At 39.3% G+C, this 72,089-nt stretch overlaps 1 protein-coding gene across 2 annotated transcripts; it reads left to right on the top strand.

Moving 5' to 3' along the window:
• The first annotated feature begins 19,113 nt into the window (after positions 1 to 19,113).
• On the top strand, positions 19,114 to 52,172 carry CXADR (CXADR cell adhesion molecule). Of its 2 annotated transcripts, XM_083820094.1 has the most exons (8): positions 19,114 to 19,273; positions 33,955 to 34,124; positions 35,125 to 35,329; positions 35,709 to 35,864; positions 37,914 to 38,036; positions 38,367 to 38,505; positions 38,827 to 39,013; positions 51,574 to 52,172. In XM_083820094.1, the coding sequence occupies exons 1-8, from the start codon at positions 19,195 to 19,197 to the stop codon at positions 51,613 to 51,615; spliced, it is 1,101 nt and encodes a 366-aa protein (XP_083676220.1). In that variant the 5' UTR covers positions 19,114 to 19,194; the 3' UTR covers positions 51,616 to 52,172. The 2 variants fall into 2 exon arrangements, with proteins under 2 accessions (XP_083676220.1, XP_083676219.1); XM_083820093.1 differs by lacking the exon at positions 51,574 to 52,172 and having other exon boundaries at positions 38,827 to 43,035.
• Positions 52,173 to 72,089: the final 19,917 nt, after the last annotated feature.

Below are 72,089 nucleotides of genomic sequence, written 5' to 3' on the forward strand. Positions count from 1 at the left end.
AATCAGAAGGATATGTTATTAACATCAGCTTCTGAACCATAGACATCTAAAGCCAACTGTTTAGGAACCTATGTTCTCTGTTGATACAAATGTTTATTTGCACTCCTGGTGTTTCACAAGACATTAGATTTCAAGTCTGTTCTTGGTCTCCCTCCCTAGCTTTGCATTCTGGTGTTCAGCAAAATGAAATGTCAAGTCCTGTGCTTCACACACATCTAGCTTTCTGACCCTGAACTTTATTATTATAGCAAATTATGTCCTACAGCTGAACTCTCCTGAAAAGTCATCATGCATCTAATGCCAGAAATGAAACATTTTGAAAGCTTGGGTGTGGATGTATATCCTGGGATTTTACTCAGTGAACAGTAGGAAGCATGGGTGTTCACAAACAGCAAAAGAAACCTAGTCAGAATAATGAGCAAATTAATCCATCTGGGACAAAAAAAAAAAAAGTCAACCGTCAAATTATCAGATTTGTCAGATCCAAAGAAGTCTGAAATAATAACATTAATATATTCATGAATTACTTGGATGTTTTGGTGAAAGGAGTAGAAGTATTTTTTCCCTCTGCAGGAGTTTTTCGCAAGTAAGAGGTTTTCTAAGTGTACCTATTTTTCTCCAATTCCATCAGTATTAGCTGTTATTGCCCAGATTTACTTATCTCCTAATTCTATTTGTAAAATACTCCACCATCACCTGAATTACTTAATTGTTTTGTCTAATAAAGTCTTCTAATTAATTGGAAACTGCTTGAAAAAAAATGTTGAAAAATATTGAGTTCTAGCAAAGCATCTTAATAAATCTTTCTGTGGCACCAAGTACATTGGATAAACTAAACTGAAAGTTGGACAACCAAGTTATGCTGTTAACTCAGTGAGGTACTTTCTTTTTTTCTTTCCATCTGAAGTTCAGTTGTAAACTATTTCCACAAAGTAACTTTCCGACATGGTGCAGAAGCTACATTGGATATGTATAAATGTCAGTTAACAAGTTTGTACATTTTCCTGATATAAGTTAGTCCTCTGATGAGTGGGAATTATCCAGATCCTGAAAATCCTACACTTAAGCTTTTGAACAAAGATTATTTTAGTTGGTGCATAGCCAACTGGGCATTTCAAACACTAGTGCTCATTTCCTTATAGCAATGCATTTTGTAATTGAATTTATTTTGACAGAGTAAAGAGCAAGCTTCCTTGTTGTACTAGTGGCCAAATAAACCACAACAAATGACAAGAGCTGTGAAACACTAACAGCAGCAACTCCTGGCATTTTCTTCCAACTTTTAAAAGATTATTTTGCAGCACTAAGAAAACAGATCTGCACGATTATGTGTCATCTCATTACCTGATCCCTTTGTAGCAGTGATTCAGTGTACAGAACCATTACGCGGTAAGGTCTCCATGAGCTAAACAGCCATGTGCGTCTGCTCGTGCAGAATCAGAACCCAGTAAGGCTGCTCTGCCAAAGCGATGACTGGAGACTTTGTGAGTCTCTGGCTGCAGCAGGAGATGCCTGACTCCTGAACCTGTACGTGCAAAACATGTGGGAGCCAAGCCCAGGTGCCCACAGGTGAGAAACATCGTGTGGGAGGCAAAGCAGCATCAGCAGTTGTAAAGGCAGCTTCTGCTCCAGGAACACTGCCATTCGGTGTGGTCAGTAGCACCACTAGCCCAGAGGAGACATGTAGGAGTCCAGCCCTAACCCCTGCGTGCAGGATGTAGAGCAAAAAGGCAGTGCCACAAACACTGCCTCCTTACCAGTGTTCGCACTGTGCTCCTTGAGACCCGATGCCTTGAACAGGCACTGGTGCTTGCCTCCCTCCAGTGTCAGGGCATAACCTTTTCTCCTCCTCCCAATATCAGTTCTCATTCTTACCCAGTAGAAATTGGATGTCCCACACTTTCCCCTAGTCTGAAGACTGGTTTTCTAGGCTTTACAAATACACCATACAGAAATCTATTTATGCCAAACTAGCTGATCATTCAAGAACACTTTCTCTCTTAACAGACAACCAGAGGGATGTTGACACTGTGCAGTCCACATTCCTCTTGATCTGCTTTGTGTTTTCTCATTTCTTTGTCACAATTAGTGCCTTTGGCTGGCAGGACTAGCATGAATAACTCAGCAGAATCTACTCAGCTGCGTTTCATCCCTGGCTTCTGACTCATAAAGGTTGTCTGGGAAAGTTTGTAAACATGAGAAATTGCCATTAAATGTAATGATCATATTATCGGTCTTAGAAATCAAGGAAGTTCTTGCTGGGTTAGGATGCATAACAAAGGGTATAGAGGTATATTTAGAAAGTAAATGTGTATGTATGATGAGCTACATGTATTTCACAAGCAGCAGAATGAAGAAGTTTGTGAAAGAACCAGTTCTCATAGAACTCCACCCATACGGCTCCAGCAAAGACAGCAAATAAGCCGCACAAAATGAGCCAGTTAAATGAAATGAAGGTATACACACCCAGGCCTGGGTTACTTTCAGAATTTGTATGGTAATATATAACCAAAATTGTTCAATGGGTTTATAGCACTGTGGAATATGTATCTATCTAACAAGAGCATTTCTTATTTTATTTGAGACAAGAATATTTTCTAATGCAGCAGTTTACTGAACACTGGGATATGTAGGTGCATGGAGGGAATATACAGAGAAACACCCAATACAATAAGAATGACGTGAATTTTATTTTTTTATTTATTTCCTTCCTTTATTTCTCTGTCTCTTTTCTCTTCTGTTTTCTTCCCATACATTTTCTTCACCATTCTTCCTTTAGATTTTCACCCTTTTTTCCCCCACTTTTTACTTTTTTCTGCTTTCTTTCTGATGTTCTGGGCAGTACTGTTACCAATAAATAAATAAATAAATAAAAAAGCCCCGCTCCTGTTATCTGGTGTTAATGACGCTGCAAAGAGCAAATGCTACGAGTTCCTGTTATTGCAAACAGCTCTGCTGCTGCTGCCAGACACTACGTGAAAGCGGCTGATAGGACCAGCTCCTCTTCTGGTGCTTATTATAGCTGAATCGCTAGAAAGGATACCTGAGTGGTAAAGCCAATAAGGCTGCTTCCAATGACAGTAAGAGGCCAGAAATGCGCTTGTGCAGACAAACCTTTAATGACAGCCTGTAAGCATGGTTATCACAGCTAATACATGGTAAATAATGCATAGCAGGTACTCACATGTTGCCCTTGACAGCAGACACAGGCTGCATGTGTTAACTCTCAAGTCACACGACTGACCTCCTGTTTTGGGTATCTGAGGGAAGGACAGATAGCTGGCCATGCAGTAATTAGATGCTGGGTTACCATTGACGGCGTTACTCTGTGCCATTTTGCTGTGACACGTGTTGGGATGGCTACCCAATGCGCTTTTACATCGATCGCTTTTCTTTCTAGTCTACGCAGATGAACAAAAGCACATCCATTTTCTTTCAGACAAGCTGGTTCTCTAATTCGTTGTCGAGGTGGGAGTGCCGCAGTTTTCCCTGACTGGAGAGCAGAATTCCCAGAAAGCGCCATGTCTCATCTCAGCACCGCAGGCAAAGGCAGCACGGCCGTGCTCCGAGCTGCACCTCTTCCAGAGCTGAGCTGCAGCCCCGGGCTGTGTCTGGGCGTGCTGGGAAGGGAGGGGGGCAGGATTTGTCTGAAGTTCTTTGGTTTCAGGCTGTGCCATTTGTTTTCCTAGAAGATGATAGTGTTTTGGCAGGCTGCTGCAGTTTTTTTGTCTGGTCAGCTTTTATCTCTGTATATAGAGGTCCGTATAGCTACCACGCATTGAGCTCTCGCTCTTGGAGGAGCTGATTTTGTTTGTGTGCAAAAAACTCGGAGAAAAACCTGAGGAACTGCTTAGTAACTTCACATAGTCAACATGCCGTTCCAGTGATATCTCCTAAATATTTTATTTTCCTTCTGTTCTTCTTCTCCACCAAGCTTTTTGTTTGCAGCCTTTTCGTTCTGCTTTTTTTTTTTTTTTTTTTTTTTTCACCTGAAGTGTGCACAATGCAATGGGATTCAGAGCTCATCTTGCTAACCATTCCTCCTTTGCCCCCAAAGTGCTTTATGGAGGCTACATCTAGCTCAGTGGTATCGGGTTTCAGTGTGAAAGTGCCACATTCCTGGCTGCCCTGCGCTCTCTTTGTGTTTGATTTTGCCCGGTAGAGTAAATGGAATACTGAGAATGACTAATCCCATTCAGAAAAGGAGAAACAAAAGAGATAAGGAAAAAAATAATAAATATATATAGCCAAAGGTGGTTTTTTTTTTTTTTTCATGGTTAATTCTGCTTTGCAAGCCATTTTATTGATTTTAATGTTGTTGTTGCTGCTGCTGCCCTACTTTCATTTTTCTTTCTACCTTAGATTTATTTCAGGTTTGATTCTGCCTCTCAGCGTCTGGTTTTAGGAGGAGAAAGAGATGCTCCGGATCACTGAAAATAATTTATGTATTACAAAAGTTACATTGGAAGACAACCTCAGCTTTCACCTTTTCCTCCTTGCTGTAGTCCATGACAGAACTGGCTCGTACTGGCTGCATTGCTTTGTGTCAGTTCAGAATCTTAAAAACACTCTGCACTTCTATATGCAATTATTTATTTTTGCTTCTTTTATAGTGGCAACGTGGAAGAAAATTTCAGGCTGAGGCCTGATTTTTTATATGTATCTTTTATTTTAGATGTTCTCCTTTTTCCCTGCCTTTGTCTTGTCTGAAATTGTCTTGTCTGGAAGGCAATGTTTTAATGTGGGCAGTTGAGGAGGGAGAGGAAGAGCATTTGCATCACTGTAGCTTTTTATGTAAATTCAGTTATACTGGCACAAAATGGTCTAATTAAACTAGAATGCCACTATAAAGAGACAAAAATGTTCACTAATTCTTAGGAAAAAGTGGGCTTTAAAACACTATTTGCTGTGAACTCCTAACATATATTGGAAAATCTGAAGGGCCTTTTTTGTAAACAGTGAATCCCTAACATAAATAAACAGGCACATTAAAAGAAATCCTTCCTGTCCATGTTAATGATCATAGTAACAACAACATAAAATCATTAGAGCTTTCCTTTGTCTTGTTTTGAAAATTACATTTACACGTTGAGAATTGACGCAGTTTGATTCATATATCAGAGAATCCCTTGGTGTTCCTTTGCATGAAATGGAATATTTGTTTGAGCTTTTTTTGTTTGTTTCTTTCTTTCTTTCTTTGTCTTGGAAGGTTGAGCTTCTTTTATATTTTTAAAGGATTATTTGTTTTACCGTCTTTTTGAAAAACATCTTCTCTGTTTATCTTTTTCTTAAGTAGCTTCTCTCACTTCAGAGCCAGAATTAAGAATCTGAAGACCTTCTAGAAAAGGAAAATTTTAAATGAATGATTCTGAATATTATCTTAAAAAAAAAAAAAAGTTTGCATTTCTAAGCAGCGCTCCTGGTCTTCAAAAACTGAAGCTGGCATCTGTGTCGGCTTGAATTTAAATGGTCCCTGCAGGCTTTTTAACTAACAGAGTTATTTTATTCATTTTGGTTGTTTCTTATTTCTTCCCGTAGGGTAACTACAAACCTAGCTCTTATATTTGTTTACTTGCTTCACTATGTTAAAATATTATGTCTTCACCAGTGCTTATGAATTTATTAGTGCTTAAAACATGCTTAAATTGTTGAACTCGGTCCAGTTTGCCTTTATCACCCTATTTTACCTGATGTATTTTTTGCTTTGATTGTTCCCCATGGATCTTTAACAACAATCTATCTGCATGTCGAAAAGAACTGTGTAACTGAGCAGAGGATGTAGGGAAGTGTCAAGCATGCTGTAGCTTTAGCCGCTCCTATTAATACATCCTTCATTTGTATTGCCTGCAGTCAACATTTTCAAATGCAAGAGATTATAATTGGGTGCCTTACCTCTACATCTATTTAAAAAATGTCACAGATACTTTCTTCAAAGTAGTCAAGCTCATCTCTCAGACTGTATCTCCCCATGTTCTTTCTACTTTCTCGTGTGCTCAGACCAGCACACTCTTCCTTCAGCGCAGCTGAAGGACGGGCAATATTCCCAGCCTAAACCTCCTGAAAAGCTCCTCACTCCCCTGCCCTTCCTTCTTCCTGCTGGATATTTCTGGCTGTGCACTGCAGCTCTCTAGCCTTGCAGTTGTGCTGACGAGAATTTTTGTGAAGTTGTTTTGTAACAAGATTCCCTGAAAGGATTGAAGAAAAGGGAGGCATAGTGCAAGTTAAGACCTGAGGGGCTGAGAGTGTTTGCTCAGCATTACTGAACTGCACCTTTACCTGTCAAAAGTCAACAGCCTAACCTCCAGATTATGAAGTTTGTCTCTGCTAAAATATCCCTTTGAATTCTATGGCTATACTTACAATGGCTCGAGAGGGAGAAGGATACCACAGCTTGGTGGGTAAGATAATCACCAGCTACGTGGGAAATCCATGCACAAACCTTTGCTCCAAGTCAGCAAAACTGACGAGCCTCCCCTCTCCCAGGGCTGGTGAGGCAGTAGATAAACTGGCAGCTCTTTCCATAAGGGAAAGCCTCACAGTGTGTTTCCAATACATTTAAACAAACGTCAACATCTCCTAATTCCTGTTTCCAACCTGATGTTTCCAACCACGCCTTTCATGTTTATAACATGGTTGTGTTCTGGTCTACTCTTAAGGTACCTGGCTACTTTATAGTAATACACATTTAAACTGTAGTAAATACACATCTCAGGTGTAACACTAAAGAAGGAAAGAACTGAAAAAAAAAAAAGAGGTTTACTTATGTGTCAACATGGGGAGGTTTGAAGTATTCCTGGTGGAATTACTCTTGGATTAGATCCTATGAGAAATCTTTCTTCTGCATAAAGTTAACAGTCCCCGTGCCAGCAACAGGCTGTTGTCAGTGGCAGTGGAGGTTCTGAAGTATGATGAGAGAAAGGTCTGTGTGCTGGGAAATAAACAGTTGTTGTAATATTCATAATAACGCACCTTGCTCATATTATGTGAGCAAAAAGAAAGCAGAATATAAAAACCACAAAGATACCTAAATACTAATTGGTGATGGGAAGACTGTGTGATCTTCACTTGAAATCCATGAGGCAAAAATTTAAGCCTGTCAAAACACCAGGATTGTCTTGACTACCGTCCTTACCATCCCTGGGGGTGTTCAAGGAACGGTTGGACCTGGTGCTTAGGGACTTGTTTTAGTGGGTGACATTGGTAATAGGGGGGTGGTTGGACCGGAGATTTTGGAGGTCTTTTCCAACCTTAATGATTCTGAGTGTTCAAGGCCAGGTTGGGTGGGGCTTTGAGAAACCTGGTCTCATGGGAATTGTCCCTGCACATGACAGGCGGGTTGGAACTAGATGATCTTTATGGTCCCTTCCAACCCAAACCATTCTATGGTTCTATGGTTCTATTCTATGACTATATGAAGAGATACTAGGCACTTCTAAAATGCTCTAAAAGATAGTCACACCCCTATGGAAAGGCAATAGTTTTTATTAAAAAATGTATAAAGTGTCTATAAAGAATCTCACAAAGCAGAGGTAATGCAAAGCCCTATTCTGGTCCTAGGGCACAGAGGGAGTCTTTGTAGCCCAAGTTACGCTTGAGGCTCAGTTTATTCTGAAATTGTATCTTCATTATAAATAATTGTTGTGCAACTTCTTGGGAAGCTTTTCCTAAATTGCAGTGTTTGCTTCTTACGTTATAGCAGAGTCATACAGATAAGCTGCTGCAATCGCTCCTTCCCCAGTTTAGTAGACACAATCTCATTTTCTAAATTCTAATATAAACACATCCTTCTCCCAGGCTCATCACTTTGACCATGCCACCTCTGCTTTTGCGTCTCTCCATTATTTCCTTCTCTCCACTGTGTCATAAGCACTACTTTTTTGTTTTATTTTGTTTTGTTTTGTTTGTTTGTTTGTTTTGTTTTTCTGGTTTTAGATCTGCTCTATTTTTTTCCTACATTCTCTCAATCTTTTCACCTTCCTGACCTCTGTGTTGTCATATGCCATCATCTTTTACTCCACATAACACCTTTCTCTTTTGGTTCTCAATAGCATCAAAAGACACTTCCCCCCTAAAAATATGTAAGGCCATTAAGTTGATTTATTCCACACCCTTGCTTAAAGCCTCTCTCTTCCAGGAAACATAGTCTGCTAGTAAGTAGGCAGTTGGGTGTTATTATGTGTACCATAACCATCTCCTTTGTCCATTTCATACTTACCTTAGAAGCACTTACTATTTTTCCTGACCACACTTCTTTTAACTTTTTGCATACATTGAATAAATTACAAGTCTGTGTTACACTTTGTTATTTTTAAATTATTTTCATTTTTTATTTATTTATTTTACAAAAATGGTGGGTTAATTTATGGTAATAAGCACATCTCTAAATAGAAGCATACTCTCCATAGTTTTGGCCAAAACTACAGATATTTAAGTTCTGATTTGTTTGCACTCCTAAGGGGTAGTATGCATGAAATACTTAGCTTCAGGTCAGCTAAAGCGAATGATAAACATTTGTGTATAAAAAAGGGATGGTTTGTATAGTACCCACCCCATTTCCTCCGCTAAGATGTCCCCTGGCCATTCCACCAGAAGGGTTTTTTGCCTTCCTACAGTTCACTCAGAAGTTCATTCACTACAGTTCATTCAGAAGCTGGTGAGCTGAAAGCTCTTTGATGTGATGGATTTCCAAACAGTAAACTGGAGAAACTGAGATGTAGATACACCTGCTATTTTGTTGCTTCTGCTATTGGAGAGAGGGACCTCTGAGAGAGGGACAGGAAAAACATTCAGAGTATAGAATCTTAAATAACTGCTAAGCAGTGTGGTAGAAGGCTACAGCCATGAGAAAAAGGGCTTATTATGAAATGGAATCACGCTTAAAATCAGTCATGTTTGTTCTGGTATGAGATTACAATGCCAGGTCAATTATCATCCAAGTAATAGTACTTTATGGGAAAATTAAAACACGTTATCTTCACTGAGAACGCATCTTGGAATAGTTGGGTTCATTATGATGGTTTAATTGCACACCTTCAGGAGCACTGAAAAAAACACTAGCTTCAGAGAGGAGAGTAGACATGTTACTTAGGACAGCGATCAACATTTTATTACTCATATTTAGAGTTCTTAGTGAAAGAGAGACATGACTTGTAACAGAGTCTTGCACAAACAATAGTATATATATACACTCTTGACAGTGATTTAACAGCAGATTTAGCTGAAATGACAATTGCTTTAGCTGACATAACAATCACAGCCCCATGGCCATCCTTGCCTTCTTGTAAAACTGATTGCCCTGCGATGCCGCCCTGTCCTGCAATGACACTAGCGCGAGGGCATAGTTTGCTGTCCGTACGCATGGCTGTGACCAGCAGTGATTCAGGAACTAACTCAGCAGCCACTAGCGGAGGGGCTGTGCTGACAGTGGCCTCAGCCACCCCCAAGCTGGCTGGAAGCCACACTTTGCCAGGGGAAGCTCTGGCCTCGCTGGACGCATTGGTGGGAGCTGGGCCGCTCGTTCTGGTGGTGCCAGAATTCCTCTTGCTGCCTTTACTCAGGGGAAATATCAATAGCTTTCACTGATTTGTGCTGTCTCAAGGCATGGTTTCACAACAGGCGTGCCCCAGTCCTCATCTGTCCTGGCCTGATGTGTCTTTCCCCTGTGAATTCTGGGATGTGCCTAATCCCTTCTCCCCAGGGGCTGCATGGCAATGAACACGTGCACAAACAAAGAAGGCACAGGGGAGCAGTGATGAGCACAGGGCAAAGGGAAGGGCCAGGAATGCTTCTTCTGATGTCACTGCACACCAGTCATAAGCCTTACCCTTCACCACCCTGTAGTGTAAACAGAACTTCTATCTTGAGGCAATAAAACGTATTAAAATACACTATGAAATGGACATTACAGCACCTATAACATCTCTGGCGCTTACAGTATTTCCTGTATGAAGATCAAAAATTAAGCGTTTGCCAAATATGTTTTTAAATTTGTCTTTTCACATTTTCCCCTTTCAGACGAACAAATACTTTATTATACAGCTATTCACATGAGACAACTAAGGAGCAGACAGGTGAAGCAAATTTCACAGAGATTTCAGCAAACAACAAAATGAAGAATCTGGCTGTCCTGCCTCCCACTCTCCTCTCCGTGTCATGAAATTTGATTTTGAACTCCTGAATGCATTTTACTCATCCTCCTGGAGCATTTCACTAATTGATGAAAGACTAACATATAATTCATAATGACATTCACCTCTGAAATCTGACTTAACAAGAGGCAATAAGCTGAAACCATGAAGGAAAGCGAAAAATGCTTACAGAAAAGCAAATTACAGAATTTGAAAAGTAGTTTCATTTCTTTGTAACATTCTGTATGAACAAAGTTGCATTTCTTTGTTCATTCTTTGATTACATAATGCCCCAAAATACACCACACTTCCGTAGTAAGCACCACTTTCAATAAGCAATGACATCATCATAGTTTGACATTAGGCTAACAGTGCTAGAATTCCAGTTAGGGGCCACTTCTACTAAGCAAATACTTTTCACTGGCTCTCTGGAAGGCCATTTAAACAGGTTTCGTTGTAAATAGTTACGCAAGCCATTACAAAGGTTGTTATCAGTGAAAATATGTATTCCTTACACTGTCAGCATTTTTCCCCCAAGCTAATGTAATTGCAAAGCACTATTGAAACTAACCCAACCTGTTTAAACAGCAGGAAAGAAAGTTACATAAGCCTACCTTAAAAAAAAAAAAAAAAACTTAAAAAAAAAAAAAAACTTAGCAACATAGAAATGCATTCTGGTCAGCCTGGAATACAAACTGGAACTTTCCCTTATGATAGGAAGGTGTTTAGATACAATGCACTGGCAAGGAAAGACAGAACCACAACTAGAGACAACCTTTGGAGGACTTCTGTTTGGGTCGCTGAGCAAAGTTCAAGCAGCCATGTCATACACTCCCTTGCAGAAACCGGTGAAGTCCTGTATTAAAAGTCATTAGACCTTTATTTTCGCTTCCAGGGGGAAAAGTTCTCCTAGAACTTCAAACATGAAGAATTAGAAACTTTCCCCTGAAATTAAGAAGCAAAAAAAAGTAGATTCTCTGGTCCAAAGTCCCAGTTGCACCCAGCGGGTGGGGCCGCAATGAGGGAAGCAATGAAAGGCAAAGGGTGTTTCACATTGCACTTTTGGACTGCTGGCAGCTTCAGCACCGAGGGGCTGACTGCGCACTCGGTCTTTTCCCTGGCTGGCTGGGGGGCATGGCTGTGCCTGATGCCTAAGCTCACCCAAGGGCAAACTGCTGCCAGAAGGGGCTGAACCCTTTCTACAAAACCAACCGCAATAAACTACCGGTTTCTGTTGACAGATCTAGTGATCATGTGGTTTCGTTTGGCTCAGGTGGAAAAGCGGTGGATTTTGTTTTCCTTTGTAGGATTAACTTCCCAATATGTCAGTCAGATGGACCTAGTCTGAGGATACATGATAACTACACAGGATAAGGGAAATGGAGAGCAACATGATGGAAGTGAAGGAAACACGGCTAAAAGTAAGACTACTATTTTAGTTGCAGTTGGCTAAACAGGCAGTCATACCCATTCTTCTGCTTTCTGAGAACCCCCATTACAGCCAGCATGATTTAGAGGAGGGACATCTATAAGTGATACTGAATATTAATTTCAGCATACTTAAGCTCCTAGGCCTTGCTATACAAAACTTAGGGATTTTAGGGATTGACATAGTTAAATGTGGATAAAATCAAATAATCATTCAGGCTGGAAAAGAATTCTAAGGTCATCTAGCCCAACCTTTAACCTAGTATTGACAAGGTTAAGTATTGATAAACCATGCTACTAAGTTCTACATCTACACGTTTCTTGAAGACCTCCAGGGATGGTGACTCAACCACTTCTCTGGGCAGCCTATCTAGGATAACCTGGATACATGCCTACCTGAGAACAAAATGGAATTTAAAGAAGGGAACCTGAAGAGGCAAAGCTGAGGATTAGACAGAAATAAGTGGAAATGATGATGTAGACAAGGAGGATGTAGCATCCATCTCAAAAATGGCTAGAAACCCTTATTACATTGTACTGACAACTAAAAACTTACGAGTTTTCCCTGCATCCCCAAGTATTGAGATTGCATCAAAAATGATGAATATTCTTAAAAAAAAAAAAAAAAAGAAAAAAAAAGTTTTTTTTTTTAATTTGCTTTTTGTTTTTGTGATTTCTGCAGGTCTTCTTCCCAGTCTATCAGCTGCAAAGAGGCTCTAATATTTAATCATTTTTTTATGAAAGTTCTGCTTTTTATGAGTGTAGCAACTGGTGCTTTAAAATAAAAGATAAGACCAAATGGAACAAGGCTTCAGGCAAATTGGAGAAAATTGCCATTCTTAATGATATCACATATAGCAAAAATAGGCATTTGTTGGAAGTAGTGTCACAATCTTTGTAATTGTTAACTATTTTGTTGGCAACAATGCCAGTTAACACTGAGATACATTTATAGAACTCGGCTCTAAGTGCTGTTCTAGCTAGCCCATGAAAAGCAGATTTTAGAGTTTCAAGCTAAGCAATCATGCTTCCCTGGAGATGGGGAACATTAGACAGCTACACAGGAAATATCTCAGAAAGCAGCCAGCTGAGGACAGTGTCTCACACCGATAAAAAGAGAGGTGACATGCAGAGCAACAAGTTGTACAGGCATATAAGCAAGTGACTCTATAACTAGCTGATGGACCTGAAATGGCACCTACCCACCCACCTGTTCTTGAGATCTTAAGCTACAAACACCTTCCTCACATCAGCATCAAATTTTGGTTTGCCAGTACCAGATGAAACAGTTTGTTTTCCCGTCCTGTACTTGCAGCCCCTCTCTCTTATTTTTGGCCTGTTATTTTATTCTTCCCACTGCCTTTTGTGCTGACACTGTGTTCTTCTACCCACTGTTGGCCTGTACCCAGACCTTCAAGCACGTGAGCTGGCAGGCCACAAACAGGAGTGATCTGGCATGCTTCTGGGATCTGGTTCGCTGACAGAATAAGAAAATGAATGTCAGATGAAGTGAGTGTTACATGCAGTTGTCTCCTGTCTTAAGCACCTTCTTGCTTCTTCCCGTAGCTAGTAGTTGTATAACAACAGAGTTACTGCAGTCACTAGAAGTACTGCACAGCAGACTTGCCCACTCCAGTCACAGGCTCTCCCTCAAGCCACTTAACAAAGTAGGCCTCAAGCTTGGTATGAAAGGGTGATTTCCCCTGATTATGGAGGATCTTGCTTCAGGGGTTTTAAGATATCATCTCAGGAAATGGCTTGAGCAGCTTGCTAATGACTGGGCAAAGTCTGTAGTGACAACAGGAGAAACTTGCTGCTTAGCAGGAGAGTGGCAGCTGAGTGCCAGTTCACAAAATGTTACCAGTGTCTGTAGACTGCAGCTACCAAAGAGGATAGTTAGTGCTAAGGTGCCATTTATAAATGTCTTGCCCAAATGAAATAATTTGAAAGTTCTTGACGGAGTCCAAGCATTCATCTGCTATTTGTTCAAGACTATCAAAACTGACCTGAGTTAATTTGGGGATTAGATAAGAATTGACTCTGACATATCTGTGATTATCTTTCTGCCCAACTGAACTCCCAGAAGGGGTGGCGAAACCCCTTCCCACTACTCTTAGCTCACGAATGCTCTTGGATTTCAGATCCAGTTTCTCTTCTCTCTCCTTTCAAGTGTGGCCTCCTGTTCCTAGTCTTGCCTGCTTAAAGGATCATAACTTTTGTTCTGGGCACTAGAAAAATGTACTATAAACACCCTCCTTCTGTCCACAGATGCCCATTTCTACAGTGCACCTTTCACCTTCTTTATGGGCGGTTTCCTTTTGGCTTTCTAATGATCATTTTCAGCTTGACCACACAAGAATGCATCCCAGTGCTAAGAGGTTCCGGTTGGAGACCCAAACTAAACATAGCCCATAAAAGCCATGCAAGGAAGAACATAACTCCTCTCTCTGGATGTAATATTTAAGATCTATGTTAGGGGTACAAGCAGTTAGATGAGTTCCTTCCACAAGGAGCCAATTGCAGGAGTGGGAATCCAGCACTTCTTCACAAGTGTAGTTGCGGTTCCTCCAACACAACTGCCCTGTGATGCAGCTAATTTTGCTCTGAAGTGAAATTAGGCCAAAGCTGAAAGGCCAAATTTCATGAGGCATCTAAGATGATCTAGTTATTGCTACAAACAACAAGCATGGGCCTGTTCTCCCAAGCCTTTCTCACAGCTGCACTTCCTCCTACCTTGTGCTTGTGTGGCTTTTAAGACACCAGCAATGGTCGGTAACCTATTCTGCAGGAAAAATAAGATGATAAAAAAAAGTGAAGGGGACAATTATTTGCTAGTCTGGAGAGGTAAGTTAGCTCACTAAGTTGTCAGATGGCTATCAAAGCCGGCACAAGGGTAAGTCTGGTGATTGCAAAAGTGAAGAGAGGGGACTAGAACTGTGCTTTTTGTGAAATGCTGTTTCTGGGTCATATAGGCATCAGCAAATTTCACAGTTGAAATTCAATGCAAAGAGAGAGAGAAAAAGGGAGAGAGGAATGTGAATGTGACCTCTTTGGGAGAAAGCATATTTTCAGATCAGTTGCTAAAGAAGCACTTTCTCATCACTTCAGGAAATTGCTTAATATCTATTTTGCTTCCTATGTAATGGAAGCTTTCTTAAATCAAGGTATATTAGTGGTGAATATTAGCTCAGAAAAATAGTTTATTACTGTACACAGCTGTATTTTCAGTTGTATTACTGTTCCAACCAGCAACCATTGCATTTTTACTGACGTGAATATACAATGAAAGTCTGAACACACATAAACCTCCAATATATAATAGAAGATGTATAGTGTTAATATTTTTACAAAGACAAATTACACAGTGTACTCTCCTTCTGGACTTTAAACAAACCAAATCTATTTTATATTACATGGGTTCTGCTTCCCTTTTATAGCGTAAATGCGTAACTTTAAATTTGGGTAAAACTCTAGCTGCCATCAGTAGGGAACTGGTGTTCCTTCTTACTTTCTGCCGTTTAAGCATCCTAAGTGGCACACAAGTGTAAGTAACCTAAGAGAAAATAATTGGAGGCAATTTATATTTCTAAACTTTAATATCACAGGAACGCAAAGGTGTAAATTGTTGCCCTCTTAGGACATCTTTTCCAGAAACAGTCTCTCCAAAAGCAGAGTATAGCAAGGTGTGAATTGTACGCTGATAACAACTGTCACTTGATTGAGGTGTTAAATTTCAAAGCTGTTATTTCAACTCTGAACAAGACAGTCTGTGAAAAACATTAACCCAAATTAAAGATAATTAAACCCCAGCTATTGTTGGCTATCTTTTCCTTTATTTCTTTTTAGTTTTCCCAGTATGGGATTGTATTTAGTTATCATTATAAAAAGGTAGCAATTTCACGAAAGCTTAATTGGAAACAGCCCAAGGTCATTAAAGAAAAAGGTGGACCTCAATCATCTGGTCTCCCAGTCAGCAATCCATCCACCCTGGTGTGGAAACTAAGGTCAGGAAGTGGGTGGTGATACCTAGCTAGATCAATTCCAGTTGGGAAGCTGGAATGCTGGGCACATCCCACACTTAGGAATTTGACTTTGCTCCAGGCTCTGCCAGTTGGGACACAGCACAAGAGTGCGTACTCAAAGCATTATTGTGAAATACATAGCGCTCTGTAAATTTGCCATCTAAAATCCTTTGCTGTAATCTCCCCATGTTGATGAGACCTTAACGTAACCTATATCTTGACTCTGGTAGCTATTTTCAGCATATCAGCCTGACTTGCCCAAGGCTGGTTTAACTAACGTTGATAAGGGCAGCTGGAGCCAAAAAAATTGGCTGTATAGACTGCCTGCTCCTCGCACTAGGGCACAAAGCGTAGTATAAGCAGCGCTGAGGATTCTTCTGGAAAAAAAAAAAAATGGTTGTGTCAGGTGGACCTTTCCCTTCTGGTAGCTCTGGATGTGGTTCCACAGCAGCTTAAACTGCTCTCAGCTGGGCTACTCAGAGTCCTGCCCTTCCCCAGCCTGCCACCCAGCCCCATTTTTGAGGCCAGCTGGCACTCAGGCAAATAAGGAGGAAAAAAGTTTGTTGAGCTGAGGTGGCTGAAAACAAAAGGTACTCATCTTTGGCCAGCCTGGCTTCCTGAACTAACTTGGCTAGCGTCACAAGCCCCAGCGCTGTCGTGAAGCAGTACTGTGGTGTCAGGGAGAGGGCAGGGCTGCTGCACCTCTAATTTGAACTACCATCCTCTGGGTGGATTCACACCTAGCAGCAGCAGCCTGAACAGAAACTGTCCCCTTCCACTCCCCTGGCCAAATGTTCCTGCTCCTTCCATTGCGTGGCTCTGGCCTGAATTATAATGTAAACGATACAGTCTGTTGGTCAAGAAGAAAACTTGTCCTGGAAAAAAAATGTGTCCACTGTCCACTCCCTTCTACAAGTAGAAATCTCAAATCAAAGTCCCAAGGGACTTTTTGTTCCTTCTCTTTATCTTTTTTTTTTTCCTTTTTTAAATTTATTTTTATTTTATTTTTATTTTTCCTCTTGGTTTTCTTGAAAAATACAGTTATCCACGTTAGGAGCTATATAGTCCTATGGGCAGTTTTCCCTCAAGAATTGTGCTGTCTGACCACAGCGGCCCTTCCACTCATCAGGAGGAAACTGAAACATAGTCCTTGTTTTCCTTTCATGACAGGGTCACAATACCATGTGCTGTACATTTTTTTGATTTGTATAATAGAAACACAGATAAGTCCCATTTCATTGATTCTGTATCATGTCTCTACGTCACTTCAGTTGATATTTTTCCACTCTTCTCCGCAAAAAAATGAGTTAATAATAAAAGCTATTTCACTTACACAGGAAGGTCAAGTAGATAAGGGTAGGTAAGGAAGTGTTCCCAAAGCAGGGAACAGAAATTACTCACAAACTGAGATTTGAATTGACGGATAGTTTATCCTCAACAAAAGTAGAGGGGAGTTGCAAATCATTTTATTCAAGCTGTGAAAGATTTAGTTGTGGATATCCTGTCCCACCTCAGCATTTGTAAGCTTCTTTTAAAATTACTTATGAATTTGTGATTTTTGTGTAAAAAGCTATTTAAAAACTTAAAAAAGATTTTATTCCTATTACTTCAGGATATCCATAAATTTAGACTGACACTAATGTATGGGTTGTCATACTGAGGTTTTCCTTAACTTTAAAGGCATGAAATGTACGGTTGTACATTTGACTTAAATCTTAAGATTCGGGAGCACAAGACAGCATTCTCCATAAACAAAATGGTAAGGAATTATACATTTGCAAAACGTAGGTCTAGACTGTAGGTCTCTGCTCCAGTGGATATCTCTTCCTCGTAGAGCAGATTCTGTGTTCAGCTCGGGTCCTTTTTTTTGGGCTTGATCCAAAATGTCAGCATTAGTCGAAATCTGTTCAAAAAGTTTTGAACTTTACCTTTTCCTTTGTGAGTGGAATAGCTTTGGTCATTTTCACAGTTGTGTTTTCCCTCATATTGTTTAGTGTTCCAGGAAGTATAGGCCACTCAAAATTTATAGTGTCATATCCTCTAATAAATTTGGTAGCTTTATGCCCTATTACCCTGACTTTGGTCTGCAGTGAGGAAGCACGGAGATTTTTGCCTTTTTTTTTTTTAATAATTATTATTTAAACAATGCATTTTGACGTACTCTTAATTTGCTAGTGTAGGACAATTTTCAGGAGTGTGAACACAAGTGCATCAGTATTGCTTTAGATTTAAATGAGACCAGGAATAGGTCTGTCTAGGCTAGACAAAGTGTGGATTTCATGTCTCCTAAATGCAGTACAGTCTTTATTTTAATTACCAGCTAGGATTTATTTCACAGAAGGATGAGCATCTCCATTCTAATGATGAATCATTTTCTCTTTCTGTAATGATTGTGATTGCCTCATTATACTTTCCATGGTATGTAATTTCTGTGTTGACACAAGTGGATATACAGCAAAAAACCTCACTCATCCAGTCAGCCTAGGATGCTCAAAAGAGATTACCCTTTAAAGCACAAGTCTGTGGCACATATAAAAAAACAGATGAAAACAAAATCTGAATATCCCCACTTTGAGGTCCCAGTCCCTTTAACATAATATTACTTTAATGTTATTTTCTTTCCTGGATAGAGGGGAATGACAATTCTGTTTTGTCATTAAATAAAATCCCCTGATTTAAAAGCCTATCCTTTATGTAGAGTCTCTAGCATTGTACGGGGGAAGTTTGTTTTTGAAAGGAGATCTAACAGGCACTATGAACTGTCATGCCCTTACAAGATGGAATAAGCAGTACTTAGCTGCACGTTCATGGAAAATAGCAATGCATTTACCCTATTTATCAGAAAAAAAAAAATAAAGATTGTGAGGTGGTAGGTAAAAGCTGCAGTTTTCTTTACAGCAGCCAACCATTTTGAAAGATGCTAGCTCACATTCACGCGTTCGTTACTCCAGCAGAAATGGAGACACCACCACCTGCATCACTAGGAATCCCTGACTGAATGAAAGGAGCAACACGTCCTTTATAGCTAAGCAGTCGGGAAAATACCCTAATGATTAGCTGCTCATTTGATCTAAAATTTACAACAAGGGGAAAAAGGACTTTGCTTTTTAAGCTCTCACCTTCCACACACACACAGAATATTAACGTATTTGGAGTTTATGTATTATGGGCATCAAAGAAAACGAACAGTAACACAATTCCTGTAAAGAATGGTGTTGGAAACAAGCAATGTTTTGTGTTTGTGTAAATATTTTTATTACGGGCATAGCTTCTCAGCACAGACAGGGCAGCAGGCACATAAATGGGCACGCTACCAGCACGACTTATCCCTTCACGAGAATAGCGCTAGAAGCCCTCTTATGCCCGCTAACAGCATTGGTATTGCAGTATATACATAGACTACTACATAGCAGTAGCTACTTATGCGCAGTAAATGGTTATGCCACTGCCACCAGCCGCCACCAGCCCGCACCTCAGCCGCCAGGGCCCGGAAGTGACGGGCGCTTCACCTGCTGGGCGGGGCGCGCGGGGCGGGGCGGGGCGGGGCGGGGCGCGCCCGCGGGGAGTCGCGGGGCCGGAGTCGTTGGTGGCGGTTGCCCGCCCGCTCGCGCCGCGCTATGGAGCCGCCGCTCGCGCCGCCGCCGCCGTCGTTGGCGGTGCTGCTGCTGCTGGCCCTCGCCCTGTTCGGCTCCGCCGGTGGGCGCCGGGACGGGACGGGACGGGGCGGGCGGGCGGGCAGGTGGCGGGGAGGGGACCGGCAGGGAATGGAGGGGAAGGGAAGGGAATGGAGGGGAAGGGCAGGGAATGGAATGGAAGGGCAGGGGCTCTGTTGGGCTGGGAGAAGGGGCGGTGGCCGTGGTCCTCGTGGCGGTGCCGGTGTCCCGGCTTCTCCCCCGTGGCTCCGGGGCGGTGGCCGAGGCTCGGAGCCCTGCGGCGGGCGGCGCCGGGCTTTGTTCGCCGCCAGCCGGCGGGGGGCTGCCGCGGTTCGGCTCCCTCGTCCTCCTCCTCCTCCTCCTCCTCCTCGCCGCGTGAAGGCGACCTGCGGGCTTCGTTTTTTCTTATTCTTTTCTAAAATTTAATTTTTGTCGCTCCTCTCCTTATTGTGTTCACCTTACTTATTTATTTATTTTTAATTAATCTTTAACGTGGTGGTGGTAGGGTGTGTGTGCGAAGCTGCCAGCAACGGCCGCAGCAGCTCGGGGCTGGGGAGGGAGCGAGCCCCGCCGGGGGAATGGGAGCGAAAAGAAGGGGTGCTTTTAATCAAATTTAATCAAAAATTCGAGAGAAATCAGCGCCTAACGCCTCCCCCGACCCTGCATCCAGCCGCGAAGTTGGTCTTGGCGTGGAAGGGGCCGGGTGGCTCGCAGAGCCCTCGCTGCCCAATTGTTCTGGATTCAGTGAGGGCGGTTGGAAGCTCTGGTGGAAAGTTGAGGGAATTCGAGGTGGGAAAAAGCCTCTGCGTTACACCTATACCCGAATTCATTTCATTTTCTTACTGGGAGAGAACAAAGGGGTAGATGTTGTCAAACAACAGCAACAAAAGCGTGCCTGGCCTGTTTGAAACACAAAGTAGGCGAACGCTTGGCTTGGTTGCTGGCATGAACTCGGTTGAACCGCGTGCAATGCCAACGCTTCCTTCAAGTGACTTCGGAAAACGTGTTGTGTTCCGCCTAATGGTGGCCCGAATTTATGTGAAACTGTGGAAGGTGACGGAACACCTGAGGAGGTTAAGGTTTACGGCAGAGCATGCATCAGCACTGGCAGGAGGACAGATTTTGTTTCCTGTTGAAATGCTAATGCTGTGTTGATGTCACGGGGGAAATTACTCATGGGATCAAAATTCTGCCTGTTTAACAGAATGATGGGCTCTAATCTAATGCGTAAAGGGATATCGGTAGTTCTGCATTAACTCACTTTCTCTAAGCAGAAGTTGTGTGTGAACTATGAATTACAAGTACTTAGTGGCTGGGTTAGTGATTCAGGTTTGTACTGAAACACTTCATGTAACAAAAGCTGGGGAAAAAAGCTTGTCTCGAGCACAATTATTGTATATGCTGTAAATGAGCTGTATCCCTGCTAAGATATCAAATGTTACAATGCTATAAAACTGGAGATAATTATTATATGATGAAACACAAAACCAGAACCAGATTTCACACCTCAGCTTTACTGAAGTGTTACAGGTGTTTTCAAACTTCACTGTGAAACTGGATGACTTCCTAGAGAAAGTCATAAATATTCATAGTGTGTTTTGATTAGGAATATTTTAGCGTGGTTATTGGGATGACTAGCCTGTAAGATGCACAGATTTCGTAGTCCTCTGGAAAAAACAACTTAAAAAATTAGTTTATCGTTGGAGCTGATCAGAGCTTCCTTCTATTTTTTTCTCTGTTAAATAGAATTAATATTTCTGTCAGTGGTCCAGACACGCGTTGTTTCCTTTGAGGAAACAGAGAGCAGTAAGTTGCCTTTCTTTGTATGGACCAAAGTTAGAGGAAGCCATTTGTGTGCAGTTGTGTGAAAGCTGTTGGCAATGGAGCACGGTCTAGCTGCTCAAGTCCTTACTTGAGTTTGTGGTAGTAGAGTAATTTATCGTGGTACTTCAGGGCTCCTACTGAAAGTTGTGTTTTTTTTCCTCCTCTTTTCCTGTAAGTCTAACTTTCCTTGTTTCCACCTTGCTAAAAGTAGAAGATTCAAAATAACTGATTTTGTATAAATCAGGAGGCTTATCTTGACTGTACAAAATAGACCCTCAGCAGGCAACCAGGCTGTGCTATTCTGTGTTGAAAGAGAGAAGTGTCTGGGTTTAAGCCGTCCCTGAACCCAGCTCAGGGGTTTAATCTCTCTGCTAAGGTCAATTTCACAGTCATAAATAACCAAATTGGGAGCTTCCCCTTTCCTTGCAGGAGGGAAAGAGTTCATCCTTGAACGCTGGGATACAAGGGGAGAACCATCCTCTTCTACCCTATTGTTGTAACTAGCCTGCATTGATTCTAGCGACTGCCTCTGTGTTACTTGGCTGTGCAACTGATAAATAACTCATGGTGGTTTCTCTTTGAGTTGGTGCTACTGCAACGTGACCACAGAACTGGTTGGTGTAGTGAAATTGAGTCTTGGCTGCCTTGTGGTCGTACAGTATGAGTTCGTATTTGGATTACTTTTTGTAATCATGAGACCTTTTCTAAAGCTATGTTGCTAATTCTTCTCTATCTAAAAATGCACTCCAGGCAGTGTGGTAAGTGAGACTTGATGTCCATCTGCAAGGTCTGTTACGTATTTTGGTTAAGTATGATTGGTCACTTCAAGTAGTTGGGGATTTCCAAAATGTGCAGACTCTCTTTCATCTAAATTAATATTGTGTAGCTGTCACCAACAAATCCTTTAGTAGGCTAATCAAAATGATATACTCTTCAGCTCCTGAATATTTTTTTTAATGAGAAAATGTATATTAAAGTGTTTTCCAAAGGATAATGCAGAATTTTGTTTTAAGGAGGTGGTGATTTGTTACCACTGGCAGATCATTTTGTTAGGTCTTATGGTTATGCAACTGTTTTTGATGCATTCTAAGTCAGCCAGCATTTGGTGGCTGGTACACTTTGTCAAGTATGTGTAAGAAGGCACTTAAAGCTGTTCATGTTTTTATGCAGCACCAGGATCTTACAGAAGCTTCAACTAGGAGAAATTTGACTTTTGAATTTCGATACCACAGGATCATTCCCATCCTAGTACCTTTATTGCTAAGCTGCATATGCTTGGTCAGTTGAGGAATAATTTTAACAATTTGCAGGGTTCAAGTTCTTCTTAGCTTTTCATGTCAGTGGACAGTTAAATGATGTTCAGTTCTCCTTTCCTAGATTTCCCAAATCGTAGTATTTTCAAGTCATATGAAAAACTTTAACCAGCAGTAGCTGAGGTTGTTGGGTTTAATTAGTTACTGTTGTGACATCAGCCTTGAGATTTGAATTACAATCATTTTGCTTTATCTAATCTTCTGTTTATCAGAAAGTATTTCTTGCATTCAGTGTGCTGCTGCAAAAATGGTTACAGCTTGTCACTTTGCTCTCCTTTGGCTGCCTCCCCTTGCTAGCTTCCCCTGTGTAGCATCAAGCATCAGCTGCCTGTCTTCACTTTCAGTGCTTGTCGCAGCATTCTCCAAAGCGGATTCCACTTCAGCAGTGGTAGTTTCATCTCTATATAAATTACTTCTTTTGGCTTCCATTGCTGTTTTCTTTTTTTTTTCTTTCCCAAAAAATGTCTCTTACGAGTACTTGTATGCTTTGCCTTTGATTCCATTCATGCTTCAAGAAGTTCCCTGTAACCTTGTAAGCATCTTTGGATCTGTCTTGCTATTGGAGTGTTTTAAAACTCATTTGCCACAGTGACCCGGGGGATGCATACGCAACAGGGAGTTTGTTTTTGGGGCCAGTATTGATTCATAGTACTACCTAACTAATTTCATCATTTGTTGTTGCTTGCATGTGTTCATAAGCTTTTAATGTCAGGGACTCCCTTTTTGCTCGTGTTGCAACTTCTGATTCATTTCATGAAGCTTTTAATGCTGTGTGAAACATTAAATAAATTTCAACAGTTGTGTGTCTCAGCAGATTGTAAGAATATCTCCCCTGCCAATTACATCAATTTAGTCACTGCTGGCTAAATATACAGTTAGCTAGCTTATGCTGCCTTTTATTTAAATTCATCTTTTTACTAGTTTGCATCTGACAGGGAGTGGTTATTAAAAGAGCCACTTCAGCCTGTTGTCATGGGAGTAAGTGGCAGTGAAGCTATAGTTCTATGGAAACCCCTTTCAGTAGGAGCTTGATCATAGCAAACCCTCTGTCCTTGCTGGTAATTTTATTTACTGCACAACTGTCTTAGTTGTGTGGGTGAATGGTGAATGGGTCTGAACTGAGAATCCTTACAGTTTTCATTACCTTTTTTTTATTTCTTTAACCAGTTATGATTGCCTGATTTGGAACAAGAAAGAGTTGTGCCAACAATCTGTCCTGCTACAGGGCAGGAATGAGTACCAGGAAGATGGCAGAAGAAGATGAATTGTGTGTGATCAGTATTCTCCCACGTGAGAAAAATATGTAACCCTGGCCTGGGGAGCTTTTTCGGGGAGTTTGACTATATCACTAAATCAGGCAATTGGTCAGTTGTATGGCTAGGTGTTATCTCAAGGATTATTTTTACATCCCGTTTCAAGTGGTAGCTGGCATTCTTCTGGCTCCATGGTGAGCCTCTTCAGGGAGGTCTAAAGACAGAAAAACATGAAAATTTTGTAAGGTTTTGTAAGGTTGTATTGTTTACCTGTTCCTTTTCTGGATCCAACTCAATGGGATCGCTAGTCTTAGTTGTAAGCAAAGGATCAGCTGTAACCTCAAACCCGTGTGGGTGGAGTATGTAAATTTGTTTGTGGATGTCATGTGCTTGTTGGATCGGGTATTCTAAAACTGCAGTGTGATAGACAAGTGGGATCTGCAGCTCTGGTGGCTGTAGGCTGCAGCTAGTCCTGAGCTGTTCAGCAGTGATGTGATTTCCTTTAGCTGCTTTTGAGAAGCATCTGAAGTGCTCAATGGTCACAAGTTTTGCAGTTCTGCTTGCTGCTACTTTTTTTTTTTTTAATGTAGCACACAGAGTTGTATCTTTCATGCCCTGCAGCTAAAACCTACATTTGGCATGTTGAAAGATGGTCAATCAACAAGAAATATTTGGTGTGCGTGTGTAGAAAGAAAGATGAAAACTTCTTAAATTCACAGCTGTTTTAACTAGTGCGGAGTGATATTGTATAGGTAGTTGAAATTTCATGTATCTATAGATCCTGCATTTTCTGTTTTTTCCTTCTAGATGTATTAACCACTTAAGCTACGAGGAATGTTCCCTCTCAGTTAAGACCTATAAAATAATGAATGTGTATACATATAATGACTCATTAACTTTCTGTCTATTTAGGGTGGATATTCTAGTTCTTTGAACATGTTCCTTTCTGGCTATTTCTTGCAGTGGGGAGGAGGGAGGCAAAAACAAGCAGCCACTTTAAAACACCACCACAACAACAAAGACAACTCACAAAGCAACAGCAACAAAAATATACTACTGAATAAAATAACTTTCAATCTTAATTTAAAACTTGCATGTGCTATGAAAAAACATGGCTCACTAGCTCGGAAGACTCCAAACCCCTTTACTCAAGTGAAAGTAATATGGCTGCTCAGTTAAGTGCTTGATTGTACTTAAATTCCCTAATGCATTGACTGACAGATGTGCCTAATGCTTTCACACTGCAAAAGGGCTGCTTCATTCATCTTCCTTTTAAATGCCATCAAATTGGCAGGAAAAAAAGAACCATGTGACTTGATTGCTTAGTGGCTGTATAACCCTTCAGTATCAGTCGGGTAGCTGGAAAACACGTGACTCGCAGGGCTGAAAGCACAAACCAGCTGCTGCAGTTGGTGTGGACTGGTAGAGGAGAGGCAGGTTTTTGTATGGATAAGTAAGGAGTGTCAGGATTTGTTGTTTTTTTCTTGTTTTGTCTTTGAAAAAAGTCTCTGTAATGGTTGGACGCCATTTCTTTTTACTCTTCTAAATGGTATGTTGCGATGGTTCCTTAATGCCTCTTAAGTGCAGTGTGAAGGTACAGTTTCACGTTGCACCTAGGTGCATTAAAGATGTGGTGTGGTTACATCTGGTGTGACTGCACATGTCCATCTAGGCTGTTGCTGCTTCAGTGACGGTTTTGGGTTCCTTCTTCCTCTCCTGCTGTCAGAGTCAGTGTTGTGTAGCTGATTGAATTCACTCAGCTGGTACAACAGAGGACTTACGGAGTGTGTTATTTTCTTACTGGATGAGTTCATTAAGTCAAGTCACTCCGTGGCTGTGCAGTGTGGGGATGAGCCCTGCTGCTTACTCCGAGAGCTGGCAGCAGCCTGGCTGGTGTAGGTGTAGCGCAAAATTTCTCTATGGGGTGGGGCTCCATGGCAGTGTAAGCAAATCCTTACCGAGGCTACAACAGCCCCTCAGCTTTTCTGTGTCCACCTTTGTGCTACTGAAACTTGTGCTTTTTTTCATGAAGCCTTTTACTGGCATGAAGGGAGGTGACACTCAGAACTGAGGATGAGAAGGCAGGACCTCAGTAAGTCCGAAGTCGTCTGGTTGCCTTTTCCTAAATACTGCAGGTTGAGCAAAGTCGTACTTGACCATTTGAACGTGACCAAGCATTAAAACTCAGAATTCATAGTGGTCTTCTGCAGATGTTGGGCTAAACAGTATTCCCATGCTTAAAATTAATCCCAATTTTTATTATAATAGCCCTTCCCTTTTTATGTGTGGCTGCCGCCCCGCCCCATCCCCCAAGCATATCGTTTAGTTCAGTAATGAGATACAAACTCACCCGCTCCCAACTTGATAAGTACGTCCCTCTTAAGTAAGGTCATCTGCTGCTGTAGTTGCTAGGATACTTGGCTAATGACTTTGGGTTTAGCAACAGGAATAGCTTCAAGAATGTGCTGAGCAAGTTAGGAGCACAAGGACAGTTGGAAAAGGAAAGGAACGTGGGGTAGAATCAAATGGGATATCAAGGGAAGAAGTGAAACTTGAGGGAGATGAGTAAAAGATCAGTAAAGCTTTAGCCCATGCTTTTTAGATTTTCCTTGTTGCATAGCTATTCCAATCGATTTCAGTGAATTGCGGTTGGGAATGAAATTAAGATCATGTTATGTATTTACAGGATTAGGGTTGTTTGTAGTTCTGTTTGAGTCTTAGAGCTTAAAAAAAAGTCTTTATTAGATTGGGAGAAAGAATAACTTCTAATGTTACTGTGCAGTATGCTTTAAACTGGGGCTTGAGTATGCGACTCTACATGAGCAACTTATTCATATGATCCTGCCACAGAACTCTTCTATTACAAGTAATGTCCAAACTGAAAGAGAATATTTTTGTCTTCAGAAAGGCAGTATGCTTAGCCTGTTTCATGTTGGTTTTAGTGCAGTTTTTCTTTTTTTCCATTGTGTAACTTGACAGAGGATTTGTGGATTCAGGTGAGCTCAGGTAGAAATTCAGTAATTTAATGGTTATTGTTGAATTGATTTATTTTTGTCAGATTTCTTAGACTAGGCTAATGCAGGATTGTTTCAGTTTCTGTTCAAAGCAGATACCTTTAAGGTGTTGTTTGTGGAATTCTGGAGCAGAATCAGTCTTTTTGAGATGTTCTGCAGAAATCGGGAGCTTTGGCTGGCAACACTCCTCCATTTCTGGAACTGGTCAGATTTCAGGTTCTGTGCTACTTAAAAACACATTTCTGTGAGTCTGGGGATTGGATAGTAGGTAAGAAAATAAGGCTTATTCTTAATAGCAGTGTCCCCTTTAATGTGGAAGCAGATGAGAAGTCAGAAATAAGCAGGGAGAAAGTAAATCCATGATGTCACCCTGGTTATTTTGAGAGTAAGTGCAACTGGGAGACTTTGCCTGGTAAATGTGCCTCCGTTAAGTGGTTCTCCCAACCCTGGCTGCTCAAATGAAGTGAAGTTTGGAAAGACAAACCCACTGTTTGGAGACCCAGCAGGGGTGTAGTTGATTGTCCAGGTGATAGAACTTTGCCAGGATCATTCTGACATGGATTTTTTCCCATGTTGTGCTTTAAGTGCTCCTGCTGTTTCATCAGCTTTCTCTTTGTAGTTTATGGCAGAAACTTCCTCTGTGCTGGTAAACTGCTTCAGTTTGTGTACAGTGTGTCCTGAAAGCTTACCTAGACCAGATCTCTGGGAGTTTGATCACTCAGCTTCATCCTGCTACTGGGGAGGCAGCTGGGATGAAATGCGAAAGAGAAAGGTTTAACATCATGCCTCTACTAATGCTATCTTGAATTGAAGCTCTTTCAGAAATTGCTTTGTGGATTTATTTTCCTGAGCTATTATATTGAATCTGGGACTAAATAGGCTAGGAAGGAGGAAACAGCGTTTGGAGTGAAGACTGGAAGCCAAATCTCAACTTTTTCTAGGCTAGTGCTTTTATTTTGAGATGTTTACTTTCTCTGGCTCCATAAACTTTGGATCTTTTCTGCATAGTAGAAGGGCTTCAGTAAGTTGTGTGACTGGTTAGCTTGTGGAGCGTTCACCTAGGAGATCAGAGATGCAGGTATGAACATCTGTTCGAATGTTGAGTCTGCTTTCTTCAGGGATTAACAAGTGTTCTGCATGGTGGACTTAAGCTAGTATAGGCAGGCAGGTTTTTATCTTCTCTCTAATCTTTTTTGATTGGGCCTCTTTGAGGTTTAAGTAAAGGCATAGTTTGTTAATGTTGATAATTTTAGAAGTACTAGATTTAAGTTTTGGATGCTTTTGCTAAGATGGTGTGGTGGTGGGTTTTTTATTTTCTACTTACTATGAACTCAGCTTTATTTTTGAAGGCTGTACTGTAGCATTGTACAATAGCCATAGTTAGCATCAAGCACTGCTCTGTAGAACATATTAAATATTAACTTTCTAAAACTAGCCGGATAGTACTTCCTTTGTTAGAAAAGCTTTACAGTTTGCTTTTACCAACAGTTCATTGACTGCTTGCTTGTTTCTGTCCCTCCTTTCTTATTCCTCTTAGCTAAGATGAGGTTGCTGTGCTGGTTAAGTAATCTTCAGTGACTAGGAGTCTGACCAAAAATGTTAAGAAGATGTGTATTGAGCTACTAGGGATTTTGGATACTGTTCTGAAACATCTCATGAGAATCTGTGTACTGTGGCTGTAAAATAGAATTTGAGAGTTTTATTCTCACATCAGAATTCTCCAAATCTGTTGAATTTCCCTTCCAAAGGGAAGACAACTATTTGTGTGTGTCCTTCTATTAAATCGTAGGTTTTTTTCTTGCCATTGTTTCTGTAATGCTTACTAAGCTTAAAAAAGGCTCTTTAGTGGCCTTTTTTCTGTGTTGTTCTAAGTCATGTCTTCAGAAAAAAGTGAATTTGAGAAAATACATATGACTAGAGCTGGTTGAAAAGTTGAATTGACTCTCTTCCCTTCATTCACTCCCTTCTCCCCCCCCAGTTGATCAGCCTGATTTTTCTGAATCCTGGTAAAACTTCCGCAGAAACTAAGGCAAGGTTAACCCTGTCTTAATCTCTGTCAGACCTCATTATGACTAAGGGACGTGATGTTCTCAGGATTTTGCCATGTGTTGGGGCTTTCCAGTAGTTCTAGGGTTTATGACATGGAAAGATAGACGCAACAAATCTTCATAACACATCTGGCCCAAGTTCTTGAAAGTTTTGACTTTAATGGGCTTCTACTCTCGCTGTTTGAGGCAAGATGCTGGGAAATTGTGAGAACCCAAACCTGAAGCTAGGCTTTGTGGCCCTTGAGGATCACGCTGGTAAAACTAGGATTCAGTTTGCGTTGCAGTCAGTTATGATATCGTGGGAAAAAACCCTAAGCAAGTTCTGCAGCTTGTGGCCATGCTGGCTGTACTGATGTGGCTTGGATGGTGGGTGCTGTAAAATCACTAAAATTAGTATTATCAAAATCACTAAAAATGAATAATATCAAATATTCTTTTCACTTTATTTCTGCTAAGGCAACTTTTATTCCAGTTATTCTGTTAGAAGCACCCTGCCTTGCAGAGATGTTAATTGGCATCATGTGAAGATACTGACTCTTTGTGGAGTCAGGAAGCAGAAGATTGTGAGATGGTGACTTCTGGGGATTTGCACTATGAGGAAGGCTAACAATGTTTGTGTCAGACTGCCAGTAAGCAGTGGGAAACTCCCTCTGTTAGGTACTAGTTGGTAAGGACGTTGGTGTAAGTTGACTTTCCAAGTTTTATGGTGTTTTATTTCAGAAGTGCAGTTTTGTCAAAGTGGATGTGGGAAAAAGGGGCAGTTGGCAAATTTTGCTTTATATTATTAGAGCTAACTTAAAATAAGAGACTCACTACAGTTGAGAGGCATATTCCGAAGTAAAATGAGTGGGGATTTGATTCTTGAGACTGAAGTCTTGTCAAGCAGAAAGATTTGATCACAACTATGCAGACAAACATCATCTATAGACTATGCTTGAAAGAAGAGTCTCTTAAGTGCGTTTTGTAGCATGCATTTCTGATTGATACTTCTGAAGGCCTCATTCTGTGAGGAAACCTTCATGCATTTAACAGCCATTTCCTGTTTACGAGCTGCTATTGGCAAACCATAAAGTTTGTGGAGAGCCTGCTAGTACAGGTGAAGTACTGTGCAAATGTAGAACGTATATTGATCAACTATGATTTTTAAGTGCGGCAAGATATGTGAACTCAGTTCTTATTCCATGGAGAAGCAGTCTGTGCTTCTTTGCAGTTGTGTTCTGTAGCAGTTGCTATTTCAGACATCGGTTTGAACCTGGTGGCAGTCCTGCTGTTATGGTGTAGCTCTGCTACTCCTGCCCTCTCTGTGTATTTCTGTTGCCTTTGCCTTACCTTCTGTGCCAGCTGATGGTTTTTCTCACCTTGCCTGTTTAGAGAGGGATTGTGTTCAGTGGGTTATGCAACACTGCCATAAGATAGTGCTATCTGATTGCCGGAAGTGTTCTGGTCAAGCTTAAATTTACACTTCAGTTTGTGTAAGCAAGCAGTCCCAAATTCCAGTGTATGCTGAACTCCTCACATTTTTAATCTAAAAAATATCATTTCTGCATTTAGTATTTAAAGAAAATTTGTCTTCTGTTACTTGTGTTGGAATGGAGAATGCACTGTTACATTTGTTGTGTTTTCTGTTTTGAAAACTCTTTTAAATGATACTAAAAATCAGTTTCCATCAAGTTTTATCACATATACCATTTTTCCTAGATGAAAAATTTAATAATATACTTTGCTAAACTGTGTTCCACCTGAGTGCTATTTGATGGTATGTCTAAATACTCAGAAGGAACTACAGTTTCCTGAAAAATGGTATACTGTTTTGCACTCCTTTAGAAATAATGTGAAAAACTTGTTCAGTCAGTGACTTGCTGTAGGGTCAGTTTCTCAGAGAAAAATTAAATAATTCCACATTGAGAACTTTAAATTTAAATGCTCAGAACCAAAATGTGTATTGACCTCTTACATTCCTCTGAAACTTTTATAAGGGATAATACTAACTAGATCAAGGAATGGTACTCGTCTCTTCTTACCCATTCACAAAGGCTCATTCTTCTGATTATCCCTACTGAATTTGAAATGTTTTTTCCTTGAAAAAGTATTTGGGAATGATATATGTGTGTTTGGACCAATTGCATTTCTATGTTGATAGTTTTCAGTGTTTTTTTTTTTGAGAATCTGTTATATGCTCCTATTCTTCACAGTGATTTGTTAGCTATAATTAAAAATCAGACAAGTTCATGCTAAGCACCTTTGAATAAACGGGTTAGCTAACTTGAGGAATCACCGTCTTTCTGGTATGTTCAAAGAAGTCTGGAAAGTCTGAAACTTGATCCATAAAACTCCACTAACCAAAACAATTTAGGTTAGAAATTAGGAGATGTTTCTTTTCAGAAAGAGTAGTCAGGCATTGGGATGGGTTGCCCAGGGAAGTGGTGGAGTCACCGTCCCTGGGGGTGTTCAAGGAAAGGTTGGACCTGGTGCACAGGGACATGGTTTAGTGGGTGACATTGGTAGTAGGGCAATGGTTGGACCAGATGATCTTGAAGGTTTTTCCAACCTTAATGATTCTATGAAATACAGATCTTTGCTCAGTCCGATAATGTCATACGAGCACTTAAATGCCACAGATGATCCTCTTATGTTTTGAGGAGTACACTAGGGGAGTGAACAGAAATTGAATCTTTCTGATTTGAATGGAAACTGGAGGAGGTGAGGCTTGGGGAAAGCTTGGAGACAATGCTATCTGATCACCGTGGGCATTAGCTTTGTGTAGGTCTTTAATGCAGTTAACAGAATTGTTTGCATTGAGAGTGACCTCAATCATCTAACCTTCTGCTCCAAGCAGAGTCAACAGTGAGTACTTCAGTCTTGCCTTATGTCAGCTGCCACTAAATCAACTGCCCTGACTTCCTTTTTGGTTCTTTACTGCTCATGTGCTGGTAGAAGCTTTTCTGGTTAATCCTGCAGCCAATTCACTCACAGGATCCTTCTCCACAAGCCTTTCTTCCTTCATTCCCAGCACTCCCACGTCCTTTTCCTTTGCCCCCAGTTCTGTGGTTAATTTTGACTTATTTCAGGTTGTCTCCGTTACTAGCATGAGTAGGTAATGGTAATAGTTTAAACAAACAACAACAAAAACACTACTAGTAGTAATAATGCAATGATAATAGTCCAAGAGTCATAGAAGGTAAGCAATCTCTTAGCACACCTGCTTTGGCTAAACCTCCTATGCCAGCATATCTGGCAGCAGATGGGTGTCTCTTCTGCAGAAGGGGATCTCCAGCTAGTATTAACTGCCACTCCCTCCTAGTGCTAATGCTTGATTCAAGTCCAGCTGGCTGTGACATCTCCTTTCAACTAAGATGCCTGCTGCTTCTGCTTGTCAATCTAATATTGACCCAACAAGCAATGGACAGAGTGGAAAATAGCTTTATCTACAAGCGTTCTTAGGATCGTAGAACCGTAGAATGGTTTGGGTTGGAAGGGACCTTAAAGACCATCCAGTTCCAGTCCCCCTGCCATGGGCAGGGACACCTCCCACCAGACCAGGTTGCTCAAAGCCCCATCCAGCCTGGCCTTGAACACCTCCAGGAATGGGGCATCCACAGCTTCTCTTGGCAACCCGTTGCAGTGCCTTACCACCCTCTGCGTAAAGAATTTCTTCCTTATACCTATTCTAAATCTACCCTATTTTGGTTTTAAACCATTACGCATTGTCCTATCACTACCCTCCCTGATAGTTTCTCTTCTGCTTTCATGTAGACCCTCTTTAGGTAGTGGAAGGCCGCTATGAGGTCTCCCCAGAGCCTTCTCTTCTCCAGGCTGAACAACACCAGCTCTCTCAGCCTGTCCTCATAGGAGAGGTTCTATGGCACCTTGATAACTTTTTATGGCCCTCCTCTGGACTTGATCTAATAAGTCCATGTCCTTGTGCTGCGGTACAGTCTGAGTTTCTAGAGTTCAGCTAGAGCTTCTCCACTATATGGAAAAGCGCAAGTTGAATAGTAACTTGAGCTAGTGTGAAAGTGCAAGTTAGAGCTTATGTGCACTGTTTGTAATAATTTTTATTATGTCTGAGGCTATAATTCTACAGATGTGCCAAAACAATCTTATTCTTGCTGGACAAGCTTCTTGTGGCCTTTTATCTGTTGCTGTAGTGGTAACATCCAAGTGACTACTTCATAGCCACGATGGACAGCAGCCTCAGCGTACAGAAATGACTCCAAAAACCTGAACATGATAGCCAGCAAGGTGGACAAAACAGTGGGTGTAAAAATGCCAAACCTAGTTCCATAACAAGTCAGTGGAGAGTTCTACTTCCTGATTGTGATGTATGTTCCTATACACTTAAGGAGGGAAGCCTATACTTGTTATAAAATAAAGGGAATCTTGCTTCAGGCCTTTCAGCAAGTCTGTTTGGGTCACTATATAGATTATTTTACAGGGTTGAAGTGGGGAAATTCTGTTCAGGAACATGTTTTCTTTAGTCACCCATACAGATAAAGATTACACAGCCTTTTTTGAGGAGTAAGTCAAGTAGAAAGGACCAACAAATCTGAAAACTCCCTGAGGTTTTTGAAAGGAATTCATTTGTCCAGTCCTTATAACTCATCACAAAGTAACTTGTCTTAATCTAACACACAGTCCTGGTCGGCTTTGTCACTGTTTCATGCTCTCATTTTATCAATGAGTGAGTGGCTTTTGATTAGGTGACTTTTTTAATTCATTCCAAATGTGTTATTGGAAATATTCTATATTTTCTGTTTTCAATAACTTGAAAATTTTCAGCAGCAGCCTTTTCATTTATTTAGCTTCAAATGGGACTCAAATTGCACAAAAAGACCTTTCAAACAAAGATGCAATTGCCTATGGGATATGATTCCAAAGTAAGACTACCCGACTTTGCATTGTGTTCAGTAACATACTGCACAGAATTTCTTAAGCAGCAATAAAAGTTTGAAATGATTTTTAATGATAATTTGACATGATTTTTAAAGTTGATTTCTATACAGGAAGAAACAGTATATGATGGATTTGCAAAAGGAATTGGTATAATTTTGTTGTTTTTTTTTCTTAAATGAATATAGGAACTTCAAAAAAGTTGGGCTTTCATTGTGTCGAGATAAGTTACTAAGATTTTAGCTGTTTGGGTAATCTATGCATTTTGGTTGTACAGAGACTGGTTTTAGGCGTTCTGTTCTGGAAAGAATATAGTAATGACTAAGAGAACGTTTGCTGTGGAACTGTGATGTGATTTTTAAAACAAAAATATTTTTAATAGGTCTAACGAGAAGCCTGAGTATAACTTCAGCTGACCAATCAATGTTTGAAAAAGCTCAAGGAGAAAAAGTTACGTTGCCATGTACTTTTGTACTCTCAGAAGAGGATGAAGGCCCACTAGATATTGAGTGGGTCTTGATACCAGCAGATAATCAAAAGAAGGAACAAATAGTAAGTAGAGACTTTTCTGCATGGTTCTAATTAAATTATTAAAGTAAATCAGTATATGAACTTTGGTAGTGACTTTTTTGACTTTGTTAAAATTTTCAAGGTGGGATGCTTGTGGTTTTAAATAACTTTGAAACACCAGTCATATGAAATGTAGCGGAAGTTTTGGAATAATGAGAATGTTATGATATTTTGTACTTAATCTAATAACTAAAGAACTTTAAAAATGCTTCAGAGTACGGAAAACTCTGCTTGTGTATGTGTATTATTTTCCTGGTTGAAAATTTATTTGAGAATTTTGTATTATGTATTAACTCTTTGTTATTTATTAAGGCTGTCATTTCTTCTGAAGCCTTATCGGTAAGATGACTTCTTTTTAATAGAGATTTTACAGAATGAAGATTTGAGCAATTTTAAACAGTTTTCTTTAAGCCATAAATCAATGCCCAAGTAACGAGATGTCAGCAGGTGTTGAGTTGGAGCATTCATTAGAGCATTGTATGTTGCTTCTCTGGGCAACCTCTTCCAGTGCCTCACTACCCTTACATTAAAGAATTTCTTCCTAATGTCTAATCTAAATCTAATCTTTTGGTGTAATACCATTCCTCCTTGTCCTATCCTTGTCTACCTGAGTAAAGAGTCCTTCTCCATCCTTTAAGTATTGAAAGGCTGCAGTGAGGTCTCCTCTCTGTCTCTCTCAGGGACATGGTTTAGTGGTTTTGGTGGTAGGAGGATGGTTGGAGCAGATGATCTTGGAGGTCTTTTCCAACCTTTTATGATTCTGTGATTCTCCCAGCAGCCTTCTCTTCTCCAGGCTGAACATCCCCACCTCTCTCAGCCTTCCTTGATGGCAGAGGTGCTCCAGCCTTCTGATCATCTTTGTGATCATCTGTCATGCTTATTTTAAACAGTAGAAAGACACTGTTAGGAATCTGAAGATAACATTTTTTTTCAAGTGCTTACATGCCAAGTAGATTTCTGAATCATATTTATTCTTTTATAGATAATTATGTATGCTGTAGACAGAATTTATAATCATTATTATGCTGCTATGACTGGGCGAATGCAGTTTACCAGTTCTGATCCCAGATCTGGTGATGGTTCGTTGGATATCCTGAATTTAAAGTCAGCAGATACCGGCACATACCAGTGCAAAGTGAAGAAAGCTCCTGGAGTTCAAAGCCAAAAAATACAGTTGACTGTACTTGGTAAGCAAATTTTTTTTTCTTGAATTTGCAGTGACATTTTTGTGTTTATGCCATCTTATATTTGATATATAAAATGAAAACCTACATAGGGCAAAGGCATCCTGAATCTATCATCCCTTATTGAGACTTCAGGGTGGGCGCAGACATTGTTCTGTTTTTTTTTTTTTTTTTTGGGGGGGGGGGGGGCAAAGGGAGTAATATTCAGAATAACGAGCACTTAAAAAAAAATCTAAATCTGGCTTGTATTTCATACAAAATCTCTCCATGCTTGCAAAGGCTTTGTTTCACAAACTTTCTTTAGCAAAACGGTCTGACCTACTAGAACATAACTAGCATTTTTGATTGTGACTTATTAATTCAATAATACTTTATTTATTAGTAAAGCCAGCAAGAACTAAATGTTCCGTTGAAGGATCACAGGAGATTGGAAAGGACGTTACGTTGAAATGTGCATCACAAGAAGGATCTCCACTTTTGTCTTACGACTGGAGAAGAGTATCTGGCACACAAGAACTTCCTGCCACATCCACGCTGAGTACTGTCAAACTTTAATTTTTCAGAATTATAAATAATAAAGATTGTATTCATATTTTTGACATATTTTGACTTGTTAGCATCTCATGCATAGTTTTAGTATAGAGCAGTCTATAGAAGTGTCACTTCTGTCCTTTCACTGGATAATAAAACTGACATTTAAATTAGATGTTTGAAGTTGAGAAAGATTCTTACCGTTAAACTGCAGAACCATGTTCACCCCTGCATGAATGTTCTGACTTCTCTTGCTTTCTGATTCTTGGCTGCTTTCCGCTCAGATGGGCAGCAGGTAAGAGTCAGAATAGTCTAGACCAGTGATTACAGCTGCATTTGGGAAAGTGGAAATAAAAACTTGATTTTCATTAGAGAGTGCACAGAAGTTCTCAATTTCTGATCAAGTGACAGAATCTCTTAAGAGGTTATGTGTCTTTAGGGGAAAAGTTCCTACACGTAAAGGAGAAGGTTTTCCCTCTTACATTAGCTGACATCCAGGAAATAATTCAATGTTACAAATTTTGACTGAATTCAGAATTATTGTGGTGGTGTTGATTTTCTTGTGAAAGCTTCATTGTGAAAGTTTATTAGTAAAGCCAATTTATTAGTAATTTGTGAGTTTTGACTGTGAAAGTTATTCTGGAATATTTCTTAGAATTATAGTTCTCAGTACCAATTCTTGTTGGTCTTTGTAGTTTAAAAAAAAATTTTAATCCTTGGGGGAAGGTATGTTCACCTTGCAGTTGGAGCAGTTTAAGAATCTACTTACAAAGAGAAGTATTTTAATGTGAAGTGTGCATGGCATATAGGTAAAAGGGTATCATGATACCATGTGTCTAAAAAGTGGATGTGTAGGGAAGAGGGAACAGGAACTTCTGTGGTTCTTCCTCATAGTGGTCTCTTATCCTCCCTTAATTTATGGTTCAGGAATTTCCAGAGGGAGATGTGGTTCCAGTTTAGTTGATTAGAACAACCTCTGACTTACAGGAACTTCTCCAGTCTACTTAGAACTTTTGTAGTCTGTTAGTATCTGTATATCTTAAGGGTCAGATTGCTTAAAAAATAACTATATCTGAAGAGCCTTGTGCTGTTCTCTTTGAACTTTTGCATCCCGGTAGCGCTGTTTATGTCCTATTTCTTGTTTTGACAATGAAGTTAGTCAGTAATGTTTCTCTCTTTACCACTCAAGGCCTTAAGTTTCTGTTGTTCTGTTGTTATTCCTTCTTATGCATCCCAAATTTGTCTCATGTTTTGGAAAAAAAAATAAAAATAAAAAAAAATCAATTGATAGTGCTGGACAAGAATTATTTAGGAAGTATGCAAAAGTGGCATTTAATATAATGTAGCAACAGTTGTTTGGGGTTTGTGATTGTAGGTTTGGGAGCATTGAACGTGCTCTCAAGGACCTCTTCCATGCTGCCTAACTTCAGCAGGAAGAGCTAACTAAGTATACGTGTGATTCTTTGTTACCATGAGGTAATCTCTTGGCAGCTCTAGGGTTTAAGTGCTGGTTGCAAATCTATTAGCAATTTAAAAATCTCGCAAAGGTAGCTGTTAATAGCTTTGGAAGCCTTAAGGGAAATGTTCTTCCTGCTTTCACTCTATCAGCATAGCTAGACTTAACTAGTTGCCCATTGGAGTGCAAGGTTTAGGTCAGATTTGTCTTTCATGATGAACATGAGTTCTGCAGACATCCGAGCTGGTTGTGCAGAATTGGTTTCAACACAGAAGAGAAGAGGGTACCTCTGTGATGCAGTTAATCTCTTATTTTAGTATTCTACATTAAGGTGAGAGAATTGGCCGTTTTAAGCATCTGTTCCTTTCCATTGACAGAGCAATCTGTAGGCTTAGTATTAAAGTCAAATTTTGTGGAATAAATATCTAGTAAAGTAAAAAGTATTTTTGAAATAAGTGTTCTGTGGCACAAGTAGACTTTTGGATTTTTTTACATGGTATTTTTAAGATTTCACGTATGTGCGGGAATAATAATTCTGTAGCACTGAGTAGGAAACTAAACTTTGGTAAATAGTAAACACTTGCTTTCTGTTCCTTGTAGATAGAAATACGGGTGAACTTCTCTTGAAAAATGCGTCTCAAGAGTATTCTGGTGTATACAGTTGTGTTGCTTCAAACCGAGTTGGCGCAGATGAATGTTCTATTGAGCTGAATGTCACCCCTCGTAAGTGTTGACTGTATAGTCATATCATGTTTTGTGTAACTGAATAACCTTGTTTCTCTAAATTCCTAAAAAGTTTTAAAACAACAAATAAAAAACTGTTATGCAACTGATGGTTGCAGCTTTAAGTCTGTACTTCCCTCTAAATACTGCCTTTTTTATGCAGGAATCTGCAACTCTGTTGTCATTCTAAATCATGGATTGAAGCATATCTGATTCAGTGATATGCTGTTAATTTGGATCATGTGGAAACATACTGTTTTTAATGTTGAGAGAAAAGAAAATGGTCATATAAATTTAACACTTAAAAATATTGTAATTTATCTATTCTAGCTATAAATACAGCTGGTATAATTGCTGGAGCTATTGTAGGAACTCTGCTGGGTCTCTCCTTACTGGCTTTTCTCGTCTTCTGTTGCTGTAAAAAACACAGAGAGAAGAAGTATGAGAAAGAAGTACATCATGATATTAGGTAACGACATACCTAATTTCTGAGTAGTATTATTTGAAAATTAACTTTTAAATGTCTTTCTGTGAGTAAGATACTTAGTGGTTGAGATGTCTGTTTTAATTTGTTTATTGAAACACTAACAGTTTGTCTGAGAACTTGTTTTAAATATGTCGTGTCTGTAATTTCAGTTAGGATCTTAAAGGCAACAAATGCTTCATTATTTCAGTTTAAAAAGGCTACTGTGTTAGAATAGGAAGAAACAAATGGAAAACTCATGTAAGCTCCTGCATACTAACATTGACTGAATTCTTGTTCTGCAACTGAATTTTTCTTTTATTCCAGAGAAGATGTTCCGCCTCCAAAAAGTCGCAGTTCAACAGCCCGCAGCTACATAGGCAGCAATCGTTCTTCTCTGGGCTCAATGTCTCCCTCAAATATGGAAGGATATACCAAAACTCCATATAGTCAAGTCCCAAGTGAAGACTTTGAACGTACTTCTGGTCAAAACCAAACCTTTCCATCTTCAAAGGTAGCTGCACCTAATTTAAGTAGAATGGGAGCTGTCCCAGTGATGATTCCAGCACAAAGCAAAGATGGGTCCATAGTATAGAATATTAATTTAAATCCTGTTTTTTAATTGTTCATTATAAGTATTAGAGAACTACGGTGTTCCATCCCTCATTTAAACAATGGCATGCAATTTTCCTTGAAGAAAACAAAGTTAGTTTGAAAAGCCACCGATTCTCATTTTTAAACTTATTAGTGTATAACAGTTGAACTATTTGCTGAAAGCACGGGAGTTCATAAATACCAGACACTGAAGGTGTTTGGACCTCTGGTAGGTTCCTGAAGAGGCACTGTCTGCTAATGTGCAGCTCTGAATATGAAACAGTAATACACAGTTGAAAAGTAACAAAACCATTTCATATGTAGACCATGAAGTTCCTCAGAGTTCTTGAATTTCATCCTCAATTTTGGAGTAATAGAAGTATTTTAATTTGGCCACCGTCTGAAGTTGCAGTGGGGCTGAAATACTGAGGATGACTTTGAATTCTGTTGAAACGCTGAGTATTTATGCAGCTCTTTACCTTTGTAATGTTTATTCGGAGTGCTTCCTGAGCTTTTATTTCAGGGGCTGTCAGTTATCTGATTGGTTCAGTTAATATAATTGAATTTATCCTGAGTTTAAAATCTCAGTGACTGGAAATGCGATAGGAGACCTTGTGAGCGCTTTGAAATTTGAATTTTACTGCAATAACTAGTTTTAGTCATGTCAGATAACTTAATATTAAGTTATCTGATGTAAGACATCCTATCAAATTGTTAGTAGTGGTATATAAGCTTTAAAATCTGTAGCTCAACTGTTATATTGTCACAGTAAGAATGAATATGTATCTCGACAGGTCTTAAGTTAATTGTAGCTTGTATTTTCCAAATCCTGCTTAGGTTCTAAGGCAGTGTTCTTACTTTCTAATAAACCAATTACCTAGAAGTTTCATTGGGCTTTAATAAAGCTGTTAATTAACTGGTATTTGATATCTGTTCTCTTGCTCTCACAGTTCTTCAGAAAAATCTTCCCCTTAAGATGATGATACATTTTTACATGAATTTGCAAGGAATTTAACGCTTACTTCTCCTTGCCTGTTTAATGGCCCTAAATGTTCTTACTAATGGACGTTTAGATTTTCAGCACCAAAAATTTCATGTGGACAGAATCTAGGAGAAAATAGTTATCCAGAATTGCTGATATGAACATGTTTCAAGAGTCTATTCAAAAAAAAAAAGCCTTCCCAGTTCTGCTATCTTAAAGCATTACAGGAGGAATAGAACAATTCCTTATCTTAGTTTCACACCTGCTTAAGGACTTTGAATAGTTTCTGATTACTGAAACTACATATCTATGGGAGCTAGATTTAAAGTTAAGTGCAGTTGAATCTTTTTTTCCTTCCTTCCTATTTTCTAATCTCCTTCTCACCTTGTGCTTGGGTGTGTGTGGGGGGGACTCCCTTCAGCTTACTCTAGCTATAGATGTTAGGCTACTAACTATTTTGGAAAACTCTAAATGATTATAGTATGTGGCACAGAGGTTGATGGAGAAAATATCTGAAAGAACCTGTTGAAAGATGTTAGTATTGTTTGTATGTAGCAGCAGTGAGATAAAGGATTTCCCCGAACTTCTAGGCTTAGTGTCTGCTTTCTTGTAGCTGCTTACATCTGTGATAAATCATTTGGCTTACTACTAAATGTTTCCCATATCTTGTAGTTATGTGCACCATTTTTGGTTGGCACTGTTAACGTAGATAACATACCCTTTATACCGAATTTAGATACTTGAATGGCTACTAAGTATTCTAGACTCTAAAATTTTACATATTTTGGACTTTTTTAGATTGTAAACTGATACTGTTAGAGATCAGATTTTTTATCTTTCATGTGTGCCTTTTCAATAAACTTTGCTTGATTGTATCTTCAGTTTTTAATGAAATTTCTGGTGCCTAAATTTACTGTTCGGACAGGTGCTTAGATGATGGTACAGTTTTTAAAACATGACACTGTGATCTGATTTTTTGATTCTTATGTACTATTTATACCTCTTCATGCCTATTTTTGGATGTGATTTCAGTGACTCTCTGTATTGTTCTGTATTTCAAATTGTGGGTTACTCCTTCAATTGGTAGTTATAATGTGTTTATATTCCTGAAAACTCTTCACTTGTGTGGTAAATAATAGGTTTAGTAACTGTGCCAAACTCAAGCTTATGAAGAACAATAGATGAGGAGATGACATTTTGCATCCAATTACTGTGACAGAAGAGACTTTAAAGATATTTTGATCATAAACTGGTTGTTTACCTTGCAACTAAGGCCTTCCTTAATTAAAAGGGTATGGTTATTTGGATCATAAAAACAAGCTGAGTACAAAACTAGAACTGAATCACAGACTGAGAGATAGCTAGACACCTAAGCAAACAGGCAACAAACCTACTGAATTTGATTCGTAGCCCTCTGTGAACGTAATTTGAGATGAGGTGTGGTTTTTGTTTGCTTCTGCTTTTTTTTCCTGTCTTGAGACCCTGTGCTTTCCGTCAGGTAAGCCCTAGGACACTCGAGAAATTTCTCACTCAAGCATGCAGAGCAGAGTTTACACATACGTAATGCTCTGTCAGATTGCACAAAACAATAAATGGACAGAATGGAAAGACAGCATGATATGCCCTCAGAGCCTCGCTGTTAGGCTTAGCAGCCTTGACAGTGTCTGTCTATTTATGTAATTGCATGGAAAATAAAAGGAATGGAATCTGACATAGTCCTTATCTGAAATAAAGAACCTCTGACTTGGGGTAAACTTTGCCTCAAGTTGCTATCATCATGCCTTTTTGAATGAATAAAACACTACAATATAAACTTAATACCACTATTATAAATTATTTCTTTAGTCACTAGATTCGTAACTTACACTGGATTATGATTCTGAAAAGCAGCTACTATACTTAGCAATGATTTTTAGTTGTGTAGGACATGAATTGAGTAAACACATGAGGTGTCAAATGTTACAAACCTGCTAACAGAACTTTTCTAGGAAGTAGTGGCAGCTGATATACCTGTTAGAAGGTGGCATTCTTAATGTCTCATTTTATTTAAAAAAAAAAAAAGGAAAAAAGAATGGGGGTGGATGGGCGGTGATAGCATTATGTAAATACTCTAAATGAACAGGAGAAATTACTAGTTAATGTCATGACTGTAAACTTGCCTGTTGAGGACTACTATATATAGAAGAAACCCCTGAATTATAGTATGGTGTGAATAAAGTATTAGACTTGTAATACTGTAGAGGTTATGTAACACTTGTCCATACATTACAAGCCTTTTCATAAACTTCTGAAATGGATATTTAAAGATATTTGTGTGAACCTTCCATACCTGAAAATGAATACTTTTGAATTATGTAGTGCACGGAAATGCCTTGTTGGAGAGGTAAAATGACTTTTGAAGCAAATGTACAGTGCATACATCTTTATCAACCGTGATAGTCACATTCACGTTAGGTGTATGCTTCCTGCTTGGTAGTACAAGTAAGACTTTTTAATTACAAGCTTTCTCTGTAATAATGCGTATTGTATATTGCTGTTTTCCATGATAGCTTTTTGGTTTTGTTCTTGACTGTGTATGTTCTGGATCACTTTAGATCTCTGTGGCAGTCTAAAGACACAATTCTATTTGTATCACTTAAACCTTGTTTTATACGCTTGATAGGTGCTTCATAAGGCCCTTTGGATGTTGGTCCTCTAGCACTGAGGCACAGCTCAAATGAAATTGGAGCAATAATATTTCCTGGAATCCAAAATCTTATGTTATGCTTCTCATGCACAAAGCATGAACTTGAATATCGATATGAATTCCAGTATGAAGTTTTATATTCACATTTTTGGGGGAATGGTATCACAAAATACAAGTATTGTTTGTGAATCTGTAAAAACAAATCCAAAACTTTAAAATGCTGTAGTTCCATGACAGACTCGTGTACTTTTTGAAATAAAACTGTTGGAGAAAACAGTAGTCTGTCTTTATTTTAAAGCAGCACTTACGTATGGCTTCAACTTTACTCTTTCTGTAACTGGAAGTGAACTAATAAACATGGGTGTGTATACCACACTGGAAATAATAATTTCTTGCTCCCCTTCCCAGCCCCCCCCCCCCCAATTTGTAAGTAAAAGGAATTAAAACTTTTTATAGATATTTTAGAACATGCACTCAATATGGAAATTCTAACTGTAGATACACAGATGTAGTGATGAATTTAAACATCTGGGCAGCCTCAACAGGAATTCTAAAAGAAAAAGCTGGGAAGGAATTTAATTTTTGACCTGGTTTTATTTTGGGCAGAACCAAGTATTCCTGAATCTGATAAATTCTTGTTTTTTAATTTTTTTAAAATTCAAACAAGTAGGCTTATATTTAAAGCATTTTGACAAAATACTTGTTTTTATGTCAACCAACTTGCTTTTTTTATTCAAATAAAGATGACCTGGGACACCTCCCACCCCTTGGCCTTGCAAACCAATTGCTTTTCTTTCTTTGTAACTTTCTCAAAGACAAATGCAAGTTCTTCAGTGTTGTCTTGGGTGCTTACATTTTCAGGAAACAAGTTCTGGCATGGGTTTGCATTAGTGGCATGTTTTGTATGTTATGTATGTTATTATACCATAATACCATTAGAAGACAAAATTGCTTACATTTGTTCTTAATGAATGCATATCTTCATATGATAATGCATACTTGTGCCATGCCAGATGTGTCATTTCTTTGTGTATATTTAAAATCTTTTTAATGTGTGTACAGAAGCATATGAAGTTAAGTGTACTAGCAGAAAACCTTTATTTTTTTTATATTTCAGATAAAGATTTGTGCTTAAATACAAAAGGATACCTAATAAAAATAAAAGCTCATATTGCTGTTATTTTATAGAACTCCTAAGAAATCTTTCTGCACCTTCATAATGTTAATTTCAAGACTTCTGTCCTTTCCTAATTTGGCAGTTTTTTCTCAAATAGAACTTTCATGCTGCAGCTCTTGTGCTGCTTCTATTTAGAGACAGGTGATTGTGAATCAGAGGAACTGGTGAATGTGGGAATTCCAGCAAAGCAACTAGCACTTTGCTGGTAGTGTCATAAAAGAAGAGAGGATGCTCATCATGGATTCTACAAAACCTTTATTGTCCTCACATATGTATTAGACAACACCTTGGATAAAGTTTCTTAAAAGGTCTGTCTTGCTGTTTCTTTGCTGAATTTCTTAGACATCCTGTGTTCTTTGAGCTTACTATTTAAATTTTCTCAGGTGGAGAGGCTCTATAATTATGCTGATATTTAGTAAATTATTAGACTAAGTGTTACAGAAAACACTTAATGCCAGCTACTTAGTTTTGCTTTCTTCTCTGTAAAATCCACAAAACAAAACCCTTTGTACAGAAAATAGCTGATCAAGGAGTAAGAGTTGAATGAAACAAGCTATGAGTGTTGCCTACCTTTCCAAGTCTTCTCATATTTTAAAATTACCTTTCACTTGAGGGATAACTGTAGATGATTAGCCGGTTCTGAGAGGAAAAAAATGTTCTGAAAACAGGGATCGTTTAAAGAATTTATGTTGTTCTAAGGCAATGTTAGTGCCATGTTCCTATGTTGGAGTGTAGAAGACAGAAGTTTTCAGCTGCCTAGTACTGGCCAGGGTGCTTTGAATAGCAAAGTTAATTCAGTGGCAGCAGCTACTAGTTGTTTTCTCTCTTCAGCGGATCAGCATATTCATTGAATTATTTATCAGGCTTGTATTGACTAGATGAAGGACACTTCTACCATAATCTACCATAATATTCAGAAACATAAAAGTTTTGCAACTTTTACTAACCTTATGTGATGTTAGGATTACTAGATGGTAGGAAGGAGACGGGTATCTTTATAAAGAACTTCAGTAGGTCGGTTACACAACTTGATTATGTAACAATTTTAAAACGGCAATATTAGAATAGACGTTAACATCTGAAAGCACATCATTTTACCTTCAGTAATCTAATTTTTTCTTCAGGGTAAAACCTCTTGAGGCAGTATGCCCACTGGGAAGCTCAGAGAGCTGTGTGATGCAATGACAGTTGTCCCACTTCTCAGGGCTGGAAGCCTCGGTTCTGTAAGTGGCAGGCAGGGAAAAGTTGAGTGAAGTAGCTGAAGGGCATGGGACTTCTTTCCAGGAGTACTTTTCCAACTTACAAAATGGGAAACGGAAAGTAGCAAGTCTGATCAGCGTATTGGGAATTTTGTAGAACGGTTATGATTTCTGGAAACAGAAATGAACTGTCCAACCTCTTGAACCCTTTTGCTGCTCTGGTTTCCGGCAGTGTCTGATTTGGTGGTTTTCAGACAATCTGTGGCACCTTTTTGTATTTTATTTGTTTAAGCAGTCAGTATATTTTCACTGCTTAAAAATGCAGTGTCAGGTACTCTTCCTACCATGAATAATTTCTGCACCTGATGTCTCCGGTTATATTGTTACTAGTAATACTGTATAAAGAAGCAGTGAGAAATGGTAGGAGCTGCAGTAAACGAAAGTCTCCTGCACAGCCCACATGGTGCAAGCAATGAGAGCCCAGGTTTCTTGGTGCTCACCAAACATCCCTAGGGATGCAGTCATCGTTTGGGTTACGTAGCAGAACTTGGTGTCAGAATTCAGAATGTGGTATCAGGGAACACTGTATCAGATGATAAAGAGCTATGAAAGTAACTTCATCTAGTACTGTTAGTATAATAGCTTCCAGTTGTGTCAGTTTTGCCACTTACGTTCGTAGTGAATTGGGGAGAAACATCTGTCTTTTTGTGGGCAGTTACTGATATACAAGTAAAGTAACATTTTTCCATAGCTAATGATTATTTAGCCTGCTCCATGATCTATAAGTGGGATTACTGTCCCATATAGGAATCTGAATCTCCTTATTTCATATTGTTTGTTAATATCTTAATTGTAAAACAGCAGTCAGGATTAGTCAGATTTCACCGAAGTTAAAAACGTGTAGCAGAGCTTCCATTCTCAGCACTCAAGGTCTCTGTCAGCAACTGGCAGCAGCATCAACTTGCAGCATCTTGCTAGTCCTGTGAATGGACGGTGTTTCTAAGAAACTGTTTTCTGAAGTGAAAACACTTGAGCTGTGCCATACTTAACGATAGGAGATTAAGATAAAATATTTACTTAAGATTTCCATTTACGAGCAGAATAGCTCAGGTGGGAGGGAAACTGATATCCTTAGACCAGAAATAAAGACAGCTGGTGATAAGACAAAACTACTGAATTACTTGCGACTTCTGAACAAGATGACAGCTCTGGGGCACAGCTGGTGGTTTGTGGAACTTGTCAAAAAGCTTATGTTGTGGCTGCCAGCACTGTACTTTTTATCCCAATAAATAGAATGTCCTTTTATGTCACTTCCAATCCTATAACTGTCAAGAGCAGAAACAGTTCGTCTAAGCTGTAAGAGCTGTAAAATGTAAAATAAAGCTTGAAGTTGCTTTATTTAATATCTCCTTCCCTGTTCCTTCTGTCCATTTAGTACAGTGACTTCTTGGGTACCAACAGCTTCAAATTGACTATTTGTTGTTGCCCTAATTTTGTCCTTGTATTCTATAATGTGAAATTGCTTAGGAATTGCAATGTCCATCTCTTGCGTTAAACCTGAATGTTGGTTCAAGTAACTTTGCATAAGGTATTTAATTACCTTGTTATTATTATTTAAGATGGAAAATTCACTGTGTTTAAAACACAACTTCAAAAAGGTTGTCGTCTCCCATGCTGACTCTAGCCTACTTAAGAAAAAAAAAACATTTTGTGGATAAATGGAGTGGTCTGAATTGAAATGAAGTAGTAAATTCTCTGTTTTGACAATACTGATTGCCCTCTTGTGGCTGACCTGTAGGCAGCTTTAATCCTTTTCTGACTGGCTAAAGGCCACTGTTCTACTGACGGTTGACTGTAGCTTACTAAGAAATGTTTCTCAACAGAAAGCAAAGTGACTCTTAAATACCAGAAAATTTTCTTCTTGTTTATTCAGGAGAATAATTTAGGTAAGAAAATTATTATTCTAATCTGCATCAATTATTTGCAGACACTTTATTTCTCTGCATAAGCTCTGGCATAAAGCTGTAAATTGTACAGATATCATTAAAAAATGTACAGCTGAGGTATGAGTATAGCTTTTGACAGTTTTGGCTTAAAATACTACTCTTATGTTACCCTGTTGCTAGGCTAGAAGTAAAAACTTCTACATCCTTTTCTTAAAAAAAAAAAAAAGCGTAACTGAAACCTGATTGACTAGTATGGGTTAGTCATTGAAATATCTGTTTTCATGAGACTGCAGTTAAGGTCACCAACAATATTTCTTCATTTGCAGAGGTCCTTGGGGAGGGAGAGGATCTCAGACATTTTAATTGCATCTGTAGGCTTTTCTCAGGGGCAAGATAGTGAAAACTGATTTTTGTAAGAAAAAAAAAAAGTACAGTTCTGATCATGATAGCCTTGTGTAATTGAAAGAGATTGAAGTTCTAAACATTAATTACATCTTAAAATTGATGTTACGTTTCTACTTCAAGTATTTTAGTTGTATTATTTAAATAAGATATACTAATATGATTTTTTTTGTTAATAGTGCGTGATATGGGTGGGCAGGCAGGAGTTTCCAACAACCTGCTAAGATACTTTATTCCTAGATGAAAGAGCTGAAATGAGTTTTAGAGCCTTTATGCTCAACAGTCCTATTTTGCCCGAATTAGCATAATTTCCCTGCCCCCAGTTATACCTGGGCAAGCTAGGATTTTAATCAGCACTCTAAAAGGGGTATCCAACTGACAGTGGAAATTGGGTCATTACATTACACATGTGAATTTTATCCTGACAACATCCTGTGTCTGTGCCAACCATATTAGCTAACTTGCTGCTGGCTGTATAGTTTGTACACGGGGTGAAACTGCTGAAAATGCAAGGAACCTTAGGACATGCTTGGTGCTTGACATGGCCAACAGAAATGCTCTCACCTGCAGTAATAACAAAAGATTTCCAAGGCAAGGAAGTCTGATTAATGAAGTAGAGGGTTAGGGCTGAGGTCCTGGCTATGTCATGATTTAGCCACGTGATCATTATTTTTTTCTTTTTCGAATACTGACAGCGTCTCCGTATTCCTCAGTTTCCACGTTTGTTAAAATGGAGACAATTCTGTTGAGTTACTGGGACTTTAGAACTAGACTTTCCATCTCACCACCTCATTTTTTTAAAGCTATCCTTGACCAGTCTTTTTAGTGGTTGTCAGCTACCCATCTAATGTTTGCTTTCAGTTTGAACTGTCGAATTAAACCTTCAAATGACCAGCACTTAAAGGTAGTTGCCTTGGTCAGACCATCTGTAGTTGTCTGTCCCCTACCATTTGCTCTTTGTTAATTCTGTCCTAACAATAATCGCTCTTCCAGTACTTCTGGCACTACTTGGGTATTTCAGGATGTAGTGAAAAGAATTGTAGGTCAGATCTCATTAGGCAACTTCTTCAGAGTGAAGGATCCCCCCAGACCCATTGCCAGTGCAAGGGGAACACTTTTCTTCCAGATGCATTGTCACAGAACCCAGGTTAGATGCCTGCTTGGGATCACCTTCACAGGAAGCATGCCTCTCTCTCCTTCCCCTGAACTGCATTTAGGAGAGAGTAGTCACGTAGACCAGTGTCCCTCGTTAGTCATCTGGGTCACTTGACGCTCCCTTCCCACCCTTTTCCTCTGCTGCTCACTTATGGGTGTAATGAAAGGTATTCTCAAAATAAGGTAGTTCATCCTATTTATTTTGAAAATACAGAGTTAAGATATATTGAGTACTTCTCTTTATTATTATTGATGTTGTAGTCATCTAGCCACGTATGCTTACACTGCCAGGCTGAGGTACATAAAGAGGGAAGAGCTCCTTGTCATCATTGGCCCTGTCAGCAACGAATTACTCCTTGGGTTTGCCTTTCTATACATCTTTGCTTTACCTACAGCTTCCCACTTGCACCGGTGGCTGACGTTCCACTTTCTTTCTATTGCTACCTGTCTATTTCTGATTGCTGGATTTATTTCACCATCGGAGCAGGATGGATTTTAGGCAGCTTTTCCCTTTTCTGTATGTTGCTATTGAACAAGCTTTTGTGGATGATCATAATTTTTTATTGTTCTTTTCTATCATAGTTTCTGTTCCTAACCAGTTTCACTTGTTTTGTACCGTTTTAGGTATTAGGTACTGTAAACTAAATATACGTAGTATCTTACACTGTCACCTGTTTACTCAGGTTAAACATAAAGCTATGATCCCAGGTACCTGGGCAGACTGCAGTTTCTAATTAATTAATATTTGTCCTATGAGAGCCAAAAGAGTTACCACATTTTGTTTATAAGTTACAACAGCAGTGGGTAGTTAGGTATTTGTAGATGGTGTTCCTTTATCACAGCTGCATGAATAACCTCTAGCTTCATGCTAGGGTTCACTTGCCAGACTTCATTTTTCTTTTTTTTTTTTTTTGAGAGAGATTTACTTAAATGAGAAGGAGAAAAAAACAAAGACTGGAAGTATCAGGACAGTGCAGGAAACAGAAAACAGATTACGTTGTATTTGTTCACGTTGCCTTTCCAGCTCTTTTAAGCATCTGATTTTTTTTTCAAAACTTTTGCTTTCCCAAACAACTGGGTGATCAAAAGCTATCGTCCTGTTCCAATCTGGTCTCTGTGCACCACACAGCAGACTTTTTTTTCATAAGCAGGCTATGTTAATTGTCTCTAAACTCATTTGTGAGAAGGTGTGAACAGGACAGGCTTGATGGAGAGCCCTCCTTGAGTAAGCCCCTACTTGTGTGCCTGTTTTATCCTTCAGAATAGCTAGATTTATAAACTTTTTGGCACGTAAGATCTGTTTCTTCAGGCTTTTGCAATAGAATGAGATAAGATGAACTGTGGGGGGAGCAGGATAATCTTTTTTAGAAGGCTTATGTTTACTAATTATTAACTGGATATATTTGAGAGTTGTTGATGAAAAATGTCAGAAATAGGAGTGCTGTGTTAACTGTAGTGCAAAGACAGGAATACAGATTGAAAGGACACTTCTTGCCTCAGTGTACAATTCTAATTAATATGCCTGTTACAGAGTATCAATTAATTTTATCAAATACAATTTCAGGCTGATGGCAGTGTTCTTGTTCCTGTGGTACTAGAGTTGAGCATAGATGTGTTAAGTTAGGATGGAAAATAAGTTCCAGGAGAAACAAACAAGTTGCTAAATTCTTTGCAAATTGAGAGAATAGTAGATAAATGATAATGAAAATTAACTTTGTGACTATTGCATGTTGTTATCCCTTAGAAGAATAACTTTTGAAAACAGACTGTATAAACTGTAAACAGAATAAGGTTGTTGAACAGATCAGCAAATATGGTGATTTAGTGCCAAGTAGTACTTGGCACTGCTTTGAATTATGCTTCCAAGCAAGATTTGTGAAGGTGCTCGATTATTTTCACTATCATGTGCAGCTGGAAGATTTATTCAAAGTGTAATTCTAATTGAAATGTGACAGCTTGCGAAGAAGAACGTGAGTTGTTACAGAGATAACCTGAGTCAGTTTTTCAATTAATGGTCTTACAGATGAATTGTCATGAAGTTGAGGCATGTTTTAAATATCTGTCAGTACTGGGACAGCGATACAGAAGCCTTTAATAGGCTGAAATTGAGTAAGAAAGTGGGATTTTTCCAGTAAATGCACTATATACATACACATTTGTGGATTGTTAATTAAGATTTGTTTTGTGTTAGAGTATCAAGTTTTGAAAATGAATATTGGTGACTGTCAGCAAAGTTTGAGTACTAGCAATGTAGAAAAAATAGCTTTGCAGCACAGAGTGGTAGCAAAAATGCTTAGTTATTTTTCTTAGAATATCAATCTAGAATATTAGGTCAAAGAATACAGAGCTAGTAAAGAATGGCAACTGGAACAAAGAAATTTTTAATTAAGTATGTTTTATTAAGTATGGGTGAGTCACTGGGTACTTTGAAAAGCCTGTTTGAGTGTTTATAGTACTAAGCAAAAATGTGTGGTTCTTTGGTAATTCAGTTATTGGTATGAAACAGAAAACTGCCATCTAAGCAAACTTTCACAGAAACTTTACAAGTTGACTGTAGTGGGTGTATGCTGGGAAATCCATGAGAATTTTCAATAACCTAGGTGAAGATACTAGAAAACTTATGACGAAGTTAAAATCACACTACTTACTGGATGGCATGGAGAGCAATTCTGTTAGCTGCAGCCAACTGCATTGACATGAGTGGGAGTTAAAGCATGTTTTAGGCGAAATATCAAATAATTTCTGTTAAAATTAACTAATAAATCAAGTTAGCTTGCTACACTGCTGCACTGGTTTTATCTAAGACACTGGTATGAACTCTAATCGGAATGACCATCATTTGGATGATTATCTGAATCATACATTTAATTACTGTATGTTGAAGTGTCTGGCCCCTCTTTAATATAGATTAATGATATTCTTTTTTTTTATAGTATGGCATCGCACACAAGATTGGTGACATAACAGTGGTATAAACATGAAGAAACAGGCATCATTTTTTGCATGAATTTCAAGTACGGTGAAACTGAAGTTCATAATGAAGTGCTGTTTTTTTGTTGTTTGTTTTTTGTTTTTAACTTAATCTCACTTCAGATTCAAGATTGTAAAGTAGGCTGTATTTGGTTTTTTAAGTACCAAATTTTCTTTTATATATTTTTAATGCAAAGTTTACAAAGTGACTACCAGCATTTTTCTTGCTAGTTTTGTATTTTAAAAAGAACGCACAATCACTCTCCTTTGCCCCACCATCACGTAGATTCAAAAATTCATCAGGTTAACAAAATCAACTCAGGTGGTAGAAATACAGCCTTAAGCAGTGGGGCATTGAAAGAGATTTTAATCTTAAATAGAGTAGTTTTTTTTCCTAGCTTTCTGTTCAGCTGATATGATAGGAAGTATATCACCTATTCAATACTGTAGTGCTACTACAGTATTACTGTAATGAGGACTTGCAACTTGTGTTTGAAATGTACTGTATTTTAAGATTGTATATGTTTTCTAACAATAAAATGTATTTGAATGCTACAGTTAATGCACGCTTCAGCATAATCTGTTAATGCAGATGTTGTGGTAATTCATGTTTGTACACTGTCTCATTCTTTCTGTTCCTCAGCTTTTACCCTGCAAAAAAACTGGAGGAAAGAAGAGTGCACTCTTTAAACCAAGTTAGGTGGTACATGGTCTTTTGTAGTCTGTGACATGAGACTTTGAGTACAAATTAAAACTTTGAGTTCATAATAAAAACATCAATCTACCTAACCATGTAAGGATGAAATCACAGTAGACCGATCCTGTGGATCAGAGGTTTTAATAATTCACTTTCTTCTTTGTTTTATTTTAAAGTTGTGGCTAAGATGAAACTGGTGGGAGCCTAGTACCCCACTGATATTCAGGCAGTTTTGAAAATGGTCATTTGGTTATTGTCACAGTCCCCATAAATCAGAGCAACTTAAGGACACTACATCTTTCTCTGCTCTTGAGAAATGCAGAGTGTATGTGCACATACTGTGCTTTTTTGTTTGTTTTTGTTTTACTATTATAATATGTAGTTACTAATTTAAAACTTAATCCAGTGATATCTGCTATGCTGTACTCTGAAGGCAACCATAAACTTTATTGGTGATACTGGTGCTTATAATGCTGAAAAGTATACTACTTACTCAATTATTTTTGCGTCTGTTTTTGAAAGGAACACAGCTAATTCTATTATAAACTCAAACTGAGATGTTTTTGACCAAAAAATCCATACAATCATTTTTGTCACTGCATATAGAAAGAAAATAAATTAAGAAAATAGTTTAAAAAAAAATAAAAAGGAAAGAGGAGTTTCTAAATGTCACAGTTGCTTAAGTAGCCATTTTTTTGAAGTAATTTCAAATTTGATTTAATTTCAATATTATAATTGCAGAAAAGATACTTTGCCTTTAAGAAACACTTATTTTTATGCCAAAACATTACATTACTCATCCTTTCTTTGACTCTGTGCTGCCTAAACTTGTCTGTGAGCAAATCTGGCAAGTAATTAATCATGGTAAAATTCCACTGGGAAAGTTACCTGGTCAAGAAGAACCAATTGCCTGTTTGATTCCATAAGACTGTCACATAAGACAGTAACATATAAATAAACTTTTTTCACTAGAGTTTGCTCCAACTAAGATGAATAGATATTCCCTCCCACCCCCACCTCCCCACACACCCCATCATCTAGGTGATTAACTGCTAGTGTTTTAGGAGAGGGGAGAAATGCAGGAATTACTGTGCAAGCTTATAGTGTCGGCTAGTTGGTTAAAAAATTAGTTTTGTAAAAAGAACTCAGGGAAAGTCTGAAACTTCATGCACCTAAGTATGTCCTTGGAGTGAAAGGAGCCATTTTTGTACTCAAATTCCTACCTAAACAAACTTTTAATATATTTTGAGTAAAGAAAAATAACTGTTGCTCTTGAAGTTAAATGTGTGTTGCATTTATTTTCTTCAATAAAGCTAGTAGCTGCAGAACTACTTTGTCATGTCTAATCCACGTGACAGTACAGCTCTTCTTACTAGCCTTCCAGATACCAACATGGAGTCTTTTGAAAGGTACTGAATATTGACTATTTAGTCCAGAAGTCTGCCTCAGTGAGATGGCCAAGTAAATGTTAATTTTGTTACCGTGGTGTAAATGTGGTACAAATTTGAAAGCCTACCTGATATTATATAGGCAGGTTGAAGATTGAGACTAACTCTGTCTGCATTCTGCCATCGTGTTCATGCTTAGAAGGTAAAATAATGAAGCCTGGAGATCATGCCTGGATAGATTACTGTGACCTGGTGGCTGTTTATGAATTATATATGTCAGTAGGCATTTTTACTTGGATATGATTCAAGTCTTCAACCTTTTATCTTTGTATCTAGCATGCAGAATGTCTTCTATGGTCAGAGGGTGGAGGAAACACCCTGGCTCTTGTGCCAACACTATTAAATGAGAAGATCTTCTTGCCAGGGCTTGCTTTTCACAAGAAAGTTCAAGCAGTGCTTATTTGGTAACTGAGCTCTTGTCCACACCCAAAAATCTCTGTCTTTCTTTTTCATATGCAAGCTAGCTGACCTGGACAATTGGACAAAGCCTAAGAGCTGCCTATACTCAGCAGCCTGCATCTTTGCTGCAAAATGGATAAGCTAGCTTGCAGTGCTTTCCCACTGTCCCTGCATAATATGCAGGTCTATTGAATGTGAATTCTTGAATCGAGCTGTTACTGTACTCTATTTAGTTCAGACCTCTTCAGTATAATTTTTCCAACAGCCATTCTAATTATACACATCTGAAAAATAGCACTGTGCTCATCCATTTTCACACTTGCTGGCATCTTCTCCACAGTTACCAAGCGTTCTAGTCATGCAGACCTTTAGGTTTGATGTGTGCTTTGGAAATCATATGTTGCAATCTAAGACCGAAGTTGGTTATGTGGGATCAGACTGCCTGGGTGTTACACCATCTGGAGTCTGAAGCAAGCCAGATCCTTCATGAGATGAACTTTCCTGTGGTCTAGGGGCTGATCCAGATTCAAACTTTGCCCTACAGGCAATATGGCTGCAACAGGCTCAGAAATGCGAACGAACTATGCCACCACAAGGCAATTTCACATTGCTACAACTCTATCCAGGCCCGAACTTATATCATTGTAATTATTTCCATAAAAATTAGAAACTCCAGACTGTAACTCTAGCATATGCATTTTAAGCAGCAGAACTCAGCATGCTAGAAGCTGAATTGGCCAAGCCCTTCTTGCTCTTGGCTTTTCATTCCTGGCCTTGGGCTATATCTTATCTTTTGTCAGCATAAGCATTGGTGCAGCTGCTGTGAACCACATCAGAGACATGTTTTAGTTTAAAATTACTTACATATAGTGTAGTTTAGTTTTAACTCAGATATGTTCATCATTTCAGTTCACCAAGCAGCTGCACCAATATTTGTGCTGACAAAAGGGGAAGAGAAGGAGGCAGTGTGAAAGTGGAAACAGGGATCAAAGTACAAGAGAAAGGTAGGACAGCTTATTTCAGCAGCAGTGCTAAAAGTGCTCTGAGCGGGGAGTTAGACTAGATGCACTCCAGAGATGCTGTCCAACTTCAACTATTCTGTGATTCTGTGGAATAGACACACACAGCCAAATTCTCCCTGCATCAAAAATGGCGATTCTTAGCAGCCGTGTAAATCTGAAGGTGCTTGAAGGCTACAGTTACCTCTGCTTCCGACTCTGGTGATTCCAGGCACCCTTAACCCTCCTGGCCTGCTCAGAAACCAGCTGGTCTGAATGGGATGAAGGCTGTGTTGTATTGCATGTGCATCCTGTGGGCTACCACATGTACAAACCAGTCTATACAAATTCAGTGTGTTCTCAGGACATCCCGCCCCAGCCAGTGTTGGGACTAAACATGTCAGCAGAAGTTTCCACTTTTAATACTTAAAGGAGATGGTTTTTGATAATGCTAATGTTGTCCTCAATTATGAGCTTGCAAAAATGTATGCAGTTATTTTTCGTGACTGCAAAGTAATTCCAAGTCTCTCCCTAAGGCATCTGGTGAAATAGATTCACTTGGGCAAATCGCCGTTATCTTCAAGGGCAGTGTAGCTAGGTCACTGGTAGTGCAGTTCTCTGTGCAAACTCTAGGTCTACTGTTGTTTACAAGATGTAAAAGGCTCAAGTTCAAGTGAAGAGGAATAATTTACTTCAAACTCAGCTCCAGTAACATGTGAAAGGCGAAGAGGGAAAACATTAAAAGAAAAACCAGCATCTCTCTCTACAATGTGGTGTACCATCCAAATACTGCTTGCTTTAATCCACATACGCAAGGCCCAGCTCATAAAATTTAAACACTGACAGTAAGAGTTGAGTGTGGTTCATTCTAGTTCATTTCTATTCCCCTTATGACTCTGATTGTTTATGGGAAAATGTAATATGTTAAGAATTGCAAGTAATTTATTTTGAATTGTTTGCTTATATAATGCAGGATGCTTTAACGTTCAGGAAGCAGCAAGGCATGAGCAGGAGCCTGAGCTGATACTGAATATGTCAATGTGCTTACAATGCACTGTATGTACTCTGTTCCGCATAAGTAATTCCCCGGTTACAAAGTAAATTGCATTAATTAAAAATGTCACAACAGAAACTGAAAGTTTTGCTTGACAGAGAAATTATAATGGAATTACTGCCTTCTGTGTTAACACTGTCTCATGCTGCTTTTTTACCATGTCTGAGTGTCTAAATTGTCAATGCCAGGTCTCTGTCCTCACAACTGAGATGTCATTAATGCAACAAGAATGTGTTGTCTTTGCAGAAAAATCCCTGTTCCCTTCACACCTGTCTTTCTCAGCCGTGAACCTTTTCTATGTAACCCTCTCTATTATCAGAAAACAAACTTTTTCAGAGGTTCTGATAGTCCTACTCTTCATGTTAATGGAAAAGGAGGTGGTAAATTTAATACATCTCTGATCAAATCATGCTTTAACATGGAAATGAAGTGCATGAAATCCTTGCAGAACTGTTTGAAGAATGCTGTATCTGAGTTGCTGAAACTGCGAAATAGAGTACTAACACACTGAGGCCTGTCCTGTGACAGGCAGAAGAGTTTCACACTTTCAAATCCAAATTTTGACATATATATATATATATATTTTTTTATGTATATATATTTCATACCTGTGAGTATGTGACACCAAAACTGCAGAGTGGAAGCCCTGCAGTTAGTGCTGCTGGGTGCCCTCCAGGGCAGTTCTGGTCCCAGTAGTCACAGTGGGGTGGCTCAAGAGCTCTTGGACAGGCAAACCAGGATGGATGTGGCAGTCTTCTTTTCTCTTCCCTTCAGCCCCTCTCCCAAATCAGAATCTTGCCCTGTCATAAGGTGTCTGAGATTCCAGGCAGTTCTTAGCCCTTGGTCTGTTGCCCTGGACTATGTGGTACACAAAGCTGCTGTTACTTTTCTAGGACAGCAGGTGTCTTACATTTGCCTCATTTTCTTTTTTTTTTTTTTTAGTTCCTTGGCTTTTTCTTCTTTTAAAGTAAAAGGTGTCTTTTCTCAGCCCTCGGGGCTGTATTTCAGTGGCCAGGATTTAACCGTCAGAGAGGTGTTTGTAGTTCCATAGCTACTGCTTTGGCATCACTAGAATAAACTAAGGATGGTTTAAATTAGCTTGGATTAGGCTTTCACTGGAGGAAATTTTGTGTGTTAATACAACTTCTATTATGCCAGCAGAACTATACGGCAGCAAAAATAAGCTGGTGAGTAGGTAGAAAATATCTGCAGCTCTTCCACCTAGATCCAGAAGTGGAGATGCTGTTGGGAAGCATCTATGTAGTGCAAAGAAGTGGTAAGCAACAGATTTAACATCACATTTTCAATTCTAATGACTTGTGCAGAAGTTTCTGTAGAGCTACTATTGGTATAGTTTATATGGTAGTAAGCAATGCAAATACTAACATAAAAAATCTGTATTTGTAGTGTGAAGAACCACACACGCTTTTGTACATAGCTGTTGAGAACAGGAAATTGTAGTAATTTATCCCTAAAAGTTTTGAGACATAAGAAAAAAACATTGTAATTATTTTAGTAAGGCTTAATCAGCTTGTTTGGTGATTAAGATGGGTTTTTGTTTTGTTTAATGTGCTTGCAATGGCAGGCCCTGAATACCATTGATCCTTGTGTGCCAAGCAGCTCACAGGGCTTGACCGTGGTTGTGTGGTTTGATTGTACCACAGGCAGGTATTTAGATGCTTTGTGATCTGTAATAGTGGACACTGAGGCTCAGGGACTCAGAGGTCAACTGAGCACCCTGCTCAAGAATACAGTCATCATACATGTCCCACACAAGGGACTAAGGTAGTATGTTTATAGCTAACACCTTTTCAGTCTTTCTGGTGTAATATGTCCCCTTATGGACAGCCATTTCCCTGACTACTCATATTCTTAAACTCATGCTGGCAAGAAGGATATCTGACCAAAGGAACCTTTTTGTCTCCTGTAGCAAAATATTATTATTTGTGGAAAGAATGATACAGCTTGAGGCAGCATGGCCACCCACGAGGAATCGGTGCAGGACGATGGCCTCGCCATGGAACCAGTGTGCACATATGCTTCTGAGCAAAAGAGAAATGGTCAGGGGCACAGGACTTCTGACTGCCTGGGGTGTATGTGGTGGGGTTCCTCACTCCCTAGTGCTGCTTTGGATTCTCCGGTTGATCTCTCCAGACAGCTATTCCATAAAATAAAATAAGGAATCAAGGTGGACTAGCTCTAGTGCAGGGAGCAGGCCTTTGCCCTCTTTTTCTTAGTCGTATGCACGTACCCTGAGAGCTCCACTAATCTCTTTAGTTGCAGAGTAAGGCCAACTGTTATTTGACTTATAATACTATTTTTATTCATAAAATGCAGTGTACACACGTAAATTGTTGTCTTATTGTATTATGCTAAAAAGCCAGATTTGGGCTTGTCAGTGGATTGCCTGAAGCAAGAAAATGTATGGAAGAACATAAACAGTACATTGTGTGCTGATATTGGTGGTGGCTTTTCTTCCTTTGTGTGCTCTGAATGTGTGTGTTTGGCATTGCGCTGTCATGCAGAAGAATAAGGATTAGATTTGTCCTGCTATGAGATGATTCATGTACGGAGAATGTGCATACTCAGAAAGAGAGAGATTTCAAGAGTGAATCATTGGAGAGGAGCTGTTGATAGGAATCAATAACAAACTGATAGCTGAGCAGGGAAAAGTGGATATAATAAAAGAAATTTAACCTAAGTAATTTTAATCAAGCCATTATGGTTGCTTCTCTGATCATTTCTGTTAAAACTGCTGTTCTTCATTCTTTTTAAAAATACATTTTGTAGGTATACAACTTATTCTTTGATTCTAGGTAATATATACATATTAATGTATATTTATATTAGATGCTATTTTATATGTATGCATACACATATAAAACAAATATTCATCCCCTGAGGTGATTTTCCAATTTTATTATATGATTTTGCTTTAGTACAATTTAAAAGCTTACATAATATTAGAATAGGGCTGGATATTTAAAGTTAAACAGCAACTAGATGTCAAACTGTTACTTCCTTTATGTAAAAATATGTAACATTTTTATTTCAATAATATTTAGCCAAATAAGTGTTTCCCAATATTGATATTACTCATGCTTTCCCAGAGATGTTAACAAAACCCCGTAATTGGCATGAATTCTATCCAGCAATGAGCACTGTAGGAAATGCATTTTATATCTGTTCCTTGTTAGGTCTTTTTAAGGCAAAGTGGAAATTCATAGGATATAACAAGCTTTGCATTTGGGTTTGGCTGATTTTCTTTCTGTACAACTAATTTATTCTGAAGTAAAAGGGAACATCAAGTTTAACATACTTCTCAGTAGAAAGCCTTCTCTGAAAGATTCTCCTTTAGATAGATGTGCCTAACTTTCAAATACAGTCCTATGTTAATCTTAAACAGACACTTTCAGAAAATCTACATTTGCACTCTCTCCTTAGGAAAAAAAAAAAAAAATAAAAAAATCAGTAAATAAGCAGAAAGCTAGAAACAGTTATTCTGCACAGATTTCAGCTCTCATCTTCATTGTGAGCCACCCAGGCATGACTATATGGTTCTGGTATACAAGCCCTGGAAAGTAAGCTTTACAAAGCAAAACCATAAATAAGACTGTAGTTGTCTTCAGCTTGTCAGTTTGACTCCTATCTAAGCAGGTAAAAGACAAGTGCTAATGCCACTGGAAGACTGCTTGGCAGAAGCAAACCTCGTAGAGGTTTCCTCTCATTTTGGTTCCCAGTGGCCAGGTAACCTCACCAGAGAGGCACCTTCCTCCAGCTGCTGCAGATCCCTTGATGTGACTGCTGGTTGCTGTTCTGGGTCATCAATCAGAGGCTACAAGATAGGAGATGCAGTAGATTTTAGTGAGATTAATTCTTAAGTAACTCATCAAGACCTAAATTATAACACTACAGGAGTAAATGTTGGCCACTACTCCAAAAGTAAAATACCAAAAGACAAAAAGAGCTCTCTCCTTCCTCCCAAATTATCCTATCAACACTGTCAGCAGAGTTTATCTTTTAATGGATTTTTTTTTTTAAATCTGGGATATTGAATGTCATGCACAAGCAGTGACACATAGTGGCATGTGTTGCAAAGGCCACCAGCACCTCTCACAGGGAGAAGGGGGCCAACAAAGAATGGAGATGCTTGTTTGGTCACGTAGCTTTCAGGTGTGTGATTCTTTGTTACGAAACAAAGCTTGTATGACTCTGGTTTTGTCAGAGATATGAGCTGATCTCTTGACTAGGACCACTTGTCAGCCTCTTGCACGTTTGGATAAAGCTGCTACTGAGAAGAGGCAATAGCCTGTCAAAGAGGTTTGCTTAATGCCAATTTGTAGAAACCGCTGCATGGTGCCTGCTGTTTACATCTCTGTAACCTTTCATCTTAGCCAGCATTTTCCAGAGCCTCTGTGGTCCTCTTTTCTTTTATTGTGCTTGTGTTTTTTTCGTGGCTTTGTTCCTGCAAACCTGTTGTTATGTCAGGTTCTCATGGGAAACAACTACCCCTGGTGTGGCAATCACCTGTCTTGCCCACTTTTTGCCTTACCTCTTCTCTTGTGGCTTTTATTTTTTTTTTTATTAGTGAAGAACAAATATAGTGCACAATAAAGTAGTTAACAGTCATTTAAATTCTCAATAAATATTTGCCAATAAGGATATTTTCCATATCCAAATAATATGCAGAGAAGCTTCACAACTAACGTGCAATATTTGCACCCAATTAGTATACTCCAGTCAACGCTAAGAGCATCTTAAATGGGAGCAATCAGTAGGGAATTTGAGCAGGTCCTAAACAAAAAGTATAAAGTAGCAAAGGAAAAACACAGCAAGAAATAATTGTCATCCCCATCACCTTCATTATTGCCAACTGTTGCACTGCAGAGAGCCACATAAGCCTCTTGGACTCTGTTGCTGCTCTTCCCCTTCCCCCTTGTTATGTTCCTGTCTCTGTCTTTGTTTTTATTTTATTTTATTTTTTAATTTTTCATCTTTCATTATTTGAATATATATGTATATAACGTATACCATATGTACACAATGTATACCATAAGTCATAGATGCTGCTAATGAAGCTCTGTGACTGTAAGCCCATCTCAGCATAGTTTCTGTAGCACTTATTCATTTCATTTCTTTTTTATGTTTCTTGGAGCACAACCTGTGGACTGATGAGGTGTTAAATCAAAGGGAGGTGAGGCTAGAAAAACACTGCGTTTTTTTCCTGAACTCTACGCTCTCTGATTTATTTTCTTCATTTAATTTGATTGAGCAAAATTGTGTAACACAGCAATCCAAATTCAAAGTATTGTTGCTCAGGCAACAAGATATACCTAAGAATGAACACTGCAGCTTCATTAAAAGCAACGCAAAGGATGTAGTACAGTTGCCTGTGGAGATGCGTGTTGATCAGACTCTGAGATCTAACTTGAATGCATTATGAAAACATCAATTTATTTCTACTTCACTGTAGAAGCAGCAAAGCTTGCAATGGGAAGTTGGTTTGTATTAGTTTATATGCGTTTGAGCACTGCTGCTCTTTGTAATTTACTGCAGGGAATATCCATTGACTCTGCAATGTATTTTGGCAGACACAGAAGAGAGAAATGTGGTTAATAGCATCTTGCCAATATTCAGTCCTATTGGATATATCGTATGGTCTTTAAGAAATCTGTCAAGCTTCATAAAATTAGCCTCAAGCTAATTAGTAATGTCAATGTTTTTAGAATGATTGTTGTTATTACTGTACATCACTCAAAAACTCATGTGGGGACCAGCAATCTGTGTATTGGCTAGATATTGCAGTACCATGACCATGGATTAAGAACTTTCTGAAATCCAAAAATATTTCTCTCTTTTTACCTCCCCTGTTCTCCCTTGATCTCAGTTTTTGACCCTGACTTATCTTATCGCCTTAGTTATTGTTGACTTAATCTACATAACTGAAGGGGAGAGGGGAGCAGAATACATGCTCAGTTTCCTCCTTACTGATGAATTTTTATGTTATACCTTCTTGGTTATGCTTGGTTGTGGAATGGCACATACAAATATGAAGAAAGCCCTGGATTCTGCAGTCTTATATCTCATGGTATTTGATAGAATTCTCCAGCTACTAGAATTATTTAATGAAAGAGCAATTTATGGAGGGGAAATTTGATCAAAAATTTAAACTACTATAAAAATTATATACAAAAACCACACATACATTCACATTTACTTTATGATATAGTTAAGGAACATGAATGTAGTAAAAGAGAAACTTCTTTCAGATGCTGTTTGATTAAACTGTTCAACACGCTTACTCTTACCACTACCAAATAATTGTGCAGTTGCTATACTTAAGGTAGAGTTGAGTGCACGTTCCAACCCAGACTGGCCTCACTGGCTTAGACTCTACAGGCCAGCAGTAAAAAAACAGTCCTGCCACACAGACCTCATAGTCTAAATAGCGAAGACTACCAACTGCTGGGAGATATAGGGAAAGACACATTGTTGTCTTTATTCTACAGATAAGGAACTGAGCCTGAGGTCCGTCAAGTAGCCCAGACCAAAAAGGAGCCTTGCAAGAGACAGATAGGCCCAGCCCGGGTTACTTGCATAAAAGCTCAGTGCACTCACCAGATCAGCATTCTTCCTGCAGCTGTACGAGTGAAAGAAGAGAAGGTACACCTAGGCATTCGCTGAAATGACTGACAGAATTGTAAGTCAGTAGGTTAAAAAAAGGAAACTGGAAACCAAAGGGTAGGATTATGGAAAAGCTAAAAGCGAAGCTTTTAATCTGTGAACTTTCCCATAACTATTTGAGGTATGACTGCCAAAATAGGATGTTTATTATAGGTTTATTTCCAGTAAGAGACTTTATAATAACGTGTGGATCTTTTTTTCTTTTTTTTTTTTTTTTTAAAGTTGTATTTCATCAGCTGTTGGAAAGACTGTGCTGTCTATCAGTTTCTGGAGATCAAAGTGTATGCTGTGAAAAATAAAGTAATCTGCCACTTTGGAATAATTTGCGGTAGCAGACATTCCCAGTGCAAATCAGAGTACAAATCAGATAGTGAAACAATGATCTCAAAAGAGGATTACTTTGGATTAGTTGTCCAATGAAGCAGGCACTTTGTGTAATGCACCAGACAGCTCCAACGTGAGCCAATTCACTGGGGATTTTTGTTTGTTTGTTTTTTAAATTTTTAACATCATTTTACCAAATGGATTTTAATACACTAATTAACATTATTCTGACAGTATTCTGCCTTGATTGTACATTGCAGTTTGATTTGTGAGACGGTGAGAAGACAACTGGTATCTGACCAGGGTTCAGTTCTGCTGGGTCTCTACTTGTTTAAGTCACTCATATTTTAGTGATGCTTGAAGAAGAGCTTTATTATCATTTCACTGGTATTGTATGTGCCTAATTAATGTTTTTCAGCTTAGTAGGGATGTTGTGATATAAGTAACAAGGTGCTTAGAAACAGCATTTATTTCTGTATAAACAGTAATTTTCTGTTTCTGTAGTTCAATGTTTTACTCCATCGTGCCTATAGCTGCGAGGTCGCTATTTTACACACATAATAATACTTGAGTTCCTTAAACTAATGGTGCAGCATAAGGAAGCATGTCACATGGACAGACATCTCTTGTCATAATTTTTCCACTCGGGGCCTCCCACTTCTGTGCCAGTAATATATTGCTTGCCTCTGCCAGCAATAAATTGATGTGCCTCCTCCCTGTTGACCCAAGTTCTGGCTGTTGACTGACAGATGTAAAACCATTATTCACTGCATTCCCCATCTCACGAAGTTGATTTACTGGATTAAGAAGAACCAGGGTCTGGGGGGCTTGTAAAAAGGAAGTGAAGAGTAATGAAAAACAAGAATGCACTTGGACATCATGTGCTGAAGGAAGGAAAATCTGTGCTTGTTCTATGTATGAAATGGTATCTGGTTTGGTATGCAAATAAGGCAGTCTTTGAAGGAAAGATCAAACTTTGTGGACATTATAAAATTCCTGGGGAACAAGAGCAGAAGGTAGACAGCTGTTATTCTGACAAGGGAAATGAGCACTGAAGCTCAGATCCAGGCAGCTTCTCATTAAGGCAAGTCCAGATCCAGCAGCACTAATGTCTCCTCTGTTTAGACAATAACAGCTTCAGACCATAGTCCTGGCGGTACCTCTAACACGCATACACCCTGGGGAGAGCTGTTTGCAAGCTAAAATTTCAGGATTCACCAATGAAAATCCAATTTGCACCATTGTTTCTGTGGCCAGGGCAAGACTGAACAAACCCTGTGAAACTTGCTCCTTGTCCCAGATAAAGTTCAGTTGTTTGCTCCTGATGCAGTCCCAAACTTAGCATGCTGTTGGAGGCTTCCTCCCCTGTCATCAGCTTGCTTTCTCCTTTGGACTCTGCAGCAGCCTAGAGTAAGCAAGAGGGCAAGATCACAATTGCTCTTGAAGCTTCTTCTGAAATAAGCAAAAAGGTTTTTTCCCTGGTGCATACTGACCTAGGTGAGACACCAGTTTGAGCAATGAACAAAGTAATATGAAAAGTGACAGGGAGACTTACAGCTCTAAACTGCTGAGATGGAATGAGGTCAAGTTTGGCAAAATGCATTAAGTCAGCTGCAGAAATCCTTCTTTAAAGTAAGACTATTACTGGCCATGCTATGTATGCATCCTACTCTTCCTGTTCAAAACCTTCACTGAAAGCCTCTCTCCACTGAGGCTGTGACAAAGAAGTTCAGGTATGTTTTCACTGAAGGCAGTATAATTACATATTGTCTTTCATGCACATTCATAATACAGCTCTGTATATTCTCATTCATCTAAAGAGTGCTTCTACTGGAGCACATAAATGATCTTTTGGAAACATCAGCAGCTGTCTTTTTAATACAAGAAACACTTCTTCAAAGAAAATATGAGCTCGCAAGAACTGATATAAGAACTATAATACGGGACTTGAGGTCCTTGATTGCTTTAGGAGTATTGTAAAGCTACATGTAGAATGCATTTTTTAGTAAAACATTAATGACAAACTTCAGAAGAAAAATAAATACAACTTCACAAGTTTAGTCTTGTGAGAGATTGCCAGCCTGTAGATGTGTACATGACAGAAAAAGAGGTGACACCCAATTTTTATAAACCTTATTTTCTGGTTTTAAAATTACTCAAACTCATGACAAGGTGCTAAACACATCTGAGAGTTGCACATGCACTAATTCGTTATTATAAAAAGTAGTAAATTGATTGATTTATAAAATTCCTTCTGTCCCTGCAAATCATTGCAAGATGTCTGGGTACCACTATAGCCAAGTACTTAAAAAAATGTTTACTTTGTATTTATGAACAGTTTACTGAAGTCCTATGCCTGAAGTTCTACATGTGATTTTCCCAGGCAGCTGTTAGTTCCCTATATGGAAAAGTAAAAATGAAATATAATGTATATATAAAATGTTGTATAAAAGACACTGATGTATGTGGCAGCCCACTAGCAGTTAGATGCATCTCTGAGCATTAGCAAATTGTATTTCTCTCCAGCCTCTCTCTCCCAGCTTCCTCAGACATGTACACAAAATGTATAACAGGTCAGTGAAATGAGAAGGCAATTCTGTGATATCTGTTGTTCACATGATATCATGGGGACTAAGTGACAAACCTGCAGTGAATACAGACAAATCTCTGATAAGGACACAGCCATAATATGCCTTTTTGTGTGACCTTTTTTTTTTTTCTTTTTTCTTTTTTTCTTTTTTTCCCCATCTTCAGGCATAACCGGGCTGTAGTTGACAAGTTGACAGACAAGTAAATATTATATGCATGCAAACAAATAACGCTGTCACTTAGGGACAGAAGGATGTTTTTGGTATTGTGTGTTTGTGATCTTGTGGATGAGGGTTATTTTGTAGAGCACATTCCCAAAGAGAAGATGCATAGTGTTATTATGTGAAAGGATGGGAAGACATAGTATCTTTATTGCCAGCTTCGCTAACACTATTCGTATGAAACATAAATCTTCCTCTGATGTAAACTGAACTCAGAAATTGCAGCAAATTTTACAAGCTAAGGATATCTCTTTCCCTCTTCTCTCCTAGGTTGTTTACTTACTCATAGTTATGTTTCCATGTGGGAAGTGGCAATTTAATTTAGAGTGATAGCTGCTCAGCAGTTGGGGATATGTGTAAAAATAGGATTTGAAGGTAAGCATGTTTTCTGCTCCAAGCCTCCTCCTGAAGCTGAAAACATGACCAGTTTATATTTTGCTATGGTAAGAAAGCCGACCTGTAAGAACAAGTAAATCAACAAAATCCAGGTTAGTTTCTATTTTCTGAGCTCCTGAATGTCTTTAAGTTTAATGTGATATGTACCAAGCAGTCATAAACATCTATACACAATGAGTTTTCTGATATCACAGTTTTACATCTAACTTCCAGTTCACCACCTATATGCTATCATATCTCAAGTTTTGCTGTTCAAACAGGCCAGTGCAGTGTTTTCTTTCCCCTGGTGCTGTCACTAGCATACTTTGGGTTTAGTAACATAACAGAGTTAAAATGCCAGCCTGCTTGACATGCCGCAGAAAAAAAGGAGGAAAAAAGAAAACTGTAATTACTGAAATCTACCACCAGAGAGAGCTTTTGTCTTGCTAACATTAACAGAAGACGGCAAAAAAGCTGTACTTCATCTAGTGTCATAATGGAAGTTTTCATAAGTATTATATTATTCATCTTTAAGAATCAGGAGGAAAATAATGAATCAAAATCGACAGCACCAGCAGAAAACATAAATGCTGTGTGTGCGTGTATGTGTACACATGAATTTTATATTCATTTTAATTGCACACTTGGTCCTGTGACATCTGTCAGGACACCATAAAACTAGTGTAAATGGGGGCAAACTGGTACTTACTGAATGACTTGTATCTATAAAGGTCCTGACTTGATATCAGTTCCTTGGATTTTAACTTGATCTATTGGCATGGCTGAGAAAGCAAAGGGTGCTTTGAGAAGGGTAGACCTGCACCCAGAGTTGAACTGAGTTGGGGGTTAAGCCTCACATTTCTCCTTTGCTACAAAATTATGTGCGTAATCTTGCTCTGGAAATATGTCTTTTGGTTTCCACCATTAACATGTGACATAATAACAAGATATTTCTTCCATGTACGTGATAACTTCTTTGCGTTTTAAAAATACCCCGATTGATCACTCTGAATTTTTGAAATAGAAAACCTGTCTCTATAAAATGGACACAACTTCAGACAAAATTTTGTTTTTCTTTTTATTTATCTGCTCGGTAGAGCTTGGAGTGTATTTTACCTTATGTCTCATATTGTTTGTGGCAAAAACACCAGCACTGGCTCAGGAAGAACAGCAGGTGGGGCAAAGCTCTGAAGCTGTTTCTGGAACACGTCCTAGCAGATTTGCAGAGTTCCCAGCTTCTGTCCTGGGTCTATGGCATCGCAAATAGGATACCGGTCAAAACAGACATTTGCTGTTGCCCAGCAGCCCCACCAACTTCGTGGTTTCAGATGAAGTAGCCCCCTTTTCACCCTTCCCACATCCAATATCCATTCTCCACTCTTATTGTAAAAGAGTATTTGCAATTTTGAAGGTGAATGGCTCCATCTTTGAGTGACCCTCCTGAGATCCACGCAGAAACGTATGGAAACTTTCAGTGAAGTGATGTCTTTCATTCTAATAGGAAGACTTTTCTAGTTCAATCCTTTTGCTTAACTGTCCCTCGCTGGTCCTTCTCACATAAAACTTCAGGGAGTGCAGAGGACTATGCATGTTCGGGCCTGCAAGAAACACTTCTACCTGCAGGTAGAATAATTACAGCTGCCTCTGCTCTCTTCCAGGAACTGTTTGGTTCCAGGAATGTCTGATCTAGGGATTTCTTAGTGTCTTTTAGTTATTATTCATCGTAAAGATCAAGTGTATTCAACATGTTTTTTGCTTTGTTTTGTTTTTTGAATCAGATCGAAGAGCATATCAAGTAGCCGCCAAAGCAACACACATCCTCCAAGTGGGTAGAACACATAACAAAAGTCCACGTGATCTGACCACACATACGTGTGGATATTCAAGAAGCCCTAAAGGGAAAAAGCATACTACAGGTGGTGAATTATTCTGGCAGGCTGCATCAAGCCAACTTAATTATAGGCTGTCTTTAATGCTATGTTCTGGGATCGTGTGTGTGTGTGTGTGTGTGCGTGTGACTAAATAAATAAATAAGTAACAACACTGACAGCCAACAATTTCTGTGAAGTCCTGAAAAACTAAGCTATTAATTTTGGCTTGGGATTCATATAAAAACCCTACAGAGGTTCCTCCTAGTAGTGGCTGACTGTGCTAAAATATCCTGTTAACGAATTAGACTCTGCTTTATTTTGCTTACTCAGAAAAACATCATGAGAGTAGATGTATTCTAATGTATTTTCAAAAAAATTATTTTAACAGAAATGTAACTTTGGGCATCCTAAATTTATTCTACCCTAATCTTGACCCCAACATGAGCTCTTTATCCATGAGTGTTGTGTTAGCTGCTTGCTGTGAAAGCTGTGGTATTTTACACCCTGACATCAGTTAGGTCAGGCACATTGCTGCACCATTTGATTTACCAGATATGTAATCAGGGCTGATCATATCAGAAATTCAGCAGTGCCTAGTGAGGTTTTAGAGTTGTTAGAATTCAAGATTGCTTTAGTGAAAAGGTGAAAAATTGTTTTAGATAATAGAGGATTTGACCCTGCAAGATATTGAACATCTTTGATAACGTGAAATTCTCCTCTTAGCCACTTTTGTCATTCAGAATTAATGATAATTAGAGAAGACTTTACTCCTGTCAACAGTCTGCCTTCACAGTCTTCTGCAATCTTTCTGATAATTTCATGAAGGGTTCAGCGTATGAGCAAAACACAAGTCCTCCTTCACTCATGACATTAAGTATGCAGCTGAGAAAGCACATGCCCCAGGGGATCCCTCACTAGGAAAATAGTCAGGATGCCCTTGGACGTGTCAGCAAGTGCCTGTGTTCAGGGCACCTGGGCGTGCAGGTGCTGAAGTCTCCTGAGGTCACCAGGTTCTTTAGTGATGATGTCAGGGTGCCAAACAAAGCCTGTCAAAACCTCAGCAGACTGACTGTCTAACTATTTCTGTGGATGCAGTTCAGAGCTATTGCAATTGCTCTGCAATCTCCAGCTGTAAAGTATGGCAAGGTGTGATACTGGAGAGAAATATTACCCAAGGCATGTCCTCTCCCTCTGCCCAATGTCACATTCTCTCAGGCCAGCCATGCCGTGTTGTCCTTTGAAGCAGTGTTGACTCACAATTGTTTGTCGGACTGCACTACGAATCAGCTCAGGGAACTGATTTCCTTAAAAAATAACCCAGCAAAACACAGCACTGTGGACAGTCGTGCCTACATACCTGCGAAAACCAAAGAGGCTGCACAGGGAAGGAGATGTTGAAAAAAATGGGAAGAAGAGAATCCAGGAAATGCACATAGCCCCGCATGTTAAAATGGGCCTCTATGTAAGCAGCATTATGCCTCTTTACATTGCTTGTTGAAGAGAAGCCAGCACAGTAAGCAAGGTGTGAGCTGGCAGCATATACCTCCTCAGCTGCCCTGTGCTCCAGGCAGGCACAGAGCCTCAGCTGATGAGTGGCACCAGTGCAGCAACTCACTGCTGTTGCCTGCCCTACCTCCCCCACCGTGCCCTGGCTTAGGCATTCCTCTCGCTGCCCCTTTGGCCAGCCAGACCACCACCAAGGCTGCAGCTGGTTTTCTGCCTCTCTAATGAGCGGCTCCCTGAAGGGGCTGGCAAAAGCCAGGGCAAAGTCTCCTGCTGCAGGTAGGCAGGGTACTCTGGTGTTGGTGGCAAGGTACTCTTGGTGGCAAGGATGTGTTCACTTGGCTCAGATGCCAAGGAAGGCACCATGCAGGAGTGGGGTAGCAGGCTTCAACATCTGCCTCACTTGCAAATTCTTGGTTTGCCAAGAGAGTGAGGTATTAGTGGATCAGCATCCTTGTTTGTTGAGGGCTTGCCTGGCTGAGAAAGTATCCTCCATTTGACAGTGGAGAAGAAAAGCCCTGGAAACAACAGAGACTTCAGTTCTCAAGACGTCTTTTCAATTACACTGTCACTCCCAGCGTGTCTGATCTGTCTTGATAGATTTCAACACTTTTCCCTGCCAATGACTCCACCATCATCTCTAACTGTACCTTTGCAGAGTTTATAAAGGGAAAGTGTCACACTAGTCTAGCTGCTCTGCCCTGGTTTTACAAATGCCAGTGCCAGCTTGAGAGTTTACTTCGGATTCTTGAAACAGAGGACTGAGAAAAAAAAACAAACTTTTCTTCCTCTCCTGTCAGTGCTTTAGCCCAAGGCTTCCAATTTCTGCACGTTTGTTAGCTCAAGATATGCCACAAGGTAAAAACTGGATCCAGAGAGCAGTGGTTCAGAATAGAAGTGACATACAGCCTTGTGATATCAAATAGCTGACTCACATCAGAGAGAAAAATAGTAGGAATATTTAGAGCTAATTTCATCAGTTGGTGGGTGCGAGGGGGAGAAGAAGGTTATGAGTTTCTAACTACACGGCAACAGAAGCAGATTTACCTCTTTAAGGTGGTGAAAAAGCCATCCTGTTATGTGCGACCAGGCACTGCACTTGGTTGATGACATTTTGTCCAGCAAACCTGCTTTAAAATTTGCAAAAAGTAAGTAATTGCCACTGGGTCTCAAGCAATTTTGAATTTATCATCGCCAAGACTGTACTGCACAAAGCAACTTCTGTTCATGTTCTGGGCTCCACATTTTCTAAATAAGTCAGCAGAACCCTGCAGTCCATTTCAGAGATTTTCTGGAAGGATTAATCCTCCACAAAGGTGATAAGTAGTGAGTAATGGCATGATTGCATAGCATACAGCTGTAGAGGATCTCAGATGTAAACAAATCAATCTTTGCAATCAAATTCAGTATTGCCACATTTTGTAGTTGAAAAAACAAGAACAAATAGTTTTATGGATTTGCATTGTGTCATCATCCAAAATTCAGTAACATAGCTAGAAAGAGAGTTCACAGTTGAAGACAGCTTCTCAGACCTTCTCTGACCACCTTTGGCTCCAGTGAGCCAAAGGCCAATGAAAGTGCAGTACAGGAGAGGTATTGGACCAAGTCTAGGGAAAGGCCACAAAGATGATTGCTGGGCAAGCCTGAAGCCTGACTTGGGAATTAGAGCTCTGTCAGATTACTCTGAATCTGCCTTTCCCATGAGTGTAAGTAAAGATGTTCGTGTAATAAATGTTCCTGGAAAGATCTGATCAGCAAGAAGAAACTATGACGCAAGAACAAAATATGTTTTTTTTTTCTTTTTTTTTTTCCCTATTTTAGTTTAAAAATTAAAAGTGTCTTACAAACAGCAACAAGGCAATGTAGAAAACACAGGACATGCAGCTATGCTTGCGAAATCAGGTATTCTGGTTTGGCAGAGATAAAGCTAGCAAAGCAGTGCAGTTTGTCTCTTTGTGGTTAGCCAGTGCGAGACGGTCATTGCTGAGATGATCGCATATGTTTTCTTTGTAAGCCTTCCTCCTCCTCCCCCTCATTCCCATGATAGATGGAGCTCATGGGCAATCAGACACTGTCTTATAACATTATTCATGTTTGATCCAGTCTGTGCACCAGCAGGGCAAAGAAACAACATGGATGGTATTGGGGTCTCATTACTGTTAGTAACTTTAGCCTGAGAGTCCACTGGAGTGAGGCTGGTGAAGTCTCACAAAGGTGACTGAGGGACTGGAGCATCTCTTGTTGATAGGGAGAGGCTGGGAGAGCTGGGGTTGTTTGGCCTGGAGCAGAGAAGGTGCAGCAACATCTGATCCACGT

The sequence above is a fragment of the Anser anser genome (assembly GCF_964211835.1).
Source record: "Anser anser genome assembly, chromosome: 1".
Lineage (NCBI taxonomy): Eukaryota > Metazoa > Chordata > Aves > Anseriformes > Anatidae > Anser > Anser anser.

Coding starts and splice junctions, on each gene's coding strand:
- CXADR (XM_083820093.1), top strand. CDS start 19,195: ATGGAGCCGCCGCTCGCGCCGCCGCCGCCGTCGTTGGCGGTGCTGCTG. Junction 34,125..35,124: donor ATCAAAAGAAGGAACAAATA/GTAAGTAGAGAC, acceptor ATTCTTTTATAG/ATAATTATGTATGCTGTAGA. Junction 38,506..38,826: donor GAAGTACATCATGATATTAG/GTAACGACATAC, acceptor CTTTTATTCCAG/AGAAGATGTTCCGCCTCCAA.